The sequence below is a fragment of the Patagioenas fasciata genome, chromosome 7 (genome assembly GCF_037038585.1).
Source record: "Patagioenas fasciata isolate bPatFas1 chromosome 7, bPatFas1.hap1, whole genome shotgun sequence".
In the NCBI taxonomy this organism is placed as follows: Eukaryota; Metazoa; Chordata; class Aves; order Columbiformes; family Columbidae; genus Patagioenas; species Patagioenas fasciata.
Window position 1 is genome coordinate 18,313,487 of NC_092526.1, and position 72,089 is coordinate 18,385,575.

At 38.1% G+C, this 72,089-nt stretch overlaps 1 protein-coding gene across 4 annotated transcripts; it reads left to right on the plus strand.

Moving 5' to 3' along the window:
• The first annotated feature begins 24,956 nt into the window (after nucleotides 1–24,956).
• Nucleotides 24,957–52,713, plus strand: TANK (TRAF family member associated NFKB activator). 4 transcript variants are annotated; one of them, XM_065840647.2, is made up of 10 exons: nucleotides 24,957–25,074; nucleotides 25,683–25,812; nucleotides 29,837–29,983; nucleotides 33,143–33,251; nucleotides 34,050–34,162; nucleotides 40,701–40,880; nucleotides 42,147–42,223; nucleotides 44,356–44,474; nucleotides 46,048–46,631; nucleotides 50,881–52,713. In XM_065840647.2, the coding sequence occupies exons 3-10, from the start codon at nucleotides 29,885–29,887 to the stop codon at nucleotides 51,046–51,048; spliced, it is 1,449 nt and encodes a 482-aa protein (XP_065696719.1). In that variant the 5' UTR covers nucleotides 24,957–25,074; nucleotides 25,683–25,812; nucleotides 29,837–29,884; the 3' UTR covers nucleotides 51,049–52,713. The 4 variants fall into 4 exon arrangements, with proteins under 4 accessions (XP_065696719.1, XP_065696722.1, XP_065696720.1 ...); XM_065840648.2 differs by lacking the exon at nucleotides 24,957–25,074 and adding an exon at nucleotides 25,089–25,444; XM_065840650.2 differs by lacking the exon at nucleotides 25,683–25,812 and having other exon boundaries at nucleotides 24,990–25,074.
• Nucleotides 52,714–72,089: the final 19,376 nt, after the last annotated feature.

Here is a 72,089-nt window from a genome sequence, read left to right on the forward strand (position 1 = left end):
GATATAAGCAAATGACATTATTTTAAATATTTCATTTTTAAGTGTACATTGTAATTTATACGAGTTAAATGTCCACTAATAATTAGGATTTAAATCCTGTATGCTGGAACAGTATTTCAGTCCAACTTCTTTGATATGCCAGAGAAGCAAAGTGTTTACTCTAACCTCAGCAATCTCAAAAGTTTCAAGGAACAGATTTTACTAATAACCATAATGAGACAGCAACTTGCATTTAATATCAGTAAACTCTGAACTTACAGCTCAACACTTCATGCAGAATCTGATCAATATCCCAAATGACAAATGGCTGCACCTGAACAGAATGCCCCGAGCTGGGGTCTAGCAACCACCAGTGCAGCATGTACAGCCTATCAAGAAAGGGCAAGCAGTGTTACTTTCACCTCTCGAATAAACACAAAGAAAAAAATTATGTGATTTGTGATTAAAAACTTTGATGGAACATTGTATCCATTAAGTAAGAACACAGACTTAGATGTACAACTTTTCTCCGGACCACTTTCTACTGCATCTCCGACTCTCAGCTTTCACTTTCTTCTCATCTCATTTCATTTCATTTTCCACTCTGCAATTCTCACTCTCACTCCAGCTGTTATTCCTTTTTTGTTCGATTTTTCATCCAGTGTTTTCTCTCCTATTTTTCATGAACATAGTAGGTGTTATACCTGAACCATAAACATCGTAAAAGGAAGCTGGTTGCAATTAGTACAAAGAGAGTGTGCTCATCTCAAAGAGACATGATACCAGGATCAGCACAGACTTAGCTGATTTCTAGATCAAGATTTATTCAAAGATTTAAATTTGGTAGAATGCTTCAAGGGCTTAAAACTAAAGCAGAATTGGGAGGATTTTCATAGGGATGACAAAAGCAGACCTATGTCAAAAAGTATGGTTTCAGCCAAATTCTCAGTCCTTGTCTTAATTCATGGTTCATTTCAGCATCTCAGATAAAGGTTATTACATTCAATTTAGAAGGAGAAAATGATACACTTTTCCCCTTGATCTATTCTAAGAAATGACTGCTGTTTGGAATTTTTTTCTAAAGTTTTCTAAAGTTGTGAAGATCTAGGATGAGGAAGATACTCACTAGTTAGAAGACTAATAGTTAAATCACTAACAGTTAAGATGGTGAAAAACTATAAGCAGCTAGAAATAGATCATATATAGGAAGGTTTTAGGCCAACACTCTCAGATCCGTATATTTGAAGAAAATAATTATTTTGGTCTCTCCAGTGTAGAGGCTTCACAAAATAAATAACTTAACGAGAGCTATAGATTTGCCAGAGAGAGAGAGATTCAGAGAGCTGATGACGTCCCACTCCATCTGGCCTGTGTAGCCTCCTTTGTAGAAGTCCCCTGCTCTGCGACCAAGTGTACCGGATAGAAGTGATCTCTCCAGAGAAGCTCTGGTACTTCGCTAAACTACAAATGAGTTTGTGCCACTTAGCAGGAACCTGCACTCAATAACTCATGCCAGAAGGTGCATCTCACAGCAGCAGCTTAGTATTAGAGCTTTTTTTCCCCTTGATGACTTGCTCAGGTACAACTCCTGAGGCCTGAATCATATGACTCCAATAGATGAGGTCTTGGACAATAAGGGGAAAGAAAAAGACTTGAGCTTTTAATGGGCAAACTTGACCACAGTTTCTTTTGAAATCCCTGTGACAATGTAAACTGGCTTTTAAATCTTTCTGCATTTTTAAGATTCCTTCAATTTCTTCAGTGAGCAGGGTCAGACATCATAGCCCTATATTTCAAAATCTTACAAGCTGACATAGCCCTCTACTGCTCCAGCTATTTCCAGGCTATTTTTCCCCTCTTCCAAAAAGTGCACACATAGTTCCTCAGCTTCATTTTCAAAAAAATTGACTTTCCCAGTCTTCAGAGGAATGAAATGGCAATTTTTATTTGATGGTTCAATTTACATCATGCTTTGGAATATAGTTCACCCCATTTCCACAAAGCTGGTCTCCAAAAGTGTTATTAGCTTGAAATAGCTAATATTTTCCCGTATGTTTTTTGAGTTGCCTGAAATGGCTGTAATGTGCATATATATCAGCTTGATAAGAATGACTTATCTATTTGTCAGATTCAATAAGAATTTTATAAAAATATATACCTGAACATATTCCTTTTCTGTTTTAGTACGTGAATACAAAAGACTCAGCTCAGGTCCACAGAATGGCTTTAGCACTATGCAGCCTTTCTGCTTAGCTGTTACAAGTGGTGAACTCTCAGAATACATCCATGGTTAGGCGTGGACAGGATTTGATATGCAGACATAAACCACACACAACAGCCAGGGCGAATCAAAGCCAAGAACTGGAGAGAACAAGAGCAGCAGCATTTCAAAGCAAAGAATGGTCAAGGACAAATATAAGGCCCAGTTTGGTTGCTAGAGAGTCCACATTCATTGATCCAAATTGGAAAAGCAAAAAGATAAGCAAAGTCAGTCAAGTCAACCAGAAGACTCCAAGGTGAGGAGCAGGCAGAAATGAAACAGATCTAAGCAGGATGATCACCAGTGGGAATCAAGGCTAAAATGCAAGAAGGTCAGAGCTCAGATTCCAGGATCGGGGCTGAAGAGAAATGAGAAATGGACTGAGATGGTTTATCTTCCCCTCCAGGAGTAGTTCTTTAGACCAATTTCATTTTCACTGAATAGCTGTGAGGTTTGAGCACAGAGGACTGAGCTACTGCATGACTCCTGCTGACTACAAATTTCTAGGAGCCAGTCAAGGAACTTAAAACTGAGAACCTGACTTGACAGTAGTGATAAGAGCACTTTTCTGGGAGAAGGGAGACCTGCACTCAGGTCCCTAGTCTGCAGAAATGCTTCTCTTTCCAGGGTTTGCACAAAATAAAACACAGAAATAGAGCATAAGTTCTTGGGGATGTGTAAGGAGTCGGAGAAAGGAAGATCTCTTTGAGGAACTTCGGAATTTAGGAACTTTGAGTATCTAAGCTTCTAACATGGTGCGGAAGGGAAACACCTAAATTGTAAAGGTACAGGGATTTTTAGACAATCTTTCTCCTCTGGCATTTTTACTTCTGTAATGTGCTGTCCTCTTCTTCATTATTTTATTTTCCAAACGTAGAGTGTCCCAGCTATTGTGATTGTCATTGTGGGATCTGTTTAGGGTAAAACCAGTTTCCCACAATTTCCACTTCTTAGAGGTCTCTGAGAATTGAGCTACCTAGCAGATACAATATGTTAGCATAAACATCAGAATTAGTAGTAATATAGCAAGTCCTGAGGACTTAATATTGCTCTTAGGAGTTGGTTCCTGGGAAAAGACACACTCCAGTATGCAGCACACAATGGCAGTGGCTTGTTCACCCAGTACAGTGCAGAGGGAAACCAAGTGGAAGGGCAATGGGTTTTGAGGACATTGTGTGTTAGACAAGTCCTCAGCACTTCCCTTCATATCTTCCGTGAGTCAGAACAAGGCAAGTGGTAAAAACAGATAAGTGGGAGGTGGGGAAAATGCATTATGGTTCTACTATAATTACAAATGGATCAATTCAAGTCACGGTGCCTTAACAGATAGGCGACTTTATATTGTCCAGAAAATAGCAATGGGAGGCTTTATGTATTGCAGAAACTAGCAGTACTGTTAGATGTGGGGCCATCCTAAAATGGGTGAGTGTCAAGGGTGTCTGTGTGATGTCAAGGGATTATAATTTTTTAACAGACATTATGGTGGTCACCAAGGTGATCTGATCTGCTGGGTTTTTTCCTCTCTGGAGTTTCCTCTCACACACACATAAAATAAAACAAACAAAATAACACAAACAAATCAATAAATTACTTGCAGTTCAACCTTCTCTTGAGGTTCCATGTGTCTGAAGGTCATCTGAACTACCTCTGAAATACACGTATTTCTTAAATAACATTTTGATGGGGCATTGTCATTTTGGATTTTCTAATGTGGGGGAAAAGGTTGATTCTTATGAAGCATACCCATCTCCCACCATTCAAAGTTATAGTCAAGGATTTCTTCACAGTAGCTGGAGCCAAGCTGGAACATTGTATGTTCTAGAGCTATTGAAGGTGCAGGAGGTTTCTCTCCTTACTTTGTAGAGTAGCTATTAAAAATCTATTTTTTCCCATTTGATTTTAATATAAGATCTAGATAAATGCTGATTTGTACTGTGTATACAAACTGCAAGTCTGCCATTCACTGAAAGATGATGGTATTATTTATCATTTGTATGTGCTGCAAATGTTCAAGGAACATTTGGTATTGAAGCATTGGCTATCTGAATTAAATTGGGAGCCTAGGCATGAAACATCAGCCAAAGTAAAAGCAGGCAAAGGGGAGGATGAGGAGGAAAAAATAATTTTTACAGGGTCACATGGAAAGTTAATTCTGGTGCTGCATAGCAATGAACACATTTCCTATTTAAAAAAAAAAAAAATATATATATATATTTATATATATATATATTCAGCCTGTGGTGACAGTATGACTATTTCAGCTCTTGGCTCTCAAAATTACATCTCTAGCATGTCTAACTATCTATAAAAATTACCCACAAAACTCTGCTGGACTACCTAACCCAATCTTGTTGAAGACAGCTTGCTTTTTTTCTTCTGAAAAGCTCACTGAAGTAAGAGCTACTGAGTAACAAATTCAACATTTGAACCTTGCAACGCACAAAAGCAGTGAAAGACTCCCACGCTGCTTTGTGAATGAAACCTGCATTAGAGATGAAGACTTGTGCAGGATGAATAAGCAACTTACATCTATTCAATACCTCATTCTCATAGTTTAGTGCCCAGGCCCCAGCTGGCATTCAGCACAGTGCTGAATTTCTCCTGAGGGTCAGCTACACATGCTGGATTCAGTTCTCCTTCGGTCTGTCCCCAGAGACGCTCTCACCTTGACTTCTATAATAATACATGACTGTTCTTCAGCCATACCTCTGGAAAGATCCTCACTTATTTGCTATACTGACACTGAAAGCGAAGCCCACGCAAATCTTTACTCCAGGACAGACTGATTGGGGAAGCCTTTGTCTAGGCACGGCTTTCAGAAAACTCTTTTGCCCAACTTGAACTTGCCTCAGTACGTATCTACAGCTGAACGCAAGGTATAGCTGAATCCATGTTACAAAATTTTCAGAGCAAATTCAAATCATTGGTATTGTCACAGGTAATATTAAAACATGAATGTCATTGTAATGGCTATCATATAAAAATAATATATGTATATGAAATTGCAGCTCAGTTCAGAACTCAGCAATACAAAGGGCAACTTAGGATCTGTTTACAAGTATGCCTGACATATGCTACACTTAGGAAAACCATGCTAATTACTTAGCAAAGACATAGAATTGTTTCATACCTCTGGGTACACGAAATACCTGCTTTTTGCAATAAGACTAGCTTTGCTAAGTTCAGAAACTAAAATAGTTTCAGGTGTTTAACCTCACAGGCTTCAAGATATAACAATACAACAAATCAACAAATCTAACAATACAAGCAAGATTAGACCATGTCTCTGATAGCCAAAGTCTGAGGGACATTTCTGTTCTGGAGCTCATTATTTACTTAGGCCAAAGACTATATTTAGTGCTTTACAAAAAGGAAAGTAAAAAAGTTCCTACTTCAAAGCACATAAACCTTGGCAGCTGGAGAACAAAAGAGCTGACACAGAGAAGATTTGAATTGCCACTTTACTTGTATTCATCACTTTTTGGCAAAACTTATTTCAGAATCAATGTTATTTAAACTTATGTAATAATTACAGAATTATCCCCCTACTTTGTTAGCATGATTACTACTTCTGTTCTAATTTCTGTTATGACAGTGCACTAGAGATCTCAGACTTTGAAACTCCACATACTGTACAAATACACAGAAAACAATACTGGCTGTCATGAAAATCTTGATTTGATTTGAAGAAACTGTGAAGAGAGGAAGAGAATAAAAAAGTGAGGGTCATTTATTTATACCAACAGAGGGGGAGTACTAGCACACATAAAGGTATCACTATCTGGCTTCTATATTCGTATGACCATAATTTTTATGTAGAATGTACTTCTGTTTCTTGTAATTAATTTCTTGTGAGGAATCCATTTTTTGACAGGTTTTCAGAAGGTTTTTGTAGGTTTTTTTTTAGCTGCAGTTATTTGAATTTTTACTGACATAACGACGTGTTATTTCTCTCTGCTTTTTACATCATCTACATTTCTGAATGTTTTGTACACCGGGATAGCCTCCATTTTTGAGGTAAATACAGAGTATTACAGAGGAGACATATGCAGGGATTCCATTAATTCTTTTGTTTTCTGTTTAGTTTTTTTTTCTCTTAATTTAAAGTAAAATTAATTCAGACAGAATGTCTAGAGTTGATCTTTGGGTAGGGAAAAACATGATTATTATTCATGCAGCAGTGTTTATTTCCATCTGTCACTATTGCAGTTCTTTTAATAACTTATTATACAATTAGTTCAATAGCCTTTCTGCTCCTTTTCTACCACTGCAACATGGAACTCTCTTATTTCTATAATATTTTCACTGTCTCCATTTTACTATCCATACGTAAACCTATTTTGAAGGTTTTAGTGGTATGCTGGCAATATTTCCCATGTAGTTTCTAAGATGAATCTCCTAAACACTTTTAGAAGCTACATATGAAAATACACACAGGTGAATTGTGAGAGAAGAGATCAAGGACCATTTCTAGATTCAGAAGAAAAAGTTCTCATCTGAAGAACTTTTATATATTTTTTCATGAGGACACAAAGGCTCTCATTTCATGTTCAGGGAGGGAGTTGAGCTCCTTCAGATCAGCAGCTTTTGGAGGAGTCATGAAGGAAAAACAAGATGCATAGTGCTTGCAGTCCTTCACAACCCCATGGGCTTAACAGGAAGTTTTATAGCAGAGAGAGGACATACATGATGTTTAATTTTACAGATCCAGCAGACAGTCCCTTACCAGAAAGAAAAAAAACAAAAAAAACCCACCACCTTGAGTGAAGTGAAATGTTACGGGGCAAAGGAGAAGTTGGGAGTAGAGAAAGCACAGGAGACCAACTGGCTAGATAGCATCTATGCAGAAAAGGACCTGGGGTCCTGGTGAGCAAGTTGAACATGCACCAGCAGTTGTGCAGCTGTGATGATGAAGGCTCTCTGAGCAAGGACATAGCCAGGAGGTTTAGCAAAGTGATTTAGTACTGGAACAGGCTGTTCAAAGAAGTTGTGGAATTGCCTTTTTTTTTTTTTAGATTTTTGAAACTCAGCCGGATGAGTTTCTCAGGAATTGGATCTCACTTTGAAGCTGACCCAGCATCGAACATGAGGTTGAGCTTAATGATCTTCAGAGGCCTCTTCCAAGCTAAATTACCCTGTGATTCTAAGTATAATGCAACGGAGGTGCATCTTTTTTCTTCATCATATCTCATCTTTTTGGCTGGGTCTGCTTGGTTAATATTCCCACTCCTAGAGGAGAAAATATGAACCTAAGAGTTGACTTGATCAGTTCTGTTCTTAATTTCCAGCCCATGTATCTCTAAAGATCTGATGTTCAGAGGATAACTTCCTACAAAATCTACCCCATAGAACTACAGAGAAAAAAGTATAAGAATGTATTAGCTAAGGGAGAATATTATATTTCTATTTGTTTAAAACGGGGTGGGGGAGGAGGGAATTTTTTATATAAATGTTTCAAATTATCACACAAGGACAAGAGACCCATTTTAAAATCTGTTTGAAATACATAAATACAGAATAAGTGGACAAAAAAGCAGTAAAGCAGTTGTGAGTGCCATCTGGTAAAAAAATAAAGAGGCCAAGGACATCTATGGCCTGTGGAGATGCAGATGAACAAATCCAATGAATAGATACTGGTATTTCAATAGCTGTTATTTCAGTTAAAAAATGCAGAAACCTGTTAGTGAGTGTTGTACTGCTGCTTATTACTTCTCATTTTAAGGCTAAGAAAGCACCCATCTGCCATTCTGAAACTTTAAACAGTCTCTGAACAGGAAATGTAACTAAAAATTTTGTATCTGATAGCACAAATGACAGCATCACAGTATCAAAGAACACAGGGCTCTACAGGTTTATATCTGTAGTAAGCTCTACAAAGATTTCTGTGGTCCTGGAAGAATGTGAATGTATTAGTATTAGTCATTCTGTCAGATACATTCTAGAAATGGTTACAGGCTTCTAAGCGACACTATGAATGGTCATCACTGAAGAAGTCAGAGAAGAACCACATTAGCAAGAAATGGCAAGAAACTTGCTGAAATGTTAAATCTCTCATGGCTACCTGGCTCTAAAGCACTGTGCACGTAGTAGTAGTAACCATTATTCCTCAGCTTCTGCCAATACTTCTGTTTAGCCAACATTTCGTGAACTTATCCTGTCCTCACCCAGCGTTTGAGAAACATTCCTTAGTCAGTTGGCCTCAGATGAATGCTGTGGGATAGTTTGACATTTTCCTCCTGTCTCTCTCATAGGTCAGAGCACGACATCTTAAGCTGCAGTATAGTGTTGCAAAGACATTTCTGTTTGTTTAGTTTGAAACAATTCAAAACTCATGATCTAAAATCTAAATATGTTGAGAGGTAAGAGAGAAACTCAAATAAAAATAGGCGTGATGATAAAAAAAATATATATAATGCTTATCTAAAAAGGATTTCTTCCCACTGTAAAGCGAAGATAACCAGTGTTTCATAGGCAGCTGGTAGCCCATATGCCAGACCTACCAGAGTTGAGTAGAGGAGTTTGGACTAACCTAGTAAGTGTGCTATGGGAGAAATGCGTGGAAATCCTGCAGCATTTTATTACATCAAGTGGAATGCCAAGAAATGTAGCTATTTTAGCCTGACCTGAACACATCGCTGGGAAAAAAAGGGACACTGACTCTAAGAAACTTGGCCACCACCAAACCACGTATTTTTTTCTCTTCACTCCTTTTGTCAGAAATGGGACATTCTCTTTCTTGTATCTTACAGGACCTCAGTTCTTTTTTGTGCATTCTGTTTGGTTTGGGGTTTTTTCCTTTGGTTTTTTTTTTTTTTCTTGTTTGGTATTCAAGATGTTAGGGTGGGGTTTTTTCCATTCAAAGTATAGAAACAAAGGTGCTTAGAGACATGCCATTTCTGGAGAAATAGGACACCTTCTTATGAAAATCCATGGTTTATAATGGAACCTTTCTCTATTAATTATTGCCTTTGAGCAAATACATTTGGATTATGGATTTTTTTTCTATCACAACTCTTCCTGCAGAAGTTCCTTCCAGCATATACCCACACATCTGCCTTCCCACTGTAGTCACCCATCCTCTGTTACCTGTGCTAACAAAAAGTACTTTTGCAATGCTAGTGACATTCTTTCAAATACCCACTTCCCCTAAACTACAGTGTTAGACTGAGGAAAAAAAAGAAAAAAAAAAAGAAAAAAAGAAAAAAAAAAAAAAAAGAGATTAAAAGACAGCTTAGATATTTCTTCATAGTTTCAGTTAGGAATTTTCAACAGCTAAACTCTATTGGCCATATTTACTACATTCAAATCTGAAAACTCTCCTTATCCTTTCCAACGAACTTTCAGATTTGTGACCAATCCAATATAATATCTGTAAATAGTTTCATTCAGAGTTTATTGTGATGCAGTGTACAGTGAATGGTTCATCCTATTTCCAGTTATAAAATAATATAGAAAGACAACTCAAATCTCAACAGTACTTTTTTAATAATACTTTTTCACCTGAAAGATGGATATTACTACAGCTGGACAGAAGCTTCTGCAAATCAAGGTTCATGGAAGCAGGATAACTTCCAGTATGAGACATTCAATCTCTGAAATACTGATACATGTCAGAGTTCCCTGCATTAGAACACACAAATGTAGTTGTTAAACATCCTTAGTGACTATTATAATACAGAAAGTCCTAAAAATCTCTAGTTTACTGAAGCTGAAAAAAGACCTGTTACATAAACTTTGAACATTACAAGCACAATCTAGTGAATGACAGATGAAGAAAGAATACCATGTTTTGTGATAAATGTTTTTCTCTTGTAAAAGAAATACACACGCGTGTATTGCTCACAGCTTTGTAAATCTAACATCCTTTCCTTACATTTACCTTAACCATATGACTCACCTAGGAAAGATCAGAAGATAAAGCACTTTGATAGAACTAGGCTGTTTAATAGTTTAATTAATGTCACAATCCCCATGGCTTCTAAATAACTGATTTGACTTCAGTGGTGTGTGATGAAAATAACAGCAGCATCCAAGGTTATGTCACAAATAATCAGTAAGAGTCTGTATTCTAATGTACATAAAAAGGTATCTGCAAATAACAAAAATGTTCTCCAAATGTCAAAATACAAAATGATAAGATGAATTGCTGTATTGAGGAGAAATTATAAACTGACGTGTAGAATTCTCTCCACAGTATAATTCATATTTAACAGATGAATCTGAGGCTTGATGAGTGTAAAGAAAATGTTTTCAAAAGCACCTTAATTAGTCAGCAAGAGACTGCACCCAGCAGGCAAACTTTTTGTACAATAAATTTATAACACCATTATCATCTGTCTTGTGAAAGTCAATCATACTAGCTCGGACACTTATTTACAGCACCATTTTGGTGAGAAGTGTTTTGAAGAGGCTTCATTGGTACAGTGGAAAAAGACCTGAGCATATCAGAAAATCATCTGCCTGAAGGTTTCTCTTTTTGAGAGGGTCAAAGAATCAATCACAAATAGTGAACAGAATGTGCAGAATGTTTTGATTTTCTTGTGAATAAACCACAGCAATTTCTTTCACAATGTGCCCAGGAGAAGAAATTATAATCATCAATATTGGTATGTTGGGCATAGGCAAAGAAAGCAGAGAATGTAGCAAGCATCAAGACAGAGTATGGTACGAAGCTGGAATTGTACCTGTCTGCTGTTGCACATTAAATTACAATAGTAGAGGGGGTAAAAAAATAAAATAAACAAAAAATAAGCAAACAAACAAACACACACAAAAAAGGGGGGCAAAAAAAAAGATGGAACTACTCCATTAGTTCTAGGAAAGTGGAATTTATGCACATTTTTGTGCACTAGAGATGCTGCTCTACTCATACATGGTTGGTGAAAAAGAGGAATGCAGTAAAGGTGACAAAGTAAACCAGAGTCTATTATCTCTTATGTAGAAGGAAAAACATATCCTATATCTATATTGATTTCAATATAGAACCTGCTGTCTCTCCTTTCTAGTTCTGCTTTGTAAATAGTAAGCCAAATTCCACAATTAAATTGTATAACTTTCTTCTACACCAGGCAGATGATTTACTGAACAATGCCGGCAGTTGAATCCATAGTTCCAAGGGTAAGTTACATCCAAGTTGATGTCCACCTGATAGTCCTCAGTTTGTAGTCCCTGGCCATCAATATTCTGTGCAAAAGACTCAGTGTGGAAGTCAGCTGTTGTGTGGAGACATTTGTGAAGGAATTTTTGCAGGAAGAAGTATGAGAGAAAGAAAATCAAGAGCCCAAACTTATTTACTCAAATGCAATAATAAAGGCTTCTGAAAATATATGGTTTAGAACAAATCATCCTGTTTCTTTAGAAATTACATCTTTATAAATACCTTATTCCTATACTTTGGGTAAGAATACAGGTCTGTAATTCACCAGATCCTCCTCCTTCCCTTTTCAGAAGATGGGCGTATTATTTGCCTTTCCACAGTCATCACAACTTTTCAAATGATTTTTAGAGAGGCCTTACACTGACATAACCAACTCCTTTAGCAGCAATAGATAAACCCCATTTGTCCCGTGGACTTATGCATGCTGATTCAATTGTCTATTGTGGAGAGTGACTTTCCCCCTGGACTTTGCTGCTAGGAAGAGAGACCTGCAATGCCCGAGAGCAAACCTTGCAATAAAGACAGAAACAGTGTTTGAATCAGCCTACATCCTCATTATTAGATTGCTTGACCCACTTATCAAGGAGCAACATTTTCCCAGATCTTCCTTTTGCTGCCACACGAATTTGGTGGGTTTTTCGGTTTTTGGTTTTTTTTTCTATTCACAGCCCTTTTAGTTTCAGCTCTAGCTCAGCTTTGGTCTTCCAAATTCCATCTTTCCATTCCCAAGCAATGCTTCAACATTTATCCCTGATAGCCTGTCCATGGTCACACCTCCTATACACTTTATTATTGTGCTTTAGCTGCCAAAAGGAAGCTATGGGCTTGTGAATGGGTAGGGTTTATCAGTAAAATTATGAATGGACAAGAGACAATCCAAGTTACAATACCATGTTGATGCAAAAGCTGATTAATTTGAGAATACCTTACACAGACAAAACTTAGAGGGCTCCGTGTTATTCCTTACAATTAAATAACTCTGGGTTTCATATCAAAGTTCATCATCACCTCAATGACCTGACACAAAGTCTTGAAATCCATTAGATAACTTAAGAGAATTATTCTGAATACTACAAACCTGAAAATTTGTGAGCGATCAAGGAGCACCATCTGTAATGTTCTGTTCAAAGTACGTCACAAGAAAAACTGTTGAGGTGCAATCTCTGTCATTTTGATATTCAAAACCACACAGTGAACCCAAATACCAAACTATGTGTTTAATGAATCATGCTGGTTTATTACAGACAGGTATAAAAAATGTGAACATTAAGGTCATAAGAGCACAGCATTTTTAATAATTTCCAAAACCAACTTTTGTATTTGACAGCATTTCAAATCCTTTAGTGTTTTTGTATTTTCCAGTAACCTATTTTTATTCTTTGTATTATTTCTGTAGCTGCTAGCTGAGACATACTTCATAGCAATGTATGCATGCTCATCTTGAAGTGTTAGCAAGAAAAAGGTTAAAAATAATAGGAAAATGGTACCTGCATCACAGATGGGAAAAACGCCAAAAGAGCTGGGTGAGCTTCAGGTAAATGCCACATTTTTTAATAAAAAAAAAAAAAAATCAAGTCAGCTCTTGTTTTCTCAGAAGCAGTTCAATCAATCTTACCCAAGCTGTGTGCTCTTTTTTTAACATTGCCCTAAAGCCAAGCACATTCAGATGTCAAAATGAAACAGGGGTGGAGATAAGGAAGAGAAATAAATCTGATAAAATAAATAAATCTGGTAATATAATCACTGTATATTCATCACCCTTGCTGCCAGGCTGACATTTGTAGGGCTTTCAGACAATCAAAGAATGTAGACAGATGTTTTCTTTCAAGTCAATTGGTTTTGAAAATTTACAGATTTAAACAACAAGAACAACAATTTGGTTAAAAACTCAATCTAATATACTCTGAACACAGAGTGGATCCAGAGATTCAGTCTCAACATTACCCTGAATGGTGTGAAGGCGCTGAGATCAGAAAGTGAAAAATGTGCCTGACAGTGACAAGGTAAGGATAGCTGGAGACAAAACTAGCACTATGCAGCCTGGAAGCCAAGTAGTCCTCTCTTCTGCCTTCTATCTTTGCTGGAATTTGCTTCAAGACTCTTTTTATTTTCCATAATCCAGTGTCCTTTGTTATTCTTACAGTCATGAGCAAGTCGCATCTTGGCAAATAGGACTTATCTTTTTACAACTGCAGCCACTTTTTAGAAATAACTCCAAGCTGACAACAATCATGGCTCTTTCCAGGCTACTAGCTGAAAAATCACATTCATCATGTACGTACAGGTGATCTCTCCTCTACTACTTTTTCCACTACTTTTCCACTTCACATATTTTGCTACTGAAGTATTAAGGCAGGAAAAGAAGAAAATCTTGTTTCCTTATGTCAAGCACTGGGAAAGCTTCTTTATGCTGCCAGTCTACAGGGCTGGTGTTTGTCAGAATACATACGCTAGAAAAATAAGCAAGCCACTGTGAAGAAGTACCTTACTGGGAAAAGCCATTGTGGTCATAGAATTCAAAGGCTGGGAGGTTTCAGAGGTATAAGAAGCAGAATAGGAAGGAGTAGCTGAGTTAGAGACGGTGGCGTCTGAGCAACAACAGAGCAAAAACTGAGAAACTCTTACAAGCCATGCAGAAGCAGCAGAGGATGAAGACAGTAGGATCCAGAAGGAATGGAAATTATTCTACGTGAGAAAGAACAAACAGAAAGACCAATGCATGCTGAAAGACAGACAATGTCTGGCTGAAAGAAAGGAAAGGAAGTTTTATCTAGTATTTCTCACTTTTGGTGGCAAAAAATTCCCAATATACAGGACCATTTCTAAGATGCTTTGCACATTAGTTGGTCACCAAAGGCAGGAATAGGAGTGAAAGCTGTATTTATAATCTAACAGAACACTACTGTTATCTATGAAATAATTGGTGTCTGACATCACTCCATAATTGACCATTTTATTATACTGTATACTTAACCTCTTGTCAACCATGTTTTTTTCCTGTAGTGTGAGACATTACACTCTCATTCCTTTTAATATAAAAGAGTGCAAGAGATGCATTATCGCTGTTTATTATCATAATTCCTAATGATATAATAAGGTAATACCTATGGCATTTTACTGTGTGTCTGCTCAAGTAGATTGAGATTTGCAGCAAGGTCCTGTTTAAACATTGCACGAACCCAACAGTCATGTTTAATGAGTCTTATGTTCTGTTAGAAAAATCAGCTTATTACTAATGAGATTTATTATGTTATTCAATACTCAAATAAAAGTGTATTTCTCAAATACACATGCCTGGGGCACAAATCTGACAAACACTTAGGGAAGTAAAATGCTGTCCAAAGAGACAGTGATTAATAAAGACCAGTTCGGGGGAGGTTGTTTCCATGTTCTAAAATACTGGCTTTCCTATACTTATTTCTTGGAGTGAATTCAGTCTGACAGTACAGTGTAAGTGTGCTAGAGACAGCTCCAGGGAACTGAGGAATATTCACAAGGTCTCTGTCTCCTGGCTGAAATGCCCACATCAGTATGGCTCTGTTGCTGGAAACAAGGAAGATTTGCTCAGTTACTAAAGTGATGCCTGGGCATCTTAATTTCCTTTAGCTGGGGTTGATGCACAGATAAGTATTATGGTGAACTAGCACTACATTTTGCATTAAATTTGCATACCATTTTAGCCTGGCCGCACACTATGAACACAGCCTTTACTCAAAGATAATCGGTATCATTCAATTAGCACAAAACACTTTTTACAAGCTACACTATGGAAGAAAAAACGTAATTGCTTTCATCCTCTGCTGAGCTGCTCACAGTAAAACCTAAAACCTCACATGTCTGCACAATGAGCTTGTTCAGCTTTCTCAGGCCTTACAAGTCACATCTACAGAACCCATGGTACCCAGTGCTAAGCCACAATCACCTAGTCTTTCGTTGCTTACTTCCACATAAGTAGAAATTTCTGCATAAGAATGTCCTTATTGATTCAGAGACTCCAAGAGCAGCCTGAGAAACCTGCTCTAGTTGAAGATGTCCCTGGTCATTGCAGGGGCAGGCACAGACTGAAGCACAGGAGGTTCCATCTGAATATGAGGAAAAACTTCTTCACTTCGAGGGTGTCACAGCACTGGAACAGGCTGCCCAGAAAGGTTGTGGAGTCTCCATCTCCAAAGACATTCAAAACCCACCTGGACACATTGCTGTGCAATCTACTCTAGTGAACTTGCTTTAGCAGGTGGGTTGGATGAGATGATCTCCAGAGGTCCCTTCCAACCCCAACCATGCTGTGATTCTGTTATTCAAATACATTTATATATTCCAAATACAGATGTAGTTTAGGTTTCTCCTTGAGAGTGTTGTTTTTCTTTCTGAAAGAACACTTAATTTTAGCATTTAATAACCTTGTTATTTATAAACAATGTGATGGTATTGACTGTTTTCAATATTTGTATCGATATGACAAGAATTTTTAAAATAAATTAAACCATACAGTAATCTCAAAATGCCAGCATTCCATTTGGCACAATGGAAAAGAAACACTGTAATTATGTTTTTGAAACACAACTGATGTATTCGAATATAAGGCTCATGATTTAATAGACAATACATTGCATTTAGTGGCTTTGTAATGGAAAAAGAGGTTCCAGACTTGAGAAAGGGAATACAGTGATACTAGATCCAGTCTTTTATTGCCTGGAGATATGAAGGAGCTGGACTTTGGAATGAAGAGTAGGGAAAACAATCTGGGAAGAGCATAAACTACTGGGGAAAGAGCAAGGAACAGGTTGTGCCTATTTGTGCTGCTTTTTATTTTTCTCAAATAAATGAATGTTAATTGAGAAGTATTGTTACATATTTTATGACACTCTGGGTACATGCTCTGAAATCCCATGAGGCCTGGTTTAAATTCAAATTAATCCTAAACTACACTTAATTAGCATTGCTGCAGTTGATTTTGGTTTTTTCTGTTGTAAGGAAAAATATTATATCTTACAGTTTTGCTGTTTTCAAATGTTAAAATATATGATGGAGGTGAAGAAGTGATTTGGTAGCTGAATGACTTCCTGGCAGGAGAGAATCTGACAGGATGGCATTTTACTAATTAAGAAGAGTGCTGGACTAACCAGATGGGAAAAATACATACTGAAACTTTTTTCTTTTTTCATTCTTTTTTTTTTTTTTTTCCCCAAGACAATGTAGAAATAAACAAGGACAATGAAGGGCATGCAAAGAAATACTGGCAAGACAATTTGCTAGCATAAAACAAAGTTAGACAAATCAGATAATAGCCAAATAATCATGCTTTAATCAGATCAAAAAATAGGCAGGAATCAGAAGCCACTGATGTAAGCAAGACACTTTTGTGCTTCAGACCCATCTCTAACATAAATGTACAGCGTGAATTCTGGCAAGCAGTCAGGACTAGTCTACACAGACATTTTAAGTGCCTAAATGCAGTATGTAGACATTATTATGACCCTTGAAAAGAAAAAAATCATGAAGTTTAAGAGATTTTTCATATCCTTTAGAAAAAGAAGAGATAACACAAACCACCCCAATGCTAGGGACAAAATAAGAAACGTGCTTTAAAAAATCCCAATATGCTAAGTATCAGTGAGAATTTTTTTTACTACCTTAAGCTCAATAAAGTTTCTACTTTCTATGTTCTAGGTTAAATTACTGAGGAGTGTAAAAGAATAATGCAACAACATAAAAAAAGTTGGCAAAATCAGAAAAGTCGAGGCACAAAATGGGATAAAAAGTAAGGCATAACAAAACATGTATTCTAGCAATACATCTGTAGCAAGACAGAACAAAGGAGAGATGTGCTATCCAGTGGAGAGAAGGGATGATTACAGATTATTGAAAAGGCTGAAACCATTTTTTCTTCACTAGAAGGACCAACCTCAATCAGCTGGCTAAAATAATTAATACCAGAGACAAGGGAAGAGAATAGAGATTAGAACAATAACAGATAAAATATTTTCAAACCAGCTGGGCTTGAAGAAATTCCTCTGAGAATACTTAGAGAAGAGAATAAAGACATTTTGGAGCCATTAGCAATTATCTTTGAGAACTAGTGGAGAACAGATGAGCTTCTAAAAGGATGAAAAAGGACAGACATCATGTTTATCTTTAAGAGGAGAGAACAGAAGAAACTAGGGAATTACACACTGTTCTGCTTAACTTTAATTCTGAGAAAAATACTGGAGCAAATAATTGAACAAATTTGTTTAAAAGCTTAAGGTTTTGTCCTGTTTTAAGGGTATAAAACAGTCAGCATGTAGTTGTTGAAAACTATGGTGGAAAGTCTCAGTTGGAGCTTTTTGTCCAGTTTGTTCATGGTACCTTGTGGAAAGTGTGGTTCAACTGAAGAATAATTAGAGATTTAGAAAAAAAAACCTGTAAGGAAGAACAGAAGGTCCCTTGGGAGGCTGTGAAATCTTTATCACCAATATAGATCTTCAAAACAGGCAAACATATGTTAGAAATGGTTTAGGTAAAGCTGATACTGCCTTTGGCAAGGATGGTATCTTCAGAGGGTTGGTTCTAGGCAGCAGTACAATAGAAAATCAGTCAGCGAAGCTGATTGTCAAGAGCAGCAAAGCGGCAATGACCTAATGCATCCCGTGTCATAAAGCCTGCAAACATTGTTAGAATGGTGGATGGAACCTAAAGATTGCTGTAGTCATGAGATTGGAGAAGTATAATCTCTGTGATCTGCCCTAATTAGTCCATGTAAAATTGAGTTTTCATCTCCAAGAGACATGACTGGAAAGAATTCAGGACTATACAGTACTACCCAGAGACAGCAGCTCTACTTAAAGCACTGCTTTTCAGCAAGCCCAATACTCGGTAGGAAAGAAGTTGTGTATCAGAGGCTGTACACAGACTCGATGAAGCTGCTGGTACCATAACCAGGGAAAGTGCTCCATTTTCTTATTCCCAACTAACCTGACATCTACCACTTTATCTTTCCTGGTTTTATTTCCCATATTAAGAGCTGTCTTTCTTTGATGTTCTTTTTGCCTGATGTCCCTTTTGCAATCTAAAATGCAGTTGTTACTCCCTGTTGCAGGGAATGATTTTTCAGTTCTGTGTGGAATTCTCCCATTTGCTTTAATACACAATAAACTGATTGCAGCACAATTTAAGAACATTGGCAGGTATGTGGTAACACTAAAGCAATGGTCAAAACCTAGTCAAATAAGTGTATCTCCAAATGGTCCAGACAGACAATAATGTAAGCAAAATGCCACTTAGAGCATTTAATTTTAGGGCCTCGATGTATAACTACTGAAGGGAACTGGTAATTAATACAGCCAAATTAACATATAACAGCTTTACAAGAGAGTGGCAGTTTTGAGTTATCCCATGCTTATTCAGATCTCTGATACAAGCCAAAATTCTCTTACATCTTTTGCTTCCAGGAAGCCAACAATAACTGGATACAATGCTAGAAGAGCAGGTGTGTTTTCACTCAGAAGCAGCAGCTATGGATATGAAAATGATTTAGCAGCTGGCGAATAAGGCGGCTGAAGCTGTGCCAGACAAAGTAAGTGAGCGTGTGTGTGTGTGTGCGCACGCACGCATTTTGCCACTAATTATGCAAAAAGCCCCAAACCCATTGATCATGTGTTTCTCTCCCTACTTCACCAGGAATAAATCTTGAAGTGTGACAGCTCTTTCAGAAAGTCGGAGTTATTACCAGTGATGTATTCTCTGCATTAGAACTGAGAACACACAATTAATTATTCTTTTTGTTTCTTATCTTTTTGTCCACATAATCCTGTTTACAGCATGGTAAAAACAAATATCATCTGCAAGAAGCTGGTCTGCATTTTTGCTTATTATTTTGTCCTCTTAGCTTCACAGCAATAAGGCTGTATTCAACCAAACACAGCGTCAACATGCTGTAAGCCACTTCCCAGTACAGAGCTTCAAGCCTTTTTTCCTTAGAGTTGGGAAAGATTTACGGTAAAATTCAGCAAGCACAGCTGCTGATTTATCTTTGGTACATGTAGATATCAAGAAATGTTGGTTTAAACTTGAGCAGCCTGACGGGTCAATGACTGCTCAACTCTTTTGGGTTTTCTTGCTTATAGAATTCCACTGAAACGGTACATTGTTAGATTTACAGAAACACTCATCTGAGCATCTTATTTTGTTTTACACACTCTAATTTGTCAAGCATAGACCCACCAAACTCTCATAGGAGGACTATGAGTCAGAATCAAGAAAAGCACTCTGTTAAAGTCACAAAGATATATTTTCATTTATGAAACAATTTAAAGATTAACATGAGGAGCTGGAACAACTATATCAACAAGAGAAAGACTGCAGAGATTAATCATTCCAAAATATTTTTTTTTCACTGTGCAGAGAAACAGAATTATTTATATTCAAATTCCACTATAATATACAATCAAATAATGCTGAAAGTAAGTATACCAACTTCGTGTCTCAGGGAAGTCACAGGCTTATTTTCAATTGCTCTATCATGTCGTAAAAATAATTAAAGGAGATTTGTGTTTTCCTTAAAAAAAAAAAAAAAAGAAATATGATCAAAGCATTTTACTAGTTTTTTCTATGAATTTTAATTTAGATGGAAGCCTGGGAAGTTAATTCCATTGTACAGTTTTTAACTAGGACATTAACTGGTGTATATGGAGACCCAGTTCAAAACTCCTGCACTAAATAAACTGCATTAAATAGTTAAGTCCTGTCACCAGCCAAAGAATGGAAAAAGTCTCTAACCACCATGCTCTGGGAGGCCTTGTTCTTAAGATCTCTTTACAATCCACTAGTCAAGAAGGTTGCCTTGCTGTGTATTCACACAGACATACATTCTGGTAAGCTTTGAGTGCAGTTAGAATTATTACTACCAATGAAGCCATAGTATTATGCAGCTGATCTGTTGGTCATCACAATTTAACTGCGAACATAATCAAACTATATACAGCGTCTTCTCAGAAACCAGATAAAATTCATGAATCATCTTTAATAAACATGCTCAAATACTTTATTGTTCAAATGGATATTCTAAAATAATAAGAAATAATTCTGAATGGATATTCCAAGATCTTTTGGAGCTTCTGCAATAGTAATGTTCCCTATCCTTCTGCAGTAACCTGTCTTTTACAAGAGATTGTTTAATGCGGAGAAATTCCTACACATTTGTATCAGAATGAAATCATTAACATAAGAACATATGCCATATTGGTTCAGACCCATCTTCTCTTCAGCCGTGGCTAGAAATCAGTGCTCTGGGAAGAATAAGAACAGGGCAAGCATATGTAATACTTCCTCAGAGTCTTCTCCCAGCTGCCAGCTATTTTCAGGTCAGAGAACTTCCTGTGATTGATGCTGCCTGTCTCTAGTTTCCCTCAGTGAATCTCTCAAGTATTTACTTGTCCAAATTCCCCTTGAACACATCCAGAACAGTTTTGACAGGAAGTTCCATAGGTACAGCAAGACAGGTCCATTAACTTAATGACTTTGCATCAACACCTGTCTCTTCCTTTTCCCTAAACTTCAGAATTTTATGAGACTACGCAAACAAAAATAATACTATGGAATCTGTGATCTTGCTGCACTACATAGCTCCCCTTTTTGCATAAGAGGAAAAGAGGTCATAAGATCCCAGAAGTGAATTGTCTTATTTCAAATACATCTCTTCTTTGACTTCTTCCACTCAAACTCCACACTGGGAACTTGAAAAAAAGACTTGGGATCAAACAACATTCAATAAATAGTGCAAAGGCTCCTTGTATCAATCACTTTTTCTGAAATTAAATATTGAATAAAATGTAGCTCTATCTAAAGCAGCTACCAAGACTTAGTGAATTTTAACAAGGAACAGAGGGAGAAAGCCTATGTAATGTAGTTGATATCAAAATATCTATTTTGGTAGAGTAGTTGCTATGGATGTTGACTGTTCCCAAGCACGCAGGGTTGCCTGTTCAGACACTGCTCCCTTTTCATGCAGGTAACCTTTGCCCAGGGTAGCAAGCCTCCAGAAATCATTGACACCACTTATGGTAATAAGGAATGTTGCACTGAGTCCAAAGCCAGTTTACAGACTGTTTCTGCCACAGTCTCTGCCTCAGAGAATGACTGTCTGCTTGCAGTTGCATTTAAGGAAGTCCTTCAGTCGGGTATTTCTCAGTGGAAGTCCCCAGCTAATATTAGTCATAAGCAGTATTGAAGTACAGAACTGAATTTCACAATCCTGTTGACACTCCTCCCAGGCAGCTTAAAAATTACCAATGCTGTTACTAAAGAGATGAGAAAAGAAAACCCAAACCTTTGTTTTCCACACTTTGTAAAGACAATTAGTAAATTATACTTATCAACTTCAGCATTCAGATATATAGAAAAAGTACAAGATGAGATACAAACTTTATAATTGTACTAACACCATTTCCATGTTGCTTACAGTGCAGCAAGTCTGTATATCTGCACTTTTATTTAATTTTCTTTAGTTACCTTCTGGAAGCCAGGTTCTGTCCGTTACAATCTATAGGCAAAATATATACCTTATTAACACTGCATATACTAAGATTTCCACAGGCTCATCAACTAACTGCTCTTGCTGCTGGGGGAAAAAAATTCAGCCCCACCTTCCTTCTGACAATGGAATGACAACATTCAGTCCAAATTAATCCACAATTCTCCTTTTCTTACCAGGAAAGGCATTTCAAAAGCAAAACACACTTTTTATTTTGTTAAAACAACACTGACAACGGGCTACTGAAAGGACGGAGAAACAGCATAGAGCAGCACAAACTCTTCCAGCACCCAGCACCGCACCACATGTTCCCTTGGGACAAGAGTTTAAAAGTTCTGGAAAAGGTTTAAACATCTGACGTGAGCCACCTAGTGTCTGAACGACTGTCTACACTAAGGAGTTGCAAGAAACATCCTCTTTCTGACAGCTGGTAGAAGCCAATTTGTATTTATAAGCTTAAAAATGTAGAAAATTATCAGATTTAAACCTTTACTGAAATACAGCCTTTTGGCGACTGTTGCACCACAAGCCTACCTTAAGAGCAACTAGCTCCTCTCAAGACTTCAGCGCAGTTTACCCACAAGCACACTGTTAACACATGAGTAAAGACTAAGTATAATCCCTGTTAAAATACAATGTCAGAAGTAATTTCAAACAGCAAACTGTGTACAGATGATGTAAGGTATTGCATATTGTATGTAAATATATTGTACATATGCTTGACCCACACAGAGAAAACTTGCAAATTTTTACTCTAAAAGAGTATCAACTTAGTAATTCCCCCACAAAAAGCCCTATTTCTAAGTATAATTCATCAAAATAGGACTCTCTCTGAGTATGAAAACAAAGTTAAATAAAATAATACACACACGAACCTCTTCATCATCAGTCACAAATTCTATGTAAGTGTTTTGCAACTGGTTTAAAGATTAGTAGAGTCTTAAAATCTTAAATCCTTTTTAACTGTACTGTGCTTGCTCTTCACAGTTATCTTGTGAAGACTACATATAGGAAAGCAATTCTGCCTTAACAATGACATAAAAATGTGAAATATTGATGTGGGACAGAAATACAGAAAGCCATTACTGGAACAGCTATAGGGAAGGAAATACAGAGACTGAGGAGGAGGAAGCAGAAAAAGAAAGCAAGATGAGGAAGAAAAGGACAAAAAATATTTTGCTGTAAAGCAAAAACCACTCTAAAATAACAAAGTTAGAGATCAAGTTAGCTACGCAATATAGGTTTTATATTATTTTCAGGGTTTTTTTCTTTTCCTATTTAACAATTTATTCAAAGGGTTAGAAGTTTCTAAGAACGTCAAGACCAGTTACAGTAAAGCTTGTGACATACATCTTATTTGTTTTGGGGAAGAAATGTAGTAAAGAAAAAAAAAACGCTAAATAATGAAGATAGAGGAATGGCTAGCTTCTCTTGTGCTTTATTGTGGAAGAATATTACTTATAAATTATTCAGATAATAATGCACGGGATTTGAAAAGTCGTATTTGTACATGGTTGTCAGTTTTGCTTTGTTGGGTTTGAGACCTTCACAGCAAATTTACAGTAAGTATATTTCGATAATTTAATAAACAAATTTCTGTTTCCTGTAACAACTAGAGTGCAATTATAGTGTTTCAGAGATGGTATGTAAGTTATGCCTCTATTGAAATTCAGGTAGCCATAATCTTAGTTGAAATGTGTTTATCATCAGATAACACCTACTTGTACTTTTCTGCATATTATCCCTTTTTAAATATAGCATGCACTGATCTGAATTTCAGAATTGCACGTTTTATTTCAGTTATTGAGATATCCGTTACAAGTGCAGAACTACTTGGTAAGACTGAATAAAAATAAAAAAGTAACAAATTTTAAAAAAACCAACAGCCTCTTTTGTCCTTAAAAACAAACAAACAAACAAACAAACAAAAAAATACACAACTTGGTTGAATGAAACCTTAGCTTGGATGTCTCAAACACTGTCTGAAAGTGGAAATTGAATTCCCCTTTCTTGAAAGTGCTAACAGAGAAAACCCTCTCTGAACCTTTTAACACTTCATTAGAACCTCATGTGAAGTTCTTTAAAATGGCTAACCAGTAAGTGTATTTATTTGCTCACTAAACTGTCTGTAAGTCTCTTTAGTCTTAGTAAAGGCCAAAACAGATCCAAAGAGTTATTAAAGATTCAGCAGGAAAGGCAAACTATAATAGAAGCACTCTTCAAAAGGATACAGCGAACAATACCGGGCTACTCTTTCTGTGGTCGTGCTTGAACTCAGGCCTTGGGCTTCCAAGTGCACACACCCAGGGTAGGTAAGGTTGCCTTAGTTGAAATGCAGGTTCTGATCTGTCAGCAGGCAAAGGGAAATGTTCTGCTCTAAGAGAAGAAATGCCACAGCCTGGTTGTGCGGATATGTTCACTGGGGTTCATAGACAGCCAAGGCCAATTCAAAATCTGTAATGCTTCCCTGCCACTAGCTCTGTGACTGTACCCTGTGCAAGTTATGAGAGAAATGCCTCATTTCCTCCCATCAACTCCCACCCTCTTAGACACCTTCAAGAAAAATTTATTCTCACACATGCGACCTACGAGATAAGGACTTGTAGCAGCAGACAAATTAAACTGTGGGTTCCTATTATATTCTTATATATAAAGTTCATTGCCTGTGTGAATTAAAGTGCCCGGTGGGAAGAGTGAGATGATCTGGGCATGAAAAGTATAGTTATGCTACAAATTTAAGTACTGCTATCTACAACTGAGGCAGAATAATGGAAAGACTGAAATAGGAAGGGACGTGTGGCAGTAAGGATAGCCCTTGCTCGAGACGGGTGCTTCAAAAGGCATTGCAAGGCACACGCAGCAGAGCCCAAAGACGCTCAGCCCTGCGCGGGGCTGGAGGGGCCAGCTCCGTGACGCCTCGAAGGCGAGCAGCGGCGGCCAAGGCGCCGTGCCCGGGCACCCAGCCCGGCGCTGCCCCGCCTGGTCGCGTCGCCCGGCGGCTGCTGCGGACGCTACCCCGACCCGACCACCGGCGCGGGCAGCGCCAGTGCGGCCCGTCACAGGGCGGGGAGAACCCAACAGGAAGTCAGTTCTGGTTCCTGGGTTAAGGTGCTGAGGCAAGAGCGAGTGCCCTGTGCTGGGAGTGGCTGCGGGCTCTGTGAGGCGCTCGTAAGTCTGAGTCGCTTTTAAGGCCGCTCCGCTCCCTTCCGCGGGGAGTGGTGGGCGCTCGGCCCGGGGGGGCTGGGGCGCGGGCTGTGGCGCCTGGCGGCGGGCTTCCCGCTCGCCCCTGCCCTCGGCCTCTCCCCACTTCCGCCATCCGCTCCAGGTCCGCTGCTTCCCCCTCCGGTGCCCCTTTGCCTGACGTTGGGAGCAGGGCAAGGGGCGCATAGTTTGCGGGCAGAGGTGCTCTCGGTGCTTGCGGAAGGGCCGGGCAGGGTACCACCGCCCTTGCCGCTTCGGGAGGGCCGCGGCAGCCAGGGCGGCGGGGTTGCTCGCGGACGACGATCGCCGGCGGCGGCGAGCGGAGGAGCAGCAAGAGGTGCGCTGTGTGTGGGACAGAAACTGCGCGGGTGTGAATCCCCAGCTCTCCCGTAATCGCCGTCTTTTCCCTGAGCGCAGGGCTGTAACGCTGCTGTGGCTTCAGGGACTCCTGCTGCGTTTCCGACTCTTCCCGTAGTCGGGCAAATGAGGAATTTTGTCCATTAGAAAAAAAGGAAAAACGGAAAAAACGCAAGTGCAGTGAACTCTCAGTCTCTCACAAATGATTGCCTCAACAGGTTTCCAGTTCCCAAGATGATGGCAGCATAACTTAGAAAATATTTCCATGAAGCTATTTTGAAAGCAGAAATGTGTAGAAAAGTACTTGCTTCTGGATGGCATCTATGTTCTTATATGAACCCATGAGAGGTAGGCATGTTTATTATGGATGAATGTGTATATACACATGATTAGCTAAAAGTTTTTCAGAATTTAAGGTGTTTTTTGAGGCGCTATTAAAACTCAAAAGGTGCCTCTTTAGTGATCTGTAGAGCTGGGAATTCAGGATAAACACAGCAGTATGCTGCAAATCCTTGCATTGGGGCTTTTTTGGCATTTGTCTCATAGGAAATTCATATTACTGCTGCTATTTTTTCCCACCTGTAGCGGCAAAATGTTGCTTATTTGAAGCCAGTATTTTAAGAGCAGGGGTGTCAAACTCATTTTCACCAGGGGCCACATCAGACTCACACTTGCCCTCAAAGGGCCAAATGTAATTTTAGGACTGTATAAATGTAATTATTCCTACATTTATAGTGCTAAAATTACATTCGGCCCTTTGAAGGCAACTGGGAGGCTATGTGGCACCTGATGAAAATTAGTTTGACACACCTGATCTCAAGGTTTCATTTGGTTTGTTTACTTAAAGGTTTATCTTACAACTTTTGCTATACTCAGTTGTTTTCCAGTGTTCAAGTCTTTACTCAAAGATGAAATTTTAGTTCTCCTTGCCAAAGCTTCAGGAGCACAACACTCACAGGTACTCACATTTGCAGGACACCCTCATCAGACAAACTTTAGAGCTAATCTCTCTCTGACTCTGTCCCTGTTAGAATAAATGCAACATTTTGTATTGCTGCTTCTGTTCTGACTACATAGTGCTGTTAATAATTGGAGGAGTCTTTAGGATCTAATGAACATCTAGAATGTTGGCTGCTAAAGATCAGGGTTTTAAACTTTGGGCTGAATGTGTTCCAGTTGCTGTACAGATACAGCATAACTAAGCCTGATTATAATAGTGAGGAGATTTGTTTTGCTGATTGGGGTTTTTTTATTATTTTAGGGCTGCTGAGGTTTGTGGGGTTTTTTGCTGTTAATGTTGCGACAAGAATAAATGACAAGAACAGTTGGCGAATTCCCTGATAAATATTGATACCTATGGAGGAGAAGCTGGAAAAGGAGCCAGTTTTTCTAACTGCAGGGAGCTCTGGATGCGAGATGGATAACATAAGAAGCAGTTATATATTCCAGCAGCTGGCAGTTCAGGGTGTGACTACAGAGTAGTTTAATCCAATCTAAATCTAGACTGCTGCAGTCCTGCCCACGGCTAGTCTCATGTTCCCACTGCCTCCTTGTGTTTGCAGTAGTGCTGCAGCAGCTTCACAGTGAGCTAGCTGCAGTTTAAATGTTGGGGTTGGTTTTAAGGGGGTTGCTTTTCTGAGGAAGTAGGAAGCTACTTGGGTATACTCAACTGTGTATGATAGAAATGCTAATATTGATACAAGTAGGTAGGAAAAATACATGGCCAGAGATAGGGGAAGGCAGGAGTATCCTTTGGCAGTGGGACTTCCATCACTGCTACATAACTGTGATTTCATGTTACAGTTTTGAACTAATGCTGCCATTGAACACAGGAGTTCTGTCTGCATTTTGCTGACATTTGCATTCTTCTCCTATGCTGACTGCCTTATGTTCTCATGCCATTTGAAGTGGTCTGTGGAACTGATCTGCATTAAAACTAGCACAGCAAAAATACCTTTAGCATTTAGTTTTAAACTGGACTGGTTTGTTGATACAGATTACAGTAAGGCTGCTTGTGCTGGAAGAAAGGGAAGGGTGAGGTGGAAGCAGAAATTAGTGGGGGAATGTAACACCAATTCTTGTAGTTACAGTTCCATCTTAAAGTGACTCTTATTGTGCCTTTCTTATTGCATGGAGTCTGGATTTTAGGGAGCTACCAGTACATTAGCTACTATTCTCCTGATTTTTCCCTACGAAGCAGAAAATCAGATGCACTGCTACAATTCTGCCTGTTGGGTCTATTACTTTTGGTACCAGCAGAAGCCTTCGTTCATATGAAACAATTTAGGCATTTCATACAAAACTCATAAACTTGGATTTCAGTAATATTTGTTATATCAAAGGATCCCTAAATGATTCCAAGCTGCTAAAGAATTAATTTCACCACTAATGATGTACAGCCATGCCAGAGTTGACATACAATTGCTTTTCACATAAACACACATGATTAAAATAAATTTTGCAGGACAAGACTTGCAATATCTATTCAGCAGTCTGTTGCACCTTCTACGAAAATCAAAGCACATTTCTGTGTTCAGGCTCTATGATATGGAAAATATTCAAGAGCAAAAAAACATGAACAAAATCTTCAAGTTGGGGAATGACCTATTAGAGAGCAGTGTAGCGGAAAAGGGCCTGTGGGTCCTGGTGGACAGCAGGATGACCATGAGCCAGCACTGTGCCCTTGTGGCCAGGAAGGCCAATGGCATCCTGGGGTATATTAGAAGGGGGGTGGTCAGTAGGTGGAGAGAGGTTCTCCTGCCTCTCTACTCTGCCCTGGTGAGACCACACCTGGAATATTGTGTCCAGTTCTGGGCCCCTCAGTTCCAGAAGGACAGAGAACTGCTGAAGAGAGTCCAGTGCAGCGCAACAAAGATGATGAAGGGAGTGGAGCATCTCCCTTATGAGGAAAGGCTGAGGGAGCTGGGGCTCTTTAGTTTGGAGGAGACTGAGGGGTGACCTTATTAATGTTTACAAATATATAAAGGGTGAGTATCATGAGGATGAAACCAGGCTCTTCTCGGTGACAACCAACAGTAGGACAAGGGGTAATGGGTTCAAACTGGAACACAAGAGGTTCCACTTAAATTTGAGAAGAAACTTTTTCTCAGTAAGGGTAACAGAGCACTGGAACAGGCTGCCCAGGGAGGTTGTGGAGTCTCCTACTCTGGAGACATTCAAATCCCGCCTGGACACATTCCTGTGTAACCTCATCTAGGTGTTCCTGCTCCAGCAGCAGGATTGGACTAGATGATCTTTTGAGGTCCCTTCCAATCCCTAACATTCTGTGATTCAAGCTGCAATCCTTAGAATTTTGACCAGGGTCCAAGACAAGTTATCCTCATACCCTTCTTGCCTGGCTTGTTCTTCTCTGACTGCACCACTTTCCTTAAGAATAGCTGTGGTTTATGCATAATCCCAGCAGATAGTGAGAGATTATAGTGGCTGTCCATACTGCGTACCGTGGAGTAACCACGCTTTAAGTATCAGGAGAGGAGATGTGAATTACTGTTTGGTGTGTTTTTAATTAATTCTGGTGCTATTTGGAGTGTTTTTGAGTTTTCACTAGCCTGTCCTCTACTGTACTTACATTATGATAAATCTAGATAGTAAAATTCATGTCATATTACTACAGAAGCAAAGCACCTGTGTTTGCAAAGTTCACTCTGTCTTGAAATTGAAGTCTGTGACAATTAATAGTGTTGTAGTCTTATGTGTCAAAGTTCATGAGCTGTAGTTTCAGTAATTGTTATTGGAATTGTTCACAAAGTGTGAAAAGTTGATAGCATTGTGTGAAAAGATTTGAGTTTTGCTAGTTCTTTCTGGTTGGTATCACTGATTTTTAGATAGAAGATGTTTTAATTCACCTTGCAGTGTTGCTTGTGTTGCCATTTTCAAATGTGGCACAGAATAGGATAGGTCCATGTGACCTAATGTTGTTGAACTTTTATCTTTTTATTGCTTAATGCCAAAAGCTGAGTTTTATTTTGGTTTTTAATGCTGTTATTTCACAATTGACTAAACATTAAACTGTTAGAAATGTCATCAAATCAGATAACCGGTGATCTGCACAAATTTTAAGTCCCAGTCCTCAAACACTGTAACTACATGTACATTTACACATTCTGTGCATCCAGAATTTTATTCAGAGTTAACCTGCTTTTATTTGGCTTTTGTTTAAACCTATCCCTGTACAGAAAATTAAATGTTGAGGTGAGCAGAGCTATAGTTCAAACTATTATGTGAGTTACTGCTCAAATATACTGCACAGATTACTTGAACTTGAAATTAATACAAGTCATGTTGCGTATGTTTTTAGTTACATACTTCTGTCTCATAGAACTCTCTCTTTTTCCTTCTCATTACTTTTCAGGTCTGTTAACTTGATCATCTTTTGAGTGATGAAACAACATTGGGAATCATGGACAAAAACATTGGAGAGCAGCTTAACAAAGCTTATGAAGCCTATCGACAAGCATGCATGGATAGGGACCATGCTGTGAAAGAACTACAGCAAAAAGTATGTGTTAGGTTCCGAATTGTATCTTTAGAGCCATCCTTCCCACAGAGGATCGTGGTACCTGTGGATTTTGGTTTCACTTTAGCTTTAGGCACTTCAGTGCATCTGTTAAAGCTGGAAGTTGCCATTATGAAACCAGGCCAGTACACTGCTGAATAATGCATTAGGCTGTGAATCTAGTAGGTGGTTTTCAGGTTTTCAACCTTTAAGTTTTTTGTAGTTTTCAAAGGTGAGAAAAGAGTTGTCTATTTTGGAGGATTAATGAAACAACAAAGATGTGTATAAAATTTACCTAGCTTTAATGAAGTACTTATTGAAATTTAATTTGCTTTATTAAAAATTACTTTTAAAATTATTAATCTAAATAGCTTAAAACAAATAGTTTTTGTGTTAGTAGGAAGATATGCCATATGAATTACTAGTTTATGTCAAGGTGAAAGACTAATATGTTAAGCGCTGTGCAAACTATTAGGACAACAGAGTTTGTGTGTTTAAATGTTTACAGCAAACTTACTTTGAAATTATTACAATAAGTATTCATTTTTAAAAAATAATAATCTGTACAATTATTCTTTAATTATGAAGTAACAGAAATATTCAGGAGGCATTCTGAACAGTAAGGAGCACCTTTGAATTTTTACCTCATCTATTGTTGAAAACAATAATTGTAATAATTTCAAACAATTGTAAAGCAAAAGTATTTTAGGACTTCTCATCATGTAGGCCAGCCTATTGCAAAGCTATCAGTTTTGGGCTTTGTAATACTATTGTTATTGTTCATATTCTACCCAACAATGGAACCTTTGTTATAGGAAGGATTGAATGTTTTTGATGCTACAGGCCTTTCTGAAACTTCCATAGAACTGGTAGGCTGGAACAGAAGAACCATACTCAGTGTCAAGTTGCAGAAACAGAACTGGGAGCAGGGAAAGGTCTGCTAGAGGATATTCTTATATCTGGGAACAATCATGCCATCTTCTTGCTTGGCAAAATAAACTAGCCGAGGCACTGCAGAACAGGTATCTAGTCAATCCTGTGTGCAATCATCCACTGTGCAGTCTGTCTTTGTTCATAGTCCGTTGCAGCACTGCTGGTGCAACTCTATAGAGTTTTCTGTACTTAACAAGCACAAGTCAGTACATTTTGTGCTGAAATTGCAACTAACTTAACAAAAGGCAAAACATCTTAGAATGTTTGAAGAAACAACAGTCAAGTTAATATTCCTGGGTCATCTAACAGTACATGAAAGTACAAGACATCAAGTGTAAGGTCAGATCACCCTTCTAAAGTCTATGGAAGAAAACCAGAAAAGTATGTGAGATCATCAGTGTGAAGCGAACTAAATGCTTGCAAGATTTCTATCTGCATTTTTACTGGTTTGGAAATTTAAAGCCTTTCATAAAGGATTACTGCCAGTTCAAATCTTTGTGCTAATCTTTCAGTAGTTGGATTTCATCACATCAAAAGAGAACAAAAGTATTTTTTCAAGAAGAGTTGATACTATAATTAGTTGGGGTTTTTTTGTTTGTGTTGTTTTTAGGGGGTTTGGATTTTGATTTTTTTTTAACCCAACTCATGGGTTTTGAATGACCTTTGCACAGTGCTTTGCTCTGGTAACTTCCTCTGTTCATTGTGTGGCCTTCATACATTGTTGGATTGTCCACCACTCTGTTGTTAACAGTTTACTACTTAAGTTACCGATAGGCCACTTGTTTTGCCAGTCTTCAGAGCTGGGAGCCATGTCAGGCACACAGAAGCCAGAGTCATCTCGGCCAGATGGTGTTTGATACAGATGGATGGTTGGTTGTCATGCAGATCTTCTAGTTGGTAACTTGTTGCTGCCATCTGACTCAAGGAATAATTTGTGCACACTGGCTGTCAAAAGCATCTTCTCTTCTGTCTGTTTTAGCTGTCATGTCTGTGCTCTGTACAGAAGTGTTGACAAGACATTGCTGTTGTACATTTTCAATTTGGTTCTCAGTGATTTTTCCGCTTCATGAGGTCTCTTATAGCTACTGGAGTTTACTGCTCTTTGATCACTTTTTTTTTTTTTTTTTTTTTTGTTAAGTAAACTCTCATAGTACAACTACTACCTGGCCTTTTAAAATAAATTTTCCTTGTAGATTTTTTTTCCTGCCTACTTTACAGACAAACACATTGGCCAGTAGAGATGTGTGGAATTTAAATGTGACCAAGATTTGAGAATTAGATAGCACTGTGGATAAACTATGAATAGACATGAAAACAACACCTAGCGTTGTCCCAGGTTGTGACCTGTTTGGTAATATTCTTAATTTCAGAAAATATTCTTAATTTCAGAAAAATAAAGTGCATTTCTGTAATTTTCCTTGTTAGGACTTCACAAGTTTTCTTGCCTGCTTTTAGCACCACTGTAGCTGCAACACTAGGCATGTGCTAATGAAATAATAGGTTTTTAATATTAGCATCTCTCTGCCACCTGACCATTTCTTCAGTTAACTGGCTGTATAACAATGTTCATACACTTTGGTGAAATGTGAGCAGTTTTATTAGGCTCTGTATGGCCTGTTTATAGCATGAGATGGAATATAGCTGGATGAAGAATGGGCTGATTGCTTGCTTTTCCCCTGGGCTTTCTAGATTAGAAGAACAAGTCTACTACACTCAAAGGAACAGGCAAAAGTCCATTCACAAACAATTAAAGTTATTTATAAAATACCTCTTGTATGAAACAAGCAATGTTGCTGTTTTCCATTTAAAATCTACCTTTGGAAAGCCCATTTTAATATAATGTCGTTGTTAGAAGATACAGGGAAATAAAATTACATCTTTTTATAGATAAACTAACTGACCAGCATTGTGAAGAATACTAAAATTGTAATTTTAAACCTGATATTTTCTATGGCTATGAATGAATAATCCTAACTTTAAAGTTATCCTGTCCTTTACAACTGCCACAGTTGAAACAGTTACTGAAAATTGGGATTTATTTCCTACAATGCCTTTTCTAATCAATGCTGTCTCAAAAATATGGTTTGCAAAGGTTATTGTAGTTGATTTTTCACACAAAGGTCCACAACTACAATTATCTTTAAAAATCAGAGCTGCTTTTTGTATGCCAAATAGGAGACCCCTAGTCAAAACAGAATAAGATTAATGCTAATTAAATTATATTTGCAGACAGAAAACTACACGCAGAAAATACGTGAACAGCAGGAAAAGATAGAGCTTCAAAACAGCATTATTGCAGAACTGAAATCACAGTTAGCTGCTCTGAATGCTAATAGAGGTATGTACTTTAGTTTGCACGTTATTTCATTTTATGCTGTGTTGCACTGAAGAATAGTTTTGACTTTGTGGCTTCAGTTTTTACAATATACATCTCTCAGAGCAGGATCATACTTTTCTGTGAATGTGAGGCTTAACACAAATGTGCAGTTTCAAAATCTATTTTTAAAATGCAACACTTCTGAGGTTTCTCTTTATCATCTGCAGGAAATGGTGAGATTTTTCTTTACATGTAGAACCTGCTTGCACTGAAGCCAATAAAAGTTATAAAAATATGGGTTCAAGTCGTTCACTAGAATTAAAACCAAAATTGTTACGTGCTAATTTTACAATTATCTGTTAATAAGTTTAGCTTATAGGTTGTGCTATGGTCATGTTAGATGAGGCTTGTGATGCTAAGCTTTATAAGCAGGTAATTCTCTTTCAGATCAAACAGTCATTGATGGATAATTTTCCGCTGTTTGACTGTATTGCACAAATAAGAGAAAAGAGTCAAAGTAACCATGTGTTAATCTGCCATGCTCATTAAATATTTATTCACACTAGCCTAACACTCCTGGTTTTCATAAATACTAGCAAAGTGGTTGGCTTTTATTTTTAAGAGGACATGTACATTCTTTATTGCTGGTTTAGTCTTGTATTGTCTCTGAGCACAGAATGGGGCTTCTCTTGCTTGTTTAATATGAAGGCTTGCTCAAAGAAAATAAACAAGTTCATATAAACCTAGCTTCTTTTTAATTTTGCTTGCACTTAGAAGCTGACTGGCAACAGTGACAATCAGTTGCTTTTTTTTTTTAAGGTAATGCACATCCCTACATTCTGATGCATGAAGACATTGAAACTTCCAACTTATCTTTCGGCCAGCTTTCTGAAAAACTGAATGTAGCAAAGCAAAGAGAAAAACTCTTAAAGGTACGGTTGCCTGCAGTATACTTAAAATAAGATCGCATTTGTGCTGTGATTATACAATGAGAATCTAAAGAGGTGAAGTTTTTACTGGTGCCTTTGAACTGCACTTCTTCTAATTACACGATCCTCACCTGAAGCACACAAGTATTGTGCTGCTGCGGTCTGCTTAGGTGAACTAGGCATATATCTTTGATCCTTCCCAGTTTGGCCATCCAGCTCCCTAGAATAGTTGTGATTGCAAAGTAGGAAACTACTTTACTTCGTAGCCTGCCAAAACCAGTGGTCAGGAAGGGACTTTCTCTCACAAGAGCTTTTCACATTGCAACCAGTTCACATATTTTTGCAACAAATGGAGAATGTGCACTCAGAAAGTGATGGAGTGGAAAGTGAAATATACATTGCTCTGAAGACACTGGTGATTTGTTTGTTTTTTAAAATATCCAGTTTCAATACAATGTCTCTTCTGCCTCTCCTCACTGAAATAACACAGATTTTCACTACAGGCCATTCAAGAATAACAGTAAAGCAATAGTGCAGAATAGATGGGAAACACATGAGATAGATTTTGCATATTGACCAAAACCAGTGACAGATGCATGAAGTTGCATTGTTCTTATCCTAAGTCATCCTACCATGTTTTTTGAGAACTGTCTTGTAACATAAAATCTCTTATTTTTTTAATATGAATCTTCTTATCAGAGACCCCGTAGGTGTTGTAAAAAGACACTTAAATGGAATCAGGCATAATTAAAATAATTAATCTCAGGATTTGTTTCCTAAATCTGAGCTATAAACTAATTATGCTAAACTCACAGAAATGCATTTTTTATCACAAGTGTTAATTTAAAAATAATTTCATTGAATTACTGATGCTTGCTTAATTATTTGGAAGAAATCTCATTTGAGACTAAGCCTTTGCAGACATTTTAAACATATTGTTCCGAAGATTTTCATACACTCTTATTTTACTTTTTAAAAAGTCTTTATATAATTTTTCTGCATTAGAATCTGTAATCACAAGATGTCATTTCTTTCCTAATATTTGCATTTGTTTGGAGTACGATCCAGCTAAAGGGTTAATTCTTTGATGAAACATCTTTGCATATTTTTGCATTTCTCTGTCTTGAGTTGGATAAAAATTATGTCTCATGGTTGCACATGGAGACCTGAGCAAGTCTAGTATTTCATACTCTTGTTTCCAAATGCTTGCTCAAGGACAACTGTTTTAAGTTTTAAGTAACTTAGTCATATAATGAGTAGGAGGAAGGAAGGTATGCTATATATTTTTTTCATATGGGGAAACACTGAGAAATTATGTGGTCTCTACGGAAGATTACAGGAAATGCATGAGAAGCTGGAGTCATTATTTCAGGGGCTATTTTCTTAATGGAATGCAAGTTGTCTTCATCTGCATTTTTTTTTTTGTAGTCTCTTCTTGCAATTACCTCTCAACAGTGGATTTTGCTTCATCTGTGCACATTATATATATGACTCCGTGAACAATCAGCTATCAACTATACAGTCTGCATTTAAACCCAGGCATAGTGCTATACTAATAAGGTCTTTTCAGAGGGGATCAGTAGAGATATAAACCCATGCAAGGTCAGGTTGATTCAGCCTGCTCTGTGTTCCTGTTATTGCAAACGCAGTAGCTGTCTAGTGGTTAAGAGCATGGAGCTTGAGGAGAACATGTTTCACTGGACCAAGGCTGGTTTCTGCAGAGGTGTGTGGATATCTCTGCACCATCCTTCTGATTTCATAGGGGTTATAAGCTTTGGGAACAAATTAGAACAGATAAAAAGGTAAACTGCATGGAATGAATGTATGGAAAAAGCTGAGGAAAATGAACAGTAGCAAATCACCAGGACCACATCAAGTTAACCACTTCTCTGTCTTTCTGAATAAATGAAGTAAAACTAAAACAAAACAAAGTAAAAAAATCGATGCCGTATTAAAAACAAAAAGAGCTGATTCTTTGCCTGTAGGTAGTCAGCCAGTAGAATGTCCTGCTTCAAGGAAAAATTGGACAACTTCACAGAAGAGAAATCTGAGATAAATAGGTACTATTACTAAGAAGGTCTGGGAATAGAAACTATAGAAAATAGAAACTATTGCTAAGAAGGTCTGGGAATTTATTAAAATATGTATCATGACTGCCTCCTGTTTTCTTGTTCTCTTCCATAGATGTCCTATTTTGACATCTGTTAGACCAAAAATCTATCATCCTGTCACTGACCCTGTATAGTTGTCTTGTATCTAATTCAATAAAGTATTGGCTTTTCAGCTATTCAAATTTGGAAGCTCAATTATTCTATTTCAAAGCCTGTAGTTTTCTAATCATACTCTATCCATATTCTGCTCTAAACCAAATAAATTCTGTCTACATCCATTGTCGTCTACTGCATTAACTGCTTTATTCTACTTCACGACCAAAAATTTCAGGCTTGCAAAATGTACAGTTCCAGATAATAAATTATCATTATGGTCTTTAAGTTAAATGTTGCTGTTTCTTCCTGTCCTTCCTTGAAACTCAGTCTCTCCATTGGCTGGAGGTGCCTGGGTTTATCAATACCTATTGAAACTATCTTTTGCTAAGTCAAATGGGATTTCTGAGTGGACTATATCCTGTCCTGCAGTAAAGTTAATAGAAATTCTGGATTGATTGTAATAGGTGCATGGTCAGAGCTTAAATTTCAGAGGTTTAAAGTGAGGGAGGGGCTAGCTTTTCTCTGTTTTCTAGAATGTGGCCATACTTGTGTGTTTTACCCACTGTTGTCAAATTCTGTTGCCAGTGTGTCATATTTTTTCTTTTGTTCACATTCATCTTCACTGAAAGAGGTGAGTGGATCACATTGGCTTGATGGTCAGTATCAAGCTATATACAAGATGACCAGATTTTTTAAGTCCCCTGCTTGAGGAGACAAAATGGACCTAAATTACTGCCTGTTTTTTAATACAGCCTGGCTAAACTTCATTAACTAGGAAGAATGTGGATCCAGTTACTGTTTCAGAGCCAAAGCTGCCCAGCAAACAGAAAACCTTAGTTAAGCAAGATTAGACAATGTCATGTAAAGCTTCTTCTGCATGCTATTTTTAGTATAGAGTCAGAATCCTTGTAAACTCCATAAATCATGACACTAAAGTTAATACCTATGACAAGAAAACATGCTCATGTTAATATTTTCCTGGGTCAAGAACCTCAGTATTAAACACCATGTGAGTTTTGATCAGAATTTCTTGTGCCATGAAAAAGGGGAGGACACTGTGTGTTGGGAATGAATGATGCATATGGCATACAGGACTGTTCATCCTGCAATAAATGTTTAGGTCTTTTTCCATGCAGGACATAAGCAGAGGAATGGCAGATGTCTGGTAGTCATCTTTATGCTCAAAATTATGGTGCTAAAATGACTTAAGTATTAAGAGCAGCTGCTGCAGCAGTCTTGTAGAGTTGTGTGTTGCAGTCAATACCGCTTCTTTAGTGTCACTTTGTTTCCTATCTTTGATGCAAAGAAAGTTGTACCTTATGATTTTATGCTAGCTGACAATTTTATACATTTAGCTGTTCTTTGCTGCTGGTATGATATATGCAGTGCAATTAATTAGGACTTGCTACCTGATAAAATAAATTCTGGTATTGATAGCCTTTTTTCTTATTGCTTCATCTGTCTAAGCTAATTTTACCCAATAACAAAGAAGAGTTTGTGGTTAAACTGTTATAAGTTACAGTTAACATTTCCTGAGACCAGTTATAGTAGTTCATCATAGTATTTTTCCTTGAAACCATCTGACAGTTTGCTTATCCTAGGAAGTCACTGAATCAGGGCATTATAGCACACTTCAGGGAAAAATGAAAGGACCGGCCTTTGCAGTAGTACAGTCTGGGGACTGATGGGCTGTGGAGCAGCTCTGCTGGAAAGGAGATGGGGTCTTGTTAGGCAGCAAGCTGAACATGAGCCAGCTCTGTGTCCTGACAGAAAAGAAGGGAAACAGCTTCCTGGAGTGTATTAACAGAAGCACAGCTAGCACGCTCAGGGTAGCAAGGATCTCCCTCTATTCAGTGTTCATTGGACTGCATCCAGAATACTACAGCCAGTTTGGGGATCTCCAGTACAGGAAAGACATTGGTAAACTAGAGTGAGTTCTGGACTTGTCCAGTATGGAGAAGAGATGGCTTCAGGGCAAGTTAATAGCTCCTCAATACCTATGTTGAGGTTACCGGGCAGATGGAGCCAGGCCCTTAATGGTGGTACATGGCAAGAGGATGAGAGACAATGGGCAGTTGAAACATGAAAGGTTCAGACTGGACATCAGGGAAGACTTTTCACCATGAGGGCACTCAGGCATTGGAAAAAGTTGCCCAGAGAGATTGTGCAGCCTCCATCCTTACAGAATTCAAGGCTAAACTGAGTAAGCTGAGCAGACATACTTTGATTAGGAGCTAGAGAATGCTTGAGGCCCCTTCCAACTTGAATTATCCTCTGATCCTACAAAGCCTCTCCAAAACAAAATATATTGATCTTTTCATAATGTAGGTGTAACCTCTTTGTTGGCTCTTAATACCAGCACACTTAAAAGATCCATTGTGTGGCCAAGAACTTAACTGAGCAGGTATGACCTATGTGACATACTTATTTGTCATGGCATTAGCTTTAAAAACTTCAGCCAGTTTATAAATGTTGCCACATTATTGCAAACACCCTAATTCAATCAGTATTAGAAACTGTAAGCTATGAAGGACTGTATTATTGAAAGATCCCAAAGAGTGTAATCATCTCTCCGGTGTTTTTCCTGGTGTGATATCCTGATGGTGCACAAGAATGACAAGGATGTACTGATGGATCTTCATTGCTTATCCACCCGGTGTCTCTGTGGACCACTCTGGACCCATCCCTACATTGCTGTCGCTGTCAAGTAGAGTAGCCCCTACCTACCTAATCTCCAAATGCACAACCTCACTCTATTTAGGTCCCATTTGTAAATAAAATCTTCTTGAAAAAGCACTTATTTGCTTCTTTCCTCTTCACTTTGCCCTACCTGTCTACAAACTACCTTTCTGCATTTCACTTACATTATTTCTTATTGCCTTAACCCTTTGGGCTTATTTCTCTTATGCAGACAGACTTGGAACCGCAGACCACTTTTTGTGACACTTGGTACAGTTCAAGATCAATGTTTATATAGATTTTGTAAGCTGACAAGTGTAAGGTTTTCATAGCCACAGTTTTTAACCATAGGTTGTTTCTTGGAAGTTATCCAAGGACTATCTTTGTCCATATTAAAAAAAAAAGTTTGTTGTATTCTTCTTAATTCCACCAAAAAGCCCACATACATAAAAATTCCATTAATTACCAGATGGATAGTTAAAGTGGGGTCAGCCACTGCTTTTTGTTTCACAAATCTTTATAGCATTGCAATTATTTGCAATGTAATCCTGTTTATACATATGAATTGGGGCACGAGAGGCTGGTGAGGAGCCCCGGGAAAGGAGGTCTGGGAATTTGGGCTGATGGCAAGCCAAATATGAGTCAACAGTGTGCCCTGGCTGCCAAAAGGGCCAACTGTGTCCTGGGGTGCATCAAGCACTGCGTTGCCAGCCAGGCGAGAGACGCGATTGTCTCACTCTACACTGCAGTGATGTGGCCCCACCTCGAGTAATGTGTGCGGTTCTGGGCACCTCAATATAAGGACAACAAACTATTAGAGTGTGTCCAGAGAAGGGCAACCGAGATGGTGAAAGGTCTCAGGGCAAGACTTATGAAGAAGAGAAGGCTGAGGGGTGACCTCATCACAGTCTACAACTTCCTCAAGGGAGGCAGCAGAGAGACAGATGCTAATCTCCCCTCTCTGGTGAGCAGCAGTAGGACATGAGGAAATGCAATGAAGCTGCATTGGGGAAGTTCAGACTGGACATTAGGAAAAGGTTCTTGACTGAAGGGTGGGTCAGATGCTGGAACAGGCTCCCCAGGGAAGTGGTTAGAGCACCAAGCCTGTCAGAGTTTAAGGAGCATCTGGATGACGCTCTTAGTTATGTGGTTTAGTTTTAGGTAGTCTTGTGAGGAGCAGAGAGTTGGACTCAGTGATCCTTACAGGTCCCTTCCAATTTGAGATATTCTGTGATTCTATAATTCTGTTCTTGGGTCTGCTTGAAAATTAAGTTAGCTGCAGAATATCAGCTTCTTCAAATTGTTTAAGATGGATTGAGATTCATGAAATACTATTTTGTTAAAATACATAGAATGGTAATGTGAATTATATAGTAAGTGAACCAAGAAAGCATCTTTATTTTTTATAAACAGTAATATGACTTTCATAAATTCAGAACATACAGTTGTTTTGATTAATCAACTATGATGAGTTACATCTATGTAAGTGGTAGAAGATCCTTACTACCAGTTTAAAATTAATAATGCAATAAATAAGACTGGCCCTTACTTATGTTAAAAAAGCTTAATTTAGCATATTCCAGACTGTTGAATGGTGATATTCCACAAGCCTCAGTTCTATTAATTGTACTGGTGTTTCTAAAATTATTTTTTAGGAACAGTTAGAAAGTGAGAGCATGAAGTTGAAGCAACTTGAGGACAAAAACAATCAAAAGGAAAGGAAGCTTATATCTATTATTTCCAATCAAGAAGATAAAATAAGAACTCTGAAAAGCAAATTGAAAGAATTAAGTGAAGCACAGAAGGGTACAGAGATCCCAACGTATAAAAGGGAGGTAAGATAAGAAACGAACAATAGGTAAAATAAAGAAAAAACTTTTATAAATTATTACTTCTTTCAAATATGTTTATACTAATTATTCTAAGAAACTGATTTTAAATGTCAGCATTATATGATTACTAGGAATATGAAGTGCATGGGGAACACCAGACTAGTAAGTACTTATTGTTTGCTTTTTGTGTTAATTATGTTATGTCATTAAAATTTTTGTATTTGTGAAAACTCTAGATTAGCATTTCTGTTCTATAATTTTCAGTTGGACGTTTTTACCAAGATTGAGTTCACTTTTTCACTTTCACGCCACCCTATTTTTGTTATTGAATAGCATCCAGAGTGCTATTCTGTCCTTGTGGGATAGCTAGAGTGTGGCCACCAGTGTGAACCTAACCACATCAACATATTTTAGCTAGCTAATTTAAAGTGAATGTAGGTAAGAGTAGGAGCACAGCAACACACAACTTGTTGCTATTAGATTTCCCAAGCATTGCTTAACTTAAAATGGCAAGCGTTTGTAACCCACGTTGCAAGGTATAAGGCAGCTCAAATGTGTCTACAGGAGCTGCAGTTACACTTCAGTGCAAGGTAAAATGTAGGCTATTGGTCTGTGATTATAAACAATCTATCATTAAAATAATCTGATTTGGCAGAGATATGATCAAGCTCTGTGTCTGAGTTGGAGCACATGAACTACCCAGGCCATCTGGTAACGTAGAGCTAGTAGAAGTGCAGCTTAATGACTGGTTATTATTAAAAAAAAAAAAACAAACTTTTCATAATGTTTGGCAGATTTAAAACTATGTAATACTAGAGTGAACCACAAGGTGGTAGTCAAAGTTAATAACTTCTTTAAAAATGGGCTAGAACTCTTTACATATTAGCTTGTGATGTGTTCATTGAAAATTTCAGTGAATAAATTTATTTTTTAGAGCTAAAATAGCTGGACACGTCACTGACAACCTTATATACAACACATAATCTTACCTTATACATGACTGAAATAGAATTACAGTCAAGCAATATTCTTAAAACCAGTTTCCTTTCAAGGGAGTACAAGCAGAGGAATCCACAATGAGTTGCTAAGTTAAACTGAAAACAGGAATTTCACACAAACAGTAAAAAAATGGTTTCGTCATTTTCTGAGTGTTCTGAGAGCTTCCAGAAGGACTAAATGAAGGATCCCGTTATGTTTGTATTCATGTTAAGCTGAAGAGCAAAATTAATATACTAATGTGTGATCAATATTTTCATATTTTACTTCAAGGTGAAAAGTAAGAAAGTTGTTCCAGATAAGTATGAATTATCTCTAGGGATGTCTGATATTTCACCTATGCTTGAAAGGTAAATGCTTTTGCAGCATTTGTTTAATTTGCTTTTGTCTTTTCTGCTATTAAATAAGACCAGCTATTTCCCTCTTTTCTACACAGTACCTTTAAAAATGGCAGCATAGGTCACAGAGCTGGTGTGGGAAGGTAATAAAGCCAGCAACTATGTGGAATCGTAACTGAGGCTTTGCAAGTATTTAGGGATAAGTTGGGAGGAAGCAAAATAGTCACTTGATTCAGCAGGAGGTTAAACTCTGTGGGAAACAGCAGTGGATGTTAATGCCAGGTTTAGGATAAGCATTAACTCCGTTGCATTAACTCTCTTCAGAGCAGGAATGTACAGCCGTAATGGATTAACTGATGGCAGCACAGCAGAGGAGCCTGCTGTGCTGTCAGGAGGAGGTCTGATAGTCAGCACAAAGAAATAATTCTTGGCCTGATCCATCCTAAATGAGAGAGTTTGAAACCAAGTTATCTGTAAGCTGAAGCCAGCAGGCCCTTGCTATGACCAAGGGACCAAAAGCAGTGTATTTCATAAGCAAGTATTCCCTCTTCTGCCGGTGCTTTGGGAATAACATTGACCACAGTGCTAGGCTTGCATTTTTCACAGGATAGGGCAGTAATAACACTTTTAACAAATTTGCTGAGGTAAAGTAGAAGATTCTCTCTAAGGTGAGGCTAGGAGAGTATTAGGGAAAAATATCATAAACTCTTGCTGTCATCTTATAGTCTTGCCTAGGCATCTGCTTTTGGCCCCTCTCAGACATAGGCTAGGTGAACTATGTGGATCTTTAGTCTGACTTACTACTGCTTTATGATAGGAAATAATACTGTAGTGTGATAAAGACTTTCTTGTCTTTACTGATATATATCTGAAAAATTAAAAACCTTCCATCTGTCTTCTGTCTCCCTCCTTTCAAATAGCTCCCTTACTTTACTGTTTTCTTGGAAAGAGGTATGTGACTGGTAAGATTACTGGTAATCTTACGCTAGTAAGATTATAGTATCACAAATGTCTAGCAAATTAAGATTGATTCATCTAATCATATGTATATTTTAAGACTCCAATTAGAAACTTGTGTTAAGAGTCATTTTTACTTTGTTGTTTATAAAAAACCCTGAAAAAATGGTCAGAATGTGTTAACAGTAGCAATGTTAACTCCTTCTGTAGATCTGTTTTCAAATAAGATACAAATAGACACAGCACAGCAGAAATTGGAACACAGCTCGTGACATTCCTGATTGCTATATGAATAAGCAATTAAAAGGAAAACAATTCACTGGATTAAAGAAAAATCCCTTTTGAGCTCTTTTGATAGAAAGATGCAAAAGAGAACACAAATCCAGCTTGTCACCACCTTCACTTTTTCACCTCTGAAGTTCATTTCATAAAATCCGTGATATTGTGCTTAGAAATATAAATTGCTCAGCAAGTTTATTAAAATTTCACAATGGAATTTTATTGATGCATTAGTAACTGAATAACATAGTGCCTTTGGGCAAATCAAGCTCACGCCAGTATGAAGAAATATTACCATTCTCAGTGCAGATAACTAAATATCGGATGTCCATATAATACTCTGGAAAAGATATAAATAAAAATATCTGTCAAAAACAGAAGGAAAAGTCATGTGACTCTCAAAAAGAGAAGGAATGGGTTCACAAGCCCCTCTCCAAAACATCAGGTAGACAGAGAAGAGCAGTAACAAATGCTTGTGTCTTCCTTCTCCTGCAAAGTATGAAACACAGAAAATTAATGTTCACAGCAGCAGCATATTATTTTCCCAAGAATGAGATAGTAACACGACCCTTGTGAAAGATAAGCTATTCCACAAAATACATGAGAGAACTGAAAAAAAATATAAAGGCTAGATTTTTTTTGGGGGGGGGAGTGCTTCTGGAAGGGTGAGGCCCTAAGCTCAAATATATGTGTGTATACTATGACTTAGCAGCTCTTTGACAACATTTTATTTTCCCTCTTCTGCTTGCTTTTACTGAAGAGAACAAAAATACATATACATATGTTGAGGAGCAAGGTATCCAAGTAGCTTACACTATTGTTTTTCTCTGGTTTGTGGGTGTGACTGGATTAAAGGTCACAACAAGCTGGATTGGTTGACTCTTTAATTTACAATTTTGGTCTTCCAGGGATAATCTGGAGACTGTTTTCCAGCACATGAAAGAAGAGTGTCATCGAATATGTATGCTAGCCAGAGAACAAACAGACCAGCTGAGTGCATTTAAGATAAAGCCAGAACCTGAAACTGGTAATATCATACTTAAGCTCTTATTGTGATTCAACTGTTTGAAAGCTTTGCTTTATATTTGAAAATACTGTAAATTACACATACATAGAAGTATTTCCACTGTTTACCATCTGCCTTTTTCAAGTCTGTTCACATGGTGCTCAGTATTTCACCAAGAAAACACACCGCCAGTTTTGGCATTCTATGATGAATGCTCCAAACCACATGCTATAAAAGATAGTCATCACATCAATGGCTCTTGTAATTGTTTTGTCCCTTGGAGTGAGAGGCAGGCACTTACTACATGTGATATCCCATCACACTGTGTGAATGACAGCATTTGCTTGCTTTTAATTTAGCTGTCAGTTCAAAAGATGTCTGTTATGAATGTCTCTAGCCCTGTATCTGTTAAAGGAAAATTGCTGGACTGAGGAGAGTCAGAGGACTTATTTTCTAGACTCCCTTGTGCAGATTCGTGAATACTGTTCCATCATATGGGACAAGACCTTAATCCAATACTTCCTGAAAACAAAAGAAAGGTTTGATTTTTGCTGCAACTGGAGGTCCTGAATGTCCGGTTCTGCTAATGCTTACATTTAATATAATGTAAGCTACTATGGGTTTTCCATACTAGCTTTTCTTAATAGTAGAATCAGACTCTTAACTGATTTCAAAAAACACCTGCCAAACTTACATGAAGCAAAAGACGCTGATTTCAGCACTTGCTTCTAATTTAGGTTATACCATTACTGAAGTTAGTTACATGAAGTGCTAATGTGTAGCTTGTTGCTTCAAATTGCTGTGTCTGAACTGTATTGTTCTATTCCGATTGTACACAACTAAACTTTATTATTTGGAGGTGGGAATTTTGGGGTATGAGTGCGTGGCAACTTATTTCAGAATTGATTTGTTTTCCATAATTAAGTGCCTAACTCAACTGTGTGAAAAGCTATACATGATATAGATTTAATCTGCTTGATTTCTGTTACTTCGGTGGCCCACATTACTACAATATCTGAGTGATGTCAGAAGGCTGCTGTACAATTAGTATGTACTGAAGTTATTCTCTCACCTGATTAGGAGTAACCATGAGTATTACTACTGTTTTTTCTAATAAAGTGCCAAAAATGAAAGAGGAATTCTCAAAACAAAGGGAAAATATGGTCCCACTTATGACTACTTACTCAGTTTAAATATTTGCCTAATTTGGAAACCAATGGGAGTTTGATACCTGAATACTTTCTAAAATCATGCTCATGGTGCCTAGCATGTTCTTGGCACTGTGTGAAATGGTTTTGGTTCCAGCTTCTATTTCTGCCAGAACACTTCAGTAGATATGTGCAAGTATGTTTTAAGAGTATGGAACGACATGCTTTTCAATAAAATGAAAATGTTTATAGCTATAAGTCAAAGACAAATGGAGTTATTAGGACAGAAAGAACTATGCCTCAAACTGATTTCAGAGAGAAAAAATAAAAGTTAAAAAGCCAAGAAGGAAGACCAAAAATCTCTCAAGAAAAGAAAAAAAAGCAAAAAACACCACCTTTAATAACTGTACTTCAGTTTAATGACTTCTTCATTTTTTTTTTCACAGAAATACAGTTTTCCATGCCAATACAGTGCACTGATAAAACTGATGAACAAGCAGAAGAGCTTTTTAAGACTCGGGTTATAAAGGATATAAATAGAGGTGCATCATGCATCACATCTATCACACCAAGAGGAGTGGGCCAAGATGAGGACAACAACTCTGTAGAATCACTTTCTAAATTTAATGTCAAGCTTCCACCTACAGACAATGACTCTGCTTTCTTGCAGAGCACTCAGGAAAAACCAACAGTTCCTTGTACCAGTATAGCTGAAAACATGCTTCAAGATCGTCATTTTAACCTGGAGCACAGAGACTGTGCTGTTAACCTCAGTAAATTGGAACCTAACTCATTTGAAGCTCATGGAGTTGATCTCATGACCTCAGCTTTACAAAGCTTAACTACTGTTGACAAAACAAACCCCCCAGATCATGCAAACATGCCCATAGAAAATACCCATGACAAAACATGTTTCAAAACAACAGACACGAATTTCACATTTGTACCTAAGCACACAAACCACGGTATATCTGAAGTAATTTTTTCTTCTTTAGAAGCTGCTGGGACAACCGTCAGAGGTCCTCATCAGGTATCTTTTTATAAATACATTTCAAAAAATTGTAATGATTCAGACAACCACTTTGCAAATATATTTGAGACAGGATTAATATATTCTGCCAGGTATCTCATCAGGTTTTTTTTTAAGACAATATCTCTTGTCAGTTCTTCCTGATACTGAAGTATGTGTACAAGTTACTTTTCCAGTTAAATGGCAGAAATTAAAGCATATGTAAGAACTGGATATGTTTGCACAAATTTCAGTTCATTTAGATATTAATTGCTTCTATATCTATTTCAAAGCTGTCATTAATCAGAAGTTGCCCCCTCGATTGCTTTATTTCTACCCTTGATCTCAGTTGAAGAGGGCACATAATTCTTTTAATTGTTGTTAATGTACAACAGAGAATATGAGAAATGGACTGAGTAAAAAGCTGAACAAATAAACCCTGTGGAAAAATTATCTACTTTTTATCTTGATCTGATATATGAAAAGCACCCTATTCCTCCCCTCTAAGAAAACTTTTTTTTTTCTCTTGGTTTAAGCAGTCAAGGTGGAAAGCAAATTTATTTTTTCAAACGAAGGGAAGTTCACTAAAATACTGACTTTTATGTTTGTGTAGGTGCTTTCAGCTTGAATTTTGGTTATAGCTACTTGAAGTCCATAGGAACTTCTGAAAGCAAGGCCCAGTTGCTTTAAAGCAGAAAAACATTTCAGCAGGTTCTGACAATCACAGCTCTGAATACTTTGCTGCTTTTCTGTAACACCCTGTCTCAACCGAAGTTGCTGGCAAAATTATTATGGACCTTTACATTTCTATGACTTTTCTTACACCTTGTAAGAGGACACCTTATCAAGAATAAGCAAATAGTGATATTTAGGAATTCTGTGAGGGTGGATTTGGCATACTTTTACTATTTACGTTGATGTCATTTTCTGTTCTTTGCAAATGACAAGGTACATGCAGCAGAAGAGCTTTAGCTCTCAATTTGGCCACTGCATGACATACAGAACTAGCATTTGGAAAGTGTTTTTAGGACATGATCATTTTGATATTTTCTCCTAAAACATACCCAGTCTAGTTTAATTTTCTAGTGCAGACCAGTTTTGGATGAAGAGTTTAAAGCATGTTAAATTTGCTGTTCTTCATAATTGAAACTATAAGCCTGATCTTTCAAAATGTATTTTAAATATGTATTTGTAATGTAGGAGATCTCAATTCTTTACCAACCTACTAATCACAGTTTTTTATTGTGTTTTTATTTTCATTGGATTCTCAGTTAAAGTTGTAGCTGAGTTAAACAAATTAAACCAATTATTTTATCACTGGTAGAATTCCTGTGGAGCTGTGAAGCATTCACTCCATTGCTTGTTACAATCCTCTTTTTCTGTATTGCCTCTCCAGCTTGTTCTCTTACTAGTTAGTCTGTGTATTCATTTTTCAATAGATGGCACCCTGCATTGTATATTACAGCAAGTGAAACAGCTGGTATGTTGATGATAAATTGATAGAGGAGTATGCAGCTCAAAAAGTAGAGAAGAATAGCGGTTAAATAGCAATAAGCCTTTGGTTTGATCCTTGGTATTTCTGCAAAATGAGATTAATTTTGAGCTATCATTTAAAATATAAATACTTTATGGAGAAAATGTAATAAGGCTAATGCTAACACTTGAAGAAAAGAAAGGCAATGGTGAACTGTTTCAGTATTTCTAAGTCATACCTACAATAGCACTGCAGAACATAAAGGACATTGATTAAAGTATTATATTTTATCCAGAAGCTTGTTTGAAACAAGCCAATATTAATTTAGAATCCATTAAATATACATCTGTGTATATCCATACATTTAAACATCAGTCACCTTTATTCAGCTGCCTAGAAAAGAGGTTTCTAAGTATTTTTCCTGGACTCAGCTCGAGAGTTTTTTCCAGACTGTTAATTGATTCACAGATAATATATATGTATATTAAAATACTAATGTTTTTAAATAGTTACATGCATACGTGCCATTTTGACTGTATTAAGCGTAGCAAAAATTATGTATAAACTTCTTAGTATTTTTACTACCTTCCTAAGGGGTAGTTACAGTACTTATGGCTTCCATCACCCCTGCGACTGCTGAACCTCCAGTAGGGAGGAATTATATACCTGATTTTTTTTCCTAATGTAGATAAGACTTTCAAGTATTTACTACATATGTTAACTTATAAAATGGAAAACCCCATAAATGCAATAGATTTGGCAACAGTAAGTTCTTGGAACTGTTCTCAGTTGCTGTAATAAATTTAGATCTTTCCTTCTATGTGGATACTAAATGTGAAAACTCAGTACTGTTTTCTTAGGATGTAACTTAAAAAAAAAAGTGACTGAAAAGAGCAGCAGATTAAAATAAACATGGATATTAGTGGACCTAGGATTTTACAGACTACATTTAAGTAAGACTTGCATGTAGATGTGTGTGTTTATCGGTATTTACAGTTTGAGGGGGTTGTTTCCACCAAAATATTTCTAAGAATGTTCATGATTTTAAAAGCAAATTGATAGTCTATTGATCTTAATCTGAATGTTAATGTTTTTGAAATAGAACATCTGCTCAAATATATCCCTATTCTGAAAAGCACATGAAGCACATGCTTAACACTCAAAGAAAGAAAGGGAAGTGCCTGCCTCAGTGGGTTCCCCTTGTGCTTCCAAGGTTAGAAATCTTACTATGTCCTTTGTGGGGTTTTTACAGGACTATTTTATCTTCTTTTTTTTTTTTTTTTCTCCAAATGGTGCTTCTCATAACAAGATATGAGAAACAAGTAATTCTAAAGAGATTTTGTAGGGATGTTCAAGTGTGTCAGTGTCTAGATAGATTTAATATGCAATTTACACCAGCAATATACAATAAGTAAACTCTTTGAGCTGAAAAAAAGTGTGATTGCGCTTAATTACTAATTAGTCAATTTAATTATATGGATTGCTGACCATAATGAAAGACAGTAAATCTGCTATTGCTGTCTGATGAGCTAAACACTGTTTAAATAGGGAATGGACAGGAAATTGACTCCCAAAGTTTAGCTGGTTTAAAAAGAAGGATTAACCACCATGAAAGCCAGGTTAGTTATACTGGGAGTTATCATGGGAGGAATAAACAACAGATTCTAATGGTTTGGCATGATGAAATTTGAATTAGAGCTGAAAATTAAAACTTACTTGGATATCGATAGAAAAAAAATTAAAACTTCTGAATAAACTACTTTCTAAAGTATTCTTGCTTGTCTTTCCATGTGTGAGTGAAGCACGAGAGAAGAAAACTGAGCCAAAAAAAAACTGTAGGGCGTTTTCCTCTTATAGGTTCCGTCCCCACATAGAGCTCATACCAGCTTGCTGATGTTCTGTCTACTTTGCAGTCACAGCACTATGCATTTAGTTTTCAGTTTATTCAAAACCTAAACGTCCCGGCCATATAACATAGATGTATTTTATCTTGTGATGCTAATACTAAAGTAACGAAACTTATTTTTTAACTTTACTTTTAAAACTGATTCCTAGTTGGCATGACACTAAATAGTGTACACTCTGACTTAAACTATGTATCAGGCTGAAGTCCCCTGAACTCCTGTGTCATGTACAGAGACTTGCTGGCTTTAAACTAGCTAGCTCAGGCACCAAAAGCAATGTAGCTACTGAACCAAATTTACCATAGTTCACAGAATTGCCTGAATTCAGGGATAGATATTCAGATGGTGCCTTTCAGTTTGATGCTGTCATGGCGGAAGGAATTCCAAAGCAGATTATTTGAAACACATTTACACTAAAAGGCAGTCAGAGCAAATAAGTAACTTTAGCCATATGACATGGTTCTACTCATTTTGTAAGTAAACTGAAAACTAGTTATATGTCAATAACAATACAAATATGTTTCATATTAACTCTTTACAAGAAACATTATATTTAAAGGTAAAAATGTGTTTTCTCATATCTGTTAGGTGGCTATTATGAACTAGGGCTCCTACAGTAAAATACTGAAAGGCAAAGTTAGAGAAAAGCCTAAATGTGTATCAGACACAGATCAGATAGTACAGACTTTTGCTCATAGCGGTATTTATCATTAATAAATACCAAGGCATAAAAGTCCTATCTTGCTTTTCTTAAATGAGAACTCTCTAGTTAATGTCTCTGGCCAGACAGGTGCAAAAGACACCTAGTTTAAAGAGGTAGGTATTTTGTTATATAAATATAAACCACAGCATAATGTAAACCACAGCAGTAATCATTTTCTGTTTCCTTTAGCTCGTTTGGCAGCCTCAAGACAATGATTTGCTGGCACAACCTTATACAGACTCTGAACTGAATCAGTGTGGAATATGTGAATTCTGTCGAGAAGTTTTACCACCATCTATAACATCTAAGGAAGATTTTCTTCGGCATCTGTATTCCCACTTTAAAGTACAGTCTTAATGCATTGCATGAGAATTCAATGGATCCCTGGTTTTGCGTACACTTGGTTTATTTTGTTCAATAGATATGCTAAGAATTTAAGAATTAAGACATTGTAATGAGAATTCATGACTGAAAGTATTTGTCAGATAAGCACATTTTTAATTGTCCTTTGGCGAGGTAAAATGAAACTCTAAGTCACTCAGTACTGTAATTCACATTATTGCTTGTTATGCTTCAATATTACCTTTGAGAGTGATGTTAAACACCTTTTTTTTTTCCCAATTAATTGTTGCCTGAGTAGGCCCAAAGTCATGATTATGTTTATGAGTGTAGACTTGCGGGATTAACACCTTAATCTGGCTGGGGAAATTGGTGTAATGCTAGGATTTTTTTCTCAATATCCACTTATGTTATTATGTTTTTCTTAAAGTAAACAGGAAGACAAGTATGCTCTCATTTTTCATTTCTATTATAAAATGTCCAAATTTAACTTACAATAGTGAACCTCTTAATTCAGATTCTTGTAAAATCATCACAGTAACTGAATGCCAATTTGCCAAAATTAGGAGAGACTTGTTCACTAGTGGCATAAATGGATGGTTGACTTTCCCAGATGAATTGTTTACTAGAGAGAGTAATCAAACAGCACATAAATGACCCTTTTGCCAGAATGTAACAGGAGCAATTTTATGGATATGTTACATGCTATAAAAAAATAGCTATTTTGTTCATGTACCTTTCTAGTATTAATAATTAGTAAAAATAGTTTCATAGAAAAGCTTAAATTAATATGAAGCATAGAGTGAGAAAAGGTTAAACTTTCCCTAAAACTAAGAGTACAGAAGATTATTTCCTTTTCCTTCTGGTCTGCTATGAAGGATTGCTCAAATCTGTTACAGCTTAGAAAGGGGAAAACCTAATCACACAAATCTCAGTGACTTCATTTTTAGCCTGAATATGCTTAGTGGCTTTCTCAATATAAATCTATGTTTAGTTGAAACATTGCATTCTGATAAAGTTTGCACATTTTCTGGATTTATTGAGCTCAAATTAAAAAGTGGAGGGTTTTACTAAGTAATTTAAATTAACAGTAAAGGGTGGCTTAGAGCTTTTTACATGTGAACTGAATACAGGTTTTAGTCCCGGTACTTGATAATTAGCATTAATATTTTCATAGCAGCAAAGCACAACAGTTTCTCTTTTTAAAGATTCGTTCACAGGTGACCAATTTCTGGAAGAATCAACACCTGCATAATTTTTAGAAATTTTTTCTGCAATTATTTTCTCTATTTTAAACATCTCATGTTTGTGACTGGCTGTCAACAGAGTGTACTGTAATAAACAGCAGTGTGCAGTGCATGTCTGCTACAGGACCTGGAGAAAGCATTTGTTACTGTTAACAGCCCTAAGCCCCCGCCAGTACGCAGCGCTGAGGAGGACACGTTCATCCCTGGACACGGCATGTGAAGTACCTCCCCACAGAGCACGGCTGGGGGTGGTTCCTGGGAGAGGCAGCAGTTCCAGGATTGGGAGGAGAAAAGGGGATTTGCACATCTCCAGCCAGCCCGGCACAAAACCGACTTGTCCTCTCAACCGTGAAATTCGAGCTCAGGAGCTCACGTTATTAAGAGCTTGACAAACTGCGAATCACCTTTAAAGAAAATAAAGTCATCTGTTCCTCGCGCCATGCGTGGATGGCTTTTCCCCGTGAGCTCTCCTGGGGGCAGAGCAGGGGAGCCCCGCACCGAGCCCGAGTTCCCCCGCTGGGACACGGTTCCCTGTTGCTGGAGGCGCCCCCCACCCCCTGCAGCCAGGGCAGAGAGGGGAAGGCGGGGGCGAGAATGTGGGGCGGCACGGTCTTCCGAAGCATCGTCGACCAGCAGAACACATCCATCTCCCGCTATGAGAGCTCCTGCCTAGTGCCGTGTCTTTAGGAAGCTGTTTAATTCAGTGCGCTCGAAACTATTGCTGCCTGAGGGTGTCCAGATAGGCTCACCGATCAGACCACTGCGAGGGGCACCAGTCTGGGTTAAAAATAAATAAATAAATAGATAAATCTCACGCTAAGCAGTTGCGAGCGACTTGAAGTGGGAGGTGAGTGTGGTCCCTGAGCGGGCCCCACTCGTACAGCTTTCCTGGAGGAAGCTGCTGCTGCCAGCAGGGACATCTGCTTTATTGCGCTCACCAGAGGAGCCTCAGTGTTCCCCCCCTCTGCTCCCCTTTCCACACAAGCTCAACTCAGCAGAGAAGGTTGAATCGAAATGAGAAGTGGGATATCATTAAAAATAGTAATAAATCTGAGGGACGGAAGTGGAATTTGAAAGGAAAGAAATTGCAGCAGATTCGTGCCAAGGTGTACTATCGAATTCCTTCTCTCACTCTCTGGCAGAGTTTCTCCCGGGGTAGCCCCGGGGCTGAAGCTGTTTTCAAGGCTCCCGTTCGGGTTCCCTCGTCCCGCCGCACCGCGCTAACAGTACGCGACGGGTGAACCCTCATGCTTACAGCCACTATTCTCGGGAACTCTAGTTCTGACTTGAAAGCAAGGAAGCAACCCGCCCCCCTTTCCTATTCGGGAGGTTTCTAAGGGGCATTCTGTGGCTGTCTCAGCCTGATGCAAAGGCTCAGTGCCGGCGGCCGGGTAGAAGACACGTAGCTCCTCTGTCTCTCTGGTTCACTCGACAGCTGCTCGTAGCTGCAGTAATTAGACTGTCAGTGCTTGTTAGAGGACAGGAAAACGCTCCTATGACAGATTCCACGAGTTCTCTGTTTTTGAGATCTCACAGAAATCACAAGAGCATTAACTGAGATCTCTTATTTCTCTGTAATCGGAAGGGAAGAAGTTCTCTCTGTCATCTCGCACTCCAATCACAGCTCTCTTCCGACTCCCATGAAACACAGTGAATTCACTCTAAGAGGCTCCTTCCCTGCCTACCCTGGAGGAACAGAGAGCTTCCTGGCCGTGTGAATTTTAAAATCTCCGCCTCATATTGCTTAATTTAACTAAACATACAACTTAACAGAAATGCAGACTTTTCTCCATAAACTTGAGCGGAGGAGTCGCTCCATACACGATGCTTCTCCATCTAAAATAATGTTAATTCAAACAATGCTCAGGAGAGGCTATTTCTCCTTACGAACAAAACACTGGAGGATCAAGCCGAGATGCTCCTACCCCCACCCATGGTTCACTCAGCAGATGAAACTCAGAGGAGGCGATTTCTTTTCCTCCCTACCGCACATTCCCCTTTTCCCCCGCAATCATACAAGGTTAACTCAACAGAGGAGTCTCAATCCAAATGGCAACTGGGATTGCATTAAAAAAAAAAAAAAAAAAAAAAGGAGAAAAAAATCAGAAATAGGGAAAGAAAAGAGAAAAAGCAGCAGGCTGATTACGAGGTGTCAAAACTGCCAGGAGCAAGAAGGTGATAGCAATCAGGGGTGAGAAGAGTGCGCCATTCGTGCGGGGCAGCTAATTATCCGTCTCATTTGAGAAGAGCAGCATTCGAGGCAGCAGCGTTCGCCTGCTGAACGGTGACAGATTGGCGCGGAGGAGAGGGGAGGTGTTAAAACAATGGAGCCGGGCTTGCGAGTGCTGCTGCATGCTAATCAGCCCGGCCTCCTTCCTTTCTCCCTTCCTCCCCTCCCTCCCTCCCTCTCTCCGCCTGCCTGCCTGCCGCGATCCCTCCTTCTCGCTGGCAAGCTCAACACAATCAGGCCCCTCCGCAACAGACAGCACCACACTCGCCTAGGTGGTAACCCGGAGAGAGTCCCGGTGGGACCGCGCCGCGGGGTAGGGAGCGCTCGGGGGGATCTGGCAAGCTGGTGGCTATCAGTGCTAGATTTCAGACCTCGCCCTTGGTGCCCAAGCTTCCAGGAGCCCGTCAATATGCGTCCCCACAAGGGGCAGAGGCGAGGAGCTCCTCGTTACAAGTCCTGTGAGTGCCTTATGCTGACATCCCGGCTCCCTGTTTTCCACCAGAGGACAGACCATAACCGGCAGCGCGGCGATGTTGCCTCCTAAGAGCCAACCTACCGCCAAAGCCCCAGACCAGGCCCGCAAAGGTGAGGGAAATGCGGAGCTGCGACAATTACTGATGGACTCCGGGGGCTACGTTGCTCTCTGAGCTCTGCACAGTAACTAGAGTCCGGAATGCTAAACATGTTGTAAGCAAGTTGTACAGCCTCTCTTCTGCCGATGCCTTTTGCCCCTCGGATTTCTTGGCCTTGTAAGCCTGAGTGACCGCACATACCCAGTTTGCACCCTGTGAGGAGGTACAAAAATTGGTAGCCTTCCCTCGGACCAGTAACAACCAGTCCCATTTACAAACTGTGCGACAGGGTCTGCAGAAAGAGGAGGAATGCTTTGCGCGGGCTCGCTTTGGCCCCAGCTCTCCCAGGACGCCCAGGCTCTGCGGGACTCCTGGGCAAACCCTGGTGCTGGAGTATTAGCAGCCCAGCTACAGCAAGTGCTCTGCTCTGCCAGGAGAAGCAGAGGAATGAGCGTTGGAATGTTTACTCTTCAATATTTCTCAGTTTCCATTCCATCCTGCCCTGAAAGATTTCTGATTACTATACACTTCAAAATAGTATTTATTACAGATTTACATAATCTGTATGTTTTATGTTAAGGGAATAACACATTGATGCTGTACTACTGAAAGGAGTTAATCTAAACTATGTAGTGTCTGCTATAACAGAGTTCCAACTAAAACACATCCTTGTTTCCTGGCACTGACAAGTAACACATATCCAGAAGGACACTGCCCGGCACATTAGGTAAGCTGCCAGGTGAAGCCATTGCTCAACTCCTGAACCTTCACTGTGTTATGGATCAGCACTCACCAAAATTAAATAACATGCATCTCTGTGTAACCTCGTATTTAATTTAACAAGTGTTATTTCAAATAGCATGTGCCTGTTTTACGACAAGATCCATGTGGGTAAGTAAACACAGAAAGGGATTAAACTGTTTTAGGCCTGAGGTAAGCAGCATAATAACTCAGGTTGAATGCTATTTAAAATAGGCTTGAGTGCATGTATGGCTAAGCAGGAGTCATAGCGTTTAAATTTTGTAATTCTAAGTCTGTCATTGTGTGTTACTTGATGAGATTGTCCATGAGCATACAGATGGTGAGATTTTCATGCTTCTGTGGCATACTGACATCTCAGGCTGTAAAAATAAATTCCCAGATCGCTGCAATACCTAAGAAGGAGAAAAATCCAGTCCACCTTAATGCTCAACATTGGAGTGCTTTACTTTTTAAGAGATTTTATAATGCTAGATACACAAGTTTGTGCAAATTGGGAACACTGATTTAATGGATTTACAACATAAAACAACATTCAAGATAACTACTCTGCCCTTTTTTAAGGAAATTTTTTTTTTTCTGGGCTTCTGGATTCAGATATATGGGGGATGACGATAAAAACTTGCCTTTTTTTGCTATTATCTGTAATCATTTTTCTAAACTGTACATAAGGATGAAAGGGGGAATTGACTTTTCATTAGGTCAAGCTTACTTTTCATTAAAAAATTCTTTGATTTTTTTCTTGATTTCACATAGTTTTCCAAACTAGTAATAAATTATTATATCTATGTTAATGAATTACACTGTTCTGAAAAAGGTATTTGCATCGAAGACAAATGCTGAAACATCTTCTCGAATATAATAATCACTTGTTTCCTGTTGAAGAAGCCATAGTGTGGACTGAACCGTGCATGAGCCTGTTCAGCCTGGAAAGCAACACAGATATTACTCATAAATAGCTGGGGTAGGGCACCCCTGTTGGTTAATGTATGGTCGCAGACCAGGTGCTGTGCTGATCGAGGTCCCTGAGCTGACCGAATTAAAAATTTTAAATAGATATATATAGCAGGGTGATCCGGTGAAAATGAGCTAAAAGAAAAACAATTTGCAGAGATAAGTGTATACTTTAAATGGTTTAAAATATTCAATTGGTGAAAAAATAGCTACTTGTAAAAACGTGTGTATTTTCATTATGCTTAATTTGCCATTCAAAACAAGTTTTTCTTAATAAGCTCTATTGTTTCTATCTGTTTTGTGAAATGTAATACGTGTGAGACAGAAAGCAGACTCGGAATGTGAATGAGTCTTGTTTTCTCTTTCTTTCTTTCGTTTTTAAAATACAACTTTACCCATATTCAGAGGCATCTTCAAGTCGAGAAAAGGATTAATGGAAGTGGCATGGCATTCCTGAGATCGTGATCTGAAAAGATGAAACATGAAATCTTATCTGCTAGTCTTTTCCTTTATCTTATTTCTGTGCAAAGTCTCCATAAGGAAAACACTCTATGGTTAATAGTTGCGGTTTTGCTCTCAGCAGTAACACAAGCTTTGTCAGGTTTTCTCTGTTTGCATAGTTCATTAAAATACTTTAATAAATGACCCGTTGTTTAAAGAAAAAATCACCCGAGTAAAAACATCTATATCCTCCCAAACCTGCAGTGTCAAAAAGTATAGTCTCTCAGGGCAAAAGGTTATGGAGACTTCATAAAGGTTTCCCATCTGTCATCAAGCGCGACATCAAGCCCTCTAGGTGCTGTGAAAATGATTTTCTACGGAATTCTCCAGCCCAAAAGATGCCATCCTCTTAATTACAAGCATTTGAGATCAGGAACGCCACTGAATTCCCTGAAGATTCACAGAAGATATACAAAAACAGTATCTTCTCTTGCCTGCCTGCCAGGGCTTCTGTACCTGCCCACAAGCTCATCGGCTCATTTGCTAGGTAATGATGGATGGACCGAGGCACCCCGTCCAGCTGCACGGCCACCCCTCCTGACATTACCGATATGCTGCCATTGAAAGGTTTATCATTTTAATTGACCGCGAGCAAAGGAGTGACAAATAATGGCTGGAATTTTTTGCTTCGTTCTGTATTATTTTAATTTTAATTTTAATTTTTATTTTTATTTTTGTTTTTATTTTTACTTATTTATTCCTGATTAACTGCCTTTCTCGCCACCACAAGGGTTACTCACCTACACGGCATAACGGAATGAAACAAGTCATTGAGATCGTTCACTGTGATACTATCAGAACATCTGCTTACAACAGGTGCCCTGAAAAAACACATCAACTGTTCCTGGGGTCAGTGTGTGTTCAAAAGAACAGGCGGACGGACAAGGTGTGGAGTCGAGCCTTTGTGTGACAAGACCGTGAAGGCACAGCAGAAACTGAGCCTCCGGTCGGGCGAGAATCCTACCTACAAATGACCATTAGCACTTTTTCCAGGGGTGACGATCAGGTGAAAGGCCATTCGACCCATCAATTTATCAACAGTCGAACGTTGGAGGTTTCTGTTGGGTTAAAGGGATTACAGTATATGTAGGAGAAGGTACAGAATGTGAAGTGAGCAGGAGAAAAATATCATTGTAGTCTTCTGCAAGTTCCCCTCCAGTATAGAATGAGACCAACGGAACTAGCTGACTTGAGTGATACCGCTCAAAGCGCACATAGACCTGTTGATGGATACGTCTGGAGAGGCTCTGATCGTGTTGTCAATCCGAGCAGTGTAGACTACATTTTTAATATGCGGAAACATGTACAGAACTCTGGACATAAGGGTGGGGGTGTAAAAAAGGCACGTCCAAGCTCAATAGGAGCACGGGAGAGAAACCTCGGGCTCCATGCCATCCGAGATGTGAAAGCCCACGGAGACTCAGCAGCCAAAATCGCATACACTGATTTTTAATAGAGTTCTCATCCATGTGTCCATTTAAGTGCAGTTGATACAGATCAAATAAGCTTGTTACTTACAGATTCCCAGTTGCCTCAAGTGATACAAGACAGTAGCTACAGGAATATCCTTAATTAGAACAGATTTATCGGTTTTCTTTATTCGGGGAATTTAGTGTCCCTAAGTATTCAAAGAATTATTAAAGTCTCCCAGCATAAAGCCGCCAGGTTTAGCCCTCCTTCTGCCCGAGGAACAGGAACAGCAGGTTTTCTTCTAACATTAAAACTTGCTTTCCTTCTTTTGTATCACTTCTGAAAACTCCTTCAGCATACTACTCCCCGTATTTCTCCGAAATTTTTATTGAATGTAATTTTGTGTATGTATACACACGCACACTGATTTCAGGCAAAATAAATGTGACAAGAATCTGTAGCTGGAAAGTAGTACGAAATATTCAGTTGGTCATGAAATAGCTTCCTATACCTTAGCATGGTTTTAAGAGTCGTCATTTTTAAATTTACTTTGTTTAATGATAACTTGGCATTATATACTATAATTGCAATTGCAACTATTTGAAGACATGTGTAGTAATCTGTGAATGCCTCTGCTAAGAGAACAAAATGCTATATGCCTTGCAAATTCTTTTAAAGTTAATTTAGTTTTATATTTATTATTATTTAAATGTCTGCGTGTCCCTTCTTCATGTAAGTCTCACCAACCTACGCACGAATGAGGCAATACAAGCAATACCCGCATAGAGGACACCTTGTGCTCCCCAAACTTTACGCAAAGCTCTGTCGTGCTGTGCGTTTACGGGAATAGACGATCAACTGTGAAAAATACCAGTGCAGATGGAATTAGCATAGAGCCTGTAGTCATGCATCCCAGCTCAAAAGTCCATTAAAACGTAATGGGCGTACCTGTGGTAAGTGTTTATAAGATAGCCTTGCTTTTTATTTTATGTAGAAGACCAGGAGTGCCCACAAATGTCCACCTGGCCCGAAGACGCTACAAACACAGCCCCTTCACCCTTTTTTCGACCTCACGATTCGGTGGAAAATGGATGCGAGACCTGGAACGAGATGTGATTCTCATAACTGTCAAACCTCTTAGGGGCTTCAAGGGAATCGTATGGCAAACAAATCCAGTTTCACTTTGATTTTAGTCAGTCTATCAAAGAGAAAAAGATTACCAGAATGGCAGAACAGCAATTAGCTAGTCTTTTGTGTGAGGGTAACGTGATGATAAGGCTGGTAAGACTCCCACAGCATTTCAGAAGGTTCATATTTCCCACTGGGCCTAAGTGAGTTTTCCATTGAAGGGTGAAGAAAATGGCTATTATAAGGAAATGCCAGTTAAGAAAATGTTACTATATAACAGGCTGGTTGCGTGTTTTGATTAAAAGTTTGTAGGAAATAACACAGAGAGTGGGCTTACTGGCTTGTTGTCCTCATAAAAGGTCCCTTTCCGTTTGTGATGCTTCAGAGACTAAGCTAAGAGGGAATTAGCTTTCGTTTAAACAAAAAAGTTCGTGGTGTGTGTGGGTGTGTTTGTGTTAGGAGAGGAAGTTTCCTTCTCTAAAAATAAAACTGTTCCTTGGACTTTTTTTTACCCCCTTTTTCCCCAAGGCTAAAGGGACATGTCCCCTTCTTTATTTTCAGAAGAAATGATAGGAAGTTCGAATCTTCTCGCTTTCTCTTCCTAAAATAAATGCCTTGTTACGATTAGATGTGTGGTGCCCTAAAAATGAGCAACAGCTTTCAGGTCCAAGCATGCACAAAAAAACCATACAAAACTAATTTTGAAGAAACAGACTAATCTCAACCTTTATCTTTCGAGTCACAAAGCTGCAGTAAAATACCGTTAAGCTGGGTTCTCAAAGTTTTCTTCGGTGGCATTTTCTTAGGTTAACCGTGTTCGCGATGATGAGATGCTGTGAGCAATAACGCAGCTCCCGCAGGGACCAGTACCTGCGAGCGCTGGTGACGAGTTGAGCTGCCATATCTAGGATAGCAGAAGCTGGATGTACAGTGGACTGACTTAACTGTCTTATTTAAATGTGGTGATTTTCTCATTTGTTGCATTGTTTGTATTAATAAGAATATCTTGTTATGTTTGTTTTGTCTCTTGGGAGCCAATAAAGCTGTGAAGTTTTTCTTTACACCAAATGCAGCTCTACGGGCGATCAATCAATGGGTAGTTTTTGGATAATCTGCGAGAGTGAGAAATCTAATAAAGCAAGCAACTAAAAAAGGAAAACAAAGTGTATTTTCTGTTAGGTTAGCTACGTCAGGAGTCAGGGTTTCCACCATGCCTTTATAATATTTAAACAGCTACGTTTAGCTATCAGGGCGGCACCTCGTTAAATTAACTTGCTGGCATATAAAGGAAAAAGTTTAGACATCGTGACCTCGGCAGGGTGACTTACTCTTACAATTAAATTTACTTTGACACTTGCATTTCTCCCCACCTCCTCCTCCGCAGTGGTATATGAAAACACACTAAGGCAAAATAGGACCAATCATGAAGTGAAAGAACAAGTAAGTGAAATTCTTAAATTACTATTGCTTTGCTCTACCAGGTATAATGTTAAGAAATAGGTAGACAAAGACGATATAATTAGCTTCCATGTCGCAACAAAATCCATAGGAAATCGTGCCATTTAATTTCAAGGTAGCAGTTCTCTTATCACAACAAAATGAGTTATAAACAGATCAAAATAACAATCTGAATTATCTGGCATTAGTGGCTGAACTGAACAGCCCCAGATTACGTGATGAATTGTTAAATTGCAGTAGCATTGTTTTGGAATTGCTAATTAAAAAATAAGTAAACCCCCATGACTCTGGATATGACAACTGAAAATACCCACAAATTATTTAATAAATGAAGCGTCTAACAACTCTAACACTTCCTGCTCGCCTTGTTAATAAATGTAATTTGAGGTAGATTTAAAAAATCTCCCATCTAAACAGTGAATTCATTACGCGACGTTCAGATCTCCAGATGCCTATGGACTCCTCGGAATTAGGTGTTAAATAGACAAAAGTGAACCAAACTGCCTTTAAAAGCACAGCATGACCATGTAATTCTTTTTCCAGTTTGTGGTAAAAAATGATGAAACTTCTTTCCAAGTAGCTATCACCCAGATTTAGTGTGAAAAGTAGTGTAATTGTAATTCACGCCATCAGGGTCTATCACTGATAGACTATCAGCTGTTCTGTAGTTAGGAAGGCTTTCTTTTCAAATAGGAAAGCTGCCAAGTGCTCTGTGATACCTCCAGCAAGCTTATCGGATGGAAGATCGGAGCCAAAACAGCAGCTGCACACATATGCAAATTGGCAATTAATAGTATAACATTCTGGGAGGATTTTTTTTTTTTTTTTTTTTAATATAGGAAAGTATAGCTAAGCTACCTTAATATTAACCTTAACAGTGACAGGGAACTTCTTGCCTGAGCGGGCAAAGAATAATTACCCTCTGGAGAGACTTTCACTCTATTACTTTCTTCCTTCACACAAAGATCAAAGCTTTGTTGTCCTGCCGAGCTTGCCTCCATCATAAAAGTTAACTTCAGGTGATAAAAAGGGGGATACTTTGTAGCTTCAGCTCGCGAAAGTAGAGAATCGTGGCAATTCGCGCTTTCCTCCGCCTTTGCGGCCCCCTCCCTGCGCGCCCCCCCCCCCAAAAAAAAAAAAAAAAGAAGAAAAAAGTTTGGTCATTTTCGTTTAGTTTAGGATGCTCATCCTGTTCCCTGAAAACATGTTCCTTGCTATGTGGAACTCGTAGGACTGTGCATTTGTTATGGATACTCTAATTTACGACAAAGTCACTGAAGGGATTAGTTTTAAATATTTTCCCTAGCATGCTGCAGCAAACTAGCTTGCTTTATTTAGCTCAGCATGTATGAATACAATACTCCCAATTAATGCGGTTGCCTGCTTTAGTCAGAACATTGCCTTTCAAAGGATCCTCACATGATTCTTTTCTTGTAATAGCTGGCTGGAGCTGGAAGGGCTTTGCAAGGCTGCTGCATTTCACACCAGCCCGTCCCCAGCGCTTTCCCCAACGTCTGTCTATCTCTTCTAGGACAGGCGTGGGGTGATTAGCTAATGTTTTCGAGAATCTGTGAATTATTAATAGTCTCATTTTCAGGAATAAAGCTCTCAGCATGCTTAGGATTTGGAAGGAAGAGCGGATTCTCCAGGAAGGCAGGCCAGGAAGTTTGCTCCTCCGCAGGGGCAGGTGCCTCAGCGTTGCCTGTGCCGAGCCCGCCGCGCGGCGGGAGCCGGTCTCGGACCGCGTCACTTCTTACGCCTTTTCCCGCTGTCACTTACACTCCCGTACTAATCCTTCTCCACTTTTTTACTCAGTAATTGCATTTTTATCTGAAACACCCTGGCGTTCTAGACTTCAGCTGCATTTCGGTTACGGACAGAGGCTGTTTCGGAACGCGATGCAGACGAGCAGCGAGATGTTACTCAAGCGCCTCCCGAGCCCGCTGCCAGCGTGCAGCGGCTCCACGCCCAGCGGCCTCCGCCGCCAGGCGGGCGGGCACGGCCGGCGAACGGCCCCGCGCTCCCGGACAACGCCACGGCCACAAGGGCCGGGGAATTTTTTGCACCGCTGCTTCCTCAGCCACACAACAGCCTGAAATCTGACTGCCTCATCCCCTCTATCTTCAAAACAGGCTTTTCCTACCCGAGTCCCACGGCAGCTTTCTAAATAGCACCCGATAATTCAGACAAAGAAATTCTATTCAGATATAGAATACAATTCTTCACGATTCTTTTCCATCATCACATCAATATCGCACGCAAGCTAGAGGAAAGTGGGCATATAAACAAATCCATACGATCCGGTTTTCAGCTAGAACCGGAATACGTACACATTTGTCTTCACAGATCCTTAAAAAAAATCAGATCTTTGAGAGGGACAATTTTTCTTGAAATACTAGGATCCCAAAGGCAGAAAGTTACAAATCCTCACCTAAAGTCGATTACAGCAAAAGGAAGACTAGCTTAACTAAAACACTAATTTGACCAGACACAAACAGGAAAATCTGTTCGTAGGACATTCAATAAGCAGTATTTACATTAGATGAGTTTCCCATCTCCGTGCTTGTCTGGATTATCATCTGTGATGCCTTTTTTCCAGATTGCAAACACTTCTTCCACACCTTTTTCATCCACTCTTATTTTTTCCAGTGTGTCAGAAACACAGAGGATATATTAATTCTTTAGAAGTGCTGCAGTTGAAAGAGTGTTTTCAGAGTCTTCCAAAGTTTCATATTATTTACCCACATCAGTATCCCAATGTTTAAATAAAATATCATAGGAACTAATAATTTCTCCCATTAAAGAATTAGTTTCTCAAGTTTTAATTTGGATAAAGAATGGTCTTCAAGCCTTCTCGTGAATATATGCTTCTAAATATTAAAAAATATTTTTCATTTACACAACTCCTTTGCTTCTTCTGTTCTAATGATGACATAAATCTTCTTAGTCAGCTAAGTTTAAATAACAGTCTTAGAAAATATTGAACAGCATTGTAAGGCACAACCTAATAAAAATAATCCTGATGTTTACACTTTCATGGAAATCAACTATATGCAGGAAATTCAGAACAAAAATAATGCAATTCTTTTCATGGTTAAGGAGGTTTGGGCCTTCATCCTCAGTTCACTTAATTAAAACTGCGTAATGGAAAACATGTGCTCTATAACTGCACGCAGTGCTTGGAGAGTTCTGTGACATCTGGAGCCATAGAACATAATCTCTCTCTCAACTTCGGGTATGGTTTCCATATAATTGTTATCTAGAAACCTTTGTATCAGATATAGGTATACATACAATTGTGCAAACAGTATAAATATTCTCTCTCTTTTTTTTCCTTTTTTCTGAGTACTGTGCTACACGCACATTTTTATGTGTTCATTTATCCTGCTTTAAGAGATAATGTGGTGGCGTTTTTAAAATTCTGGTCTCCAGAGAAAATAAGGGAAAAGGGAGGTTTAGGGGTTTATGGCCTAACTCCTAATAATTTTTAAATCAGTTGGCAAAGGTCAACCAAGTTTGACTGAGAAATATACATTAAGATACTGATTTAAAAAAAAAAAAAGTTACAGATAAGACTAAGCCTGCTAATACTAGTGCAAAGGCACAAAGAAGCCAACTACTATTTGCTGTCAGAAGTTGGGTGACCAAACAACCTACATGAGCTTCTGGCTCAGTCTCATCACGTGATGTTTCTAACCTAGCTGGCAGGCCAGAAAACAAAACCAGAGATTATGGGAAAAGCCAGAAATATTCTGATGGTGTCCCATTAAAGGAACAGAGAATGTCTCAAATGTTTAAAGATACAGAGGTAATCTAAGGATTAGTTGGGATATTAAAGGGATGGGAGTAAAGACAAATAAAGGATATAGGGGGATATGGGAAATAGAGCTAGAATTAATCTATTTTAATGTTAATTGAACAGCTTTACATTTTGAGAATTCTAATATTTCATTATTGGACTATGCCCTATGGTCCTGAGACAACATATAAGAATGTCAAATCACTCACAGTGAATTTCAGAACTTTGTCCACCAATTCAGTGCCAATTTTTGTGTTGTAGCAAGTAATCCTTCAACATTTACAGCAGTACATTGGTGCAGAAGATAATCAGATGTACTTTTACAAGTACATTCTCCTGACATTGCTAAAGAGAAGCTGTGAACAGCAAAGGGTGAAGAAGAAAATAAGTTGGTTAAATGTCACGGTAATAGAAGAGTCTCAGTGCCAGCAGGCTACTTATGTTAGTTATTTCCATTTGATTCATGAGAACAACAAAAAAGGCTTTGTTTTCTTGCTTTACTTTTTCTTACAGTGTTTAAGCATTTTAGTGATATGGAGTCTTCCAGCATCAAAAGGTGATGCTAAATTGCTGCATTCGAAGGATATGATTTGAACATTGTAGACCACGTTGGCTATAAAAGTTAAAAATACAAAGAAGAGAGAATTCTGAAAAAGAAGAGCCACAAGAATATTGCCTCCTTGGAAGACAGAGTTGCTTCTCAGTAAGAGAGAGAGCCAACTTCAGAATTGTTTTTTTTCTTGAGAAAGAAAGAACTACGCAGGAAAGTAGTATCATTTGGGACTGAACCAACGTTTCTAGATAATATTTGCAAAGCCTTAATAACCCTGGCTAATCCACGGCTATTCCAGCAACAGTAGCCATTTCACTGGAGACATTTTTGCAGAAAGTTAAGAGATCACTGTGGAAATTGATAACTTCCATATTTGAGAGCTGGAGAAAGCAATGTGTCTATGGGTATAAACTACTACAGAGAAAAAAAAAGTCTTGTTCTGAATAGTACACAAATTAGATAATATTAAAATTAATTCACTTGGTTTAGATAAGCAATTTAAACGTATTATTAACTTATATAGAACATTTTCAGCAATAATTCTAAGAAAATTTTGAATGTATAATTCATATATAAACCCACATCATCCATACATAACTGGCAATGAATCATCTCTTGAAGAGTAAGAAATAGAAAACTAGGTAAAGGCATAAAACAGCATACACTATTTAGTAACTGAAAGGCAGAGACAATAATTTATTAGTTTTAGGACCGCTACTGTATGTATCTGTCAGATTTAAAGGGGCAATTCCCTAGATGGTATAAGAAAAAATAGTTATATAAACATTTAATCTCAGGGAAACCCTAACTAATTAGAAAAAGTCACAATAGGAAAAAAATCCACTTTTGTACGATCTGTAAAACTGGGGTTGGTCAGATGTTCACAATATATTGCTCACCAAGAAACTGAGCACAAGAATTAAGTTTTTTGGTGAATAACTTTGAATAATTAATCCTTCTGAGAAAATCACAATCTGTTCACCAAGAGTTCATGGAAAAAACAAGGTGAATAATTCATTATGAATTATATGACCAGTTTTAGCAATGAGATTCTAAATCTGTCTTCTTATGGATATTAACCTCATTAATACTATTTAGATATAACGCTTCATGATAATTAAAATGATGAAATACTTGCACATCTAATTTGACAGAATTTAGGCTTCTGAGTTTCTTTCTGTAAATACTTTGGAAATAAGTATTTATTTATTATATTTTTAAAAGGCTCTGTGTATCACTTTAGAAGTACTGGTAGTCTTGGAACAATTAATGCAATAACAGGACATTCTTACAAAAGAAAGCCTTGATGACAGACAGATCTAAACATTTAAAATCTGCTGACGTCTACTGCTTTAATACACAGCTGAGTGACCAATTTTGTAGTAAGATGCTGCAACTCATGAGATTTAGGGAATTTGAGAGTATGTCTAATCCTGCACTGAGAAACAACACATTTAACCCATTACTACACCATTTCTGTTTAAATATAAACATGACATTGTTTTAAATTAAAAGCTAACATATTCTGACAATTCCTAAGCAACACATAGCCAACTACCCAATTTCATTAGCTAAAGCTGCAGTTCCCTGACACTTTGAACTGCTCTACACCAGAGCTGTTAGCAAGTGTTCTGCCAAGCTTTTCTGCCTACTCTCTTGCATCAGCAGTAGTATTTGGATGACACTGTCCCCCTGCTTCCCATGGAGGTAAGATGTTTCATGGCAGAATACTATTTAGACTGCAGCCTGACAATACAAATAGGCTGGTCGGAAAACAAGCCTCTATCAAAAGAGACTGTCCTGTTTCATTTTTGTTCCCAAACCTGGTTCCATGACTCCATGGCACAGGTATTGATCTGACCCCATAGGGAAACCAAAGAGACAGAACACCAGACTTATACACTTCCCTGGGTTAGTAGCAGGCCATTGAGCTACAGGAGATTCAGTTTAAAGTCAGATGAATGAAGATGCCAGTGAAAATACTGGAGAAGAGCACAGCAAAGAGAGCTTAGGGGAAAGCAGTGGTAACATATGGCCAAAAGTAGGGTTTGCAGCAATCAACATTTAGATTGGCTTCAGCTTCAGTGGAACCACAGCCTGGGATTTACTGTAAATAAGAGCTAATTCTGAAGGAACTTCCTCAAAACAAACGTAAGGCAAATCATCCCATACTCCTCCCTCAAGAAAAAAAAAAAAAGGGAAAAAAAAAAAGCAGCACATCAATTACAGTGATAGTAATAGTAATGGTAACTTACTTTATCTATGGTATTTTCCGCCACTTGGCATACCACATGTGAGTCTACCCATTGACTATACTTGATGGTGAACTGAGTTTTCACTTAAGCAAGATTTAAACTGACCCTTCAAAGAATATTTTAAGAAACATTTAATTTTAAATGTAATGCAATGCATTTTATTTTTATTTTATTGTTTACTATACGCAAATACACATAACATTATTTTGAAATGTCCGTAAAAGCCTTTTAAAATATTAGTTCTCAGAGAAGAGATTTCCCGGTTAAATAATTCTGAAAGTAATCCTCTATCAGGTGCTACGCTGTTCAAATCAGTTTATACTTTATGAAACTATTTGCTTTTGTGAATATTTTCAGTACTATTAATACTCCTAAATTTGAAAATAAAATCTGAAATTCTGTAAAGAGATGTATCTTCAAAACAGTTTTCTTCTATCTAATGCATTAAAACATATGTAATATATACATAGTAAAAATTAAAGACAATCCACAGTGTGACAGTTAGAAATTATGATAATAATTATTTCTATCAATAAATTAAGCTAAATTGTCACAGCAGCACATTAGCGGAAGGCAAAAGTGTGTACAGGTGGATTTGGCTACACCATTCCTATTCACACCAAGCATTCAATTGCATACCAGCTCTAGGAACTTTCTTCTTATTAGCATAGTGTTAGTTTTTTTTTATCTTTGGTGCATTTTAAACTGGAATTAAAGAGTGATTGATCTGTGCTAATTCCCTCAGCTGTGGCATTCAGAAATACAATCTTCCCAATTTTCTGTTTTTCTACTCTGTATTAAAGAAGGAATTTGTATTAAAAAACAAGGCTGTAGCTTTGTATTACTAATAGCTATACAGCTACAGTTGCTACTGCAGCTATAGTATCTTTACTGGTTACTCTAATGTTAATTGGTATGACACCATAACAATTCTGTAAGAATTCTTTAAGAAAAAAGAAATAAAGCCATAAATCAGATTATGGATTGGATGGATGAGATTTCATAGACACAAAACATTTTAGAGTAAAATGTAGCAAAAAAAGCTACAAGTAGAAAACATGCATATGGGAGAAACATCATTGGCAAGATTCACATTCATCACTTCTTGCTAACTAGTTTTCTCTTATGGTCTGGGAAAAACACTGAGCAAATCTCTCATAACTACATCTCTTTGCAGTACTGATGGGTTGCCTGGTGGATATCTGTTGCTCTGCCCTACCAGAGAAGAAACTTTACCTTAAGACTAGGTAAATTTTCAAAAAGTTAGTTCTTTCTTGCTGTTGGATGGGTTTGTTGGCCATGAATAGAGATCAGAGTGAAATAAAAGTTCCATAGAAATAAGTAGCAAGTCTAGATGGACAGAAGCCACCCGTTAAACAGGGCACATATTGTTGCTTAACAACATGAAAGAAAGGGGAACTAAATTTCAAAAAATGACAGACAAGAAACTTGCTAAAACAGAAGATTGTCAGCCATTTATTTAGATGACAGTGTGAGATGAGATCTCCCACCAACTACCAACTCATTCTACTACAGCTTTAGCTCACTAAGCTTTCAGCAGTTTGCTAACTCGCATGACTTTACGGCAATTTTCCCAATATTGTATGATGGAGTACACTGAGACTCTCAGCTTCCATTAAATCAAATCAAAACATGATATTTCACACAAATAACCTAAAGCTTACCTGTAAAAAATATCAGTAATTTAATAGCACAAATGTGACAGCAGTAAGAAGAAAAGTGTATCCCTTTTTGGCACTTTCTCTAATCTCTCTCTGATATTCTATGAGCTATCCAAAGGTGTAGACGAAAATATCTTTGTTTCAGACTTGCTTAATTATATTAAGCAGCCTGATCTTTTGTAAGTTTTGTGGTATCTTTAAGATCTTGTGGCTGAATTACAGTCTTCTGAATATTGTTGCTCCAAAAGGATCACAATATTTATAAGAATACGCAAGTATTGTATTTAGTCTCTTCCAGTTAATAATCCCAAATGCTCAAAATATATACATATCAAATTTCACAAGTCCTTTAAGTGCAGCAGAACAGCCTTCTTCACTCTATTTAGCCAGATATGTACTAAGAACTAAGATATTATGTAATTTCTGTAAAGTGTAGACAGTTCACAATAAAGGCAATATTGTTCTCATTTTTGTGTCCTATGCTTCCTTTAACATATTAAAAAATCTCAAATAAATGCAGGCATTGTGTGCTAAGTAATCAAACTTGCAACTAATAAAATTCATTTACGGTTTTTGAGAAAAAAAAGTCTGCCTTTTATTATTTTTATTTTTAAAAAAATTCATAAAAATTCATTTTAGTGTTTGTATCCTGATTTATTTCACAGTGCTTTAAAACATCTATTATGGAACTAAGAACAACATAGAGTGTTTAAGGGAGTGAGTTAAGAGATGCCGTTGTTAACACACCATGCTAATATGATAACAGGACTGAAAATTAGGACATGCTGCTACCACTCTAGGATAAGCTACCAAACTAGTTAGATTTTAGAGGGAGACAATTTTCCTTCTGAAGACAACAACCTCCCTTTTGTTCATGCCTCTGTTCCTTAAAACCATTACTTGATCATGCATTCCAGTGTCCTGTTCTCTCAAAATAGCAATATACCTCTTATTTCAGCAATAATACTCCTCCTTCTTGGAGAAGGCAGCATAAAATGTCTACAAACGGCCAGTGGAAAGACTTATCAACTTCAGATACCTGCAAATACGAGATTTCTATAAAGATTAACGGCAACAGCTGATCTGTAAACAGCAAAATCAAGTATTCTCCAGCTAAAAGCTTTGTTTAGGCACTCTAGCTTTAGTTACATAATATTATTTAATTGATTTTTAAAAATAGGTTTAAAAAATAGACCTGCAGACACATTTCAATTAAGCAACAGATAACATGAAGTTCTGAGAGATATCTAATTAAATTAATTTCATTTCTTCAGTCTAACCATCAAGTGCTCTGTAACTTAAAGAGTTTATATTCAAATATACATCTTAAACTCTCTAAATTTAAAGATAGTAACTCTTCTCTCACCATGTTATTTTTAATTATTTCTGGAGTGTTTAATATTAAGCAAGATGATTTGCTAGATAGTTCAGCAAAGAATTCCGTAAATGGTAAAAACTGTAAGACCATTCTTGCCCACCCTCCACACTCATGCAAGCAGAACTCCCTCTTATATGGTTTATTATTCATTGTCTAGTTTAAGTATGTCAAGTATTAGTGTTTTCATCTATCTTTGTCCAAGTCTGAATACATATATTTCAATTAACGAAACTAGGCCCTACTCTTTTAAAACAACCAAACACTTCAGTTTGCAAAGCAGCTACTGTGCAAGCAGCCTGACTTAAAGAGAAAAATACAAGGAAATTCTGGATCCATAATTCACCCTCCACCTTCCGACCCCAACAACCGCCATATTAGTGTGCCCCCACCAAAATACCAGCTTGTGTTTACAGTTTCGTTTCTCCTGATGGTGGATGGGCGCGTGTACACGCACTCGCTCTATGTGCACTCAATAGGATCATGATCTGGAGAGCTGAAAATGTAAACACAAGCTGGTATTGTGGTGTGACTAGCGGTTTGTGGTTTCTTTGTTCAAATATTTCAAAAATGGCACACTGGCCAGAACTTAAGAGGAGAAAAGCAGAGCTGCTATTTATATGAAAATTTGATGGTTACAATATTCACATTTCAGGTAGATAATATGGGCTGCACAATTGGAAGTTATTTTTCAAGACTTCATTTTTTATATAGTCGACTACACTTCAGTGCAGGAATTTTGTTTTCAGGGATAGATAAAATATACATTGCCCTTAATTTCACATAATGAGGAATAAACACTCTGCTTATCTAGGTGCCCATTGAGCAATTTTTAACAGATTAGGAATGCTCTATTCAACCAAAGGCGTCCATAATCCTGTGACTGAAGTAGGGAATATGGTTAAGCATTCATAGGATTAGCTCATTTTAGGTCACTACAGCTCATTCTGTCTTCATAAAGAATTTAATGGATCATGGAGTTGCCCGTTTCCTTATTCGAGCTCAAAGATGGATTCATATGCAGAACAAACATCCCAAGCAGAACTCCAAAATAGCATATCCATACAGTTACAAGAGCGCAAGCTTAAATAGGTGTCATTTCAGAAATAATTATTTCCTTCTTGCTTCACTGGAAG

Bases quoted from the DNA above. Each gene is read 5' to 3' on its own strand.
- TANK (XM_065840647.2), top strand. From the start codon at position 29,885: ATGGACAAAAACATTGGAGAGCAGCTTAACAAAGCTTATGAAGCCTAT. The intron at 29,984-33,142 runs GTATGTGTTAGG...TTATATTTGCAG, and splicing joins TGAAAGAACTACAGCAAAAA to ACAGAAAACTACACGCAGAA. The intron at 40,881-42,146 runs GTAAGATAAGAA...TTTTACTTCAAG, and splicing joins TCCCAACGTATAAAAGGGAG to GTGAAAAGTAAGAAAGTTGT.